Source organism: Miscanthus floridulus, chromosome 17, assembly GCF_019320115.1.
Source record: "Miscanthus floridulus cultivar M001 chromosome 17, ASM1932011v1, whole genome shotgun sequence".
Lineage (NCBI taxonomy): Eukaryota > Viridiplantae > Streptophyta > Magnoliopsida > Poales > Poaceae > Miscanthus > Miscanthus floridulus.
In genome coordinates, this window is record NC_089596.1 from 24,675,614 (window position 1) to 24,737,585 (window position 61,972).

A 61,972-nucleotide genomic window follows, 5' to 3' on the forward strand; every position below is an offset into this window, starting at 1 on the left:
CCCTTGCTCAAATGTGCCAACCACCAAGTGTATCACCTTGTGCACATGTGTTAGCATATTTTCACAAACATTTTCAAGGGTGTTAGCACTCCACTAGATCCTAAATGCATATGCAATGAGTTAGAGCGTCTAGTGGCACTTTGATAACCGCATTTCGATATGAGTTTCACCCCTCTTAATAGTACGGCTATCAATCCTAAATGTGATCACACTCTTTAAGTGTCTTGATCACTAAAACAAAATGGCTCCTACAATTTATACCTTTGCCTTGAGCCTTTTGTTTTTCTCTTTCTTCTTTTCATATCTAAGCACTTGATCATCACCACGGCATCACCATCATCATGTTATGGTCTTCATTTGCTTCACCACTTGGAATATGCTACCTTTCTCATGATCACTTGATAAACTAGGTTAGCACTTAGGGTTTCATCAATTCACCAAAACCAAACTAGAGCTTTCAATCTCCCCCTTTTTGGTAATTGATGACAACCCTTACACAAAGATATAAATTGAATTTTAATTGAATCCATGTTTCTTGCCCAAGCATATTTATCATGTGTAAAAGAATATGGACAAGTTTTATGAATTCCAAATGGTAGCAATTGCTCCCCCTACATATGTGCTAAGAGTTTGGATTGTAGCTTGCACATATGCTTAGATAGGAAATATAGGAGACAATGTCTACCAAATGATGCTAAGGTATAAGAGATGGACCTTTGAAGCGTGATACCAATCGGAGTGCACCAATATACCATCCTTAGCACCATTAGTAACTAGACATACTAAAAAACTAGAATACCCCATGAGATCAACATTACAAGCAAGGGTCTAGTTTCCATAAAATGAACATAAGTCTAGTTACTTAACCTATGCATGCTAGTTTTTCATTTCGTCATTCAAACCTATAACTAGCGTACACCACACAAGCATGGATATTGAAATTTAAGACTTGTGCTATGCAAGCAAATATATGAAATGCTCAATCAAAATGCAACATACAAGTTTATGAGCTTGCTCCCCCTACTTGTGTGCAATTTTTATTGATCGCCTTACAATGTCATTTCATTTGTTTGCACCTCCTATCTTACTATCTTTGTGAATTTCTCTCCCCCTTTGTCAACAATTAGCACAAAAGGCGGGCTCAAATTATAGATAGGTTGGGGTGAAACCATGTGAAATGAGGATCATTTTCCTAATTTGGTTCAATCTAGATCACCTACAAAAGATACTTAACTCGGTTTGATCCAAGGACAAGCTTCTTCACGCCTCCAAATAAGGGTTATCTTGTACCATGTTGAGTTAAACACTTATAGCTTATTTTCTAGATCAAACACTAGGTTTACAAGCCCACAAACATGTCATATGCTACCACTAGATCATTTCAAACATACAAGCAATAGTGGTACCATACAAGCATCAAATTCATTTGATTTTTTATGAATGAGCCTAGGACATGATAGGAATGACTAGATGCACTAAACAAATCCTTTGCAATGGATGGATGACATGTCAATCAACTTTACCTTGCTTTGCTTGAAGGAGAGGCATGTCATATAATGGGGTGCATCAACACATATTTGAGAAGTCAAGTATGTTCAATTCATTCCTTAGCTTGCAAAACCTCTTCTCATCAAGTGGCTTAGTGAAGATATCGGCAAGTTGATCTTCGGTGCCCACACTCTCAATGTAAATGTCTCCTTTTTGTTGGTGATCTCTTATGAAATGATGGCGGACATCAATGTGCTTTGTTCTTGAATGTTGAACCGGGTTGTTGGTGACCTTGACGGCACTCTCATTGTCACATAGCAATGGCACTTGCTTGAATTTAATTCCAAAGTCACTCAAAGTAGTCTTCATCCAAAGTAATTGAGCACAACAACTACCGGTCGAAATGTACTCCGCTTCGACGGTTGAAAGTGCTACACTACTTTGCTTCTTTGATGACCAAGACACAAGTGATCTTCCCAATAGTTGACATGTGCCCAATGTGCTCTTTCTCTCAACTTTGCATCCCGCATAATCGGAGTCCGAATATCCAATCAACTCAAATCTTGCTCCTTTGGGATACCACAATCCAACATTTTGTGTATGCTTCAAGTACCTCAATATTCTCTTTATTGCTTTCAAATGACTTTCTCTTGGTGAGGCTTGAAATCTAGCACACATACATACACTAAATATCACATCCGGTCTTGATGCGGTCACATAGAGTAGGCTTCTAATCATAGACCAATACATCTTTTGATCCACCATGTTGCCACTAACATCACTATCCAAGCTTTCACTTGTCCCCATTGGTGTACTAATAGCTTTAACATCATCCATTCCAAACTTCTTGAGCATGTCCTTGATATACTTGCCTTGACTCACAAATGTGCCATACTTCATTTACTTGATTTGAAGACCAAGGAAGTAACTAAGCTCCGATCATGCGATGTGAGCCACATGTCACTCTGCGTTCAACAGGAGCCGCCCGATCTCAATGGTTAAGTTGCGACCGAACACTCTTCTCAGAAGTGACCGGACGCTGAATCCCAGCATCCGGTCGTTTACAGTAAGCATCCAGAGACGATATTTTTCGATCGGACATGTCCGGTCACCATTGACCGGACATAGCCAGCGTTCGGTAACTCGATGACACTTCTGTGCACTGCTCGACAGCAGGACTAGATGAGCCTTGTCAGCATCTGGTCAGTGACTGACGCCAGCATCTTCGCTGCTGCTGCTACTGATCGGATGCGGCGGTCCTTCCGAGACCAGCGTCCGGTCACTGTGTGATTAGTGTGACTAACTCATTTTCACCTCTATCTTCTTCACCCTTGCTCAAATGTGCCAACCACCAAGTGTATCACCTTGTGCACATGTGTTAGCATATTTTCACAAACATTTTCAAGGGTGTTAGCACTCCACTAGATCCTAAATGCATATGCAATGAGTTAGAGCGTCTAGTGGCACTTTGATAACCGCATTTCGATATGAGTTTCACCCCTCTTAATAGTACGGCTATCAATCCTAAATGTGATCACACTCTTTAAGTGTCTTGATCACTAAAACAAAATGGCTCCTATAATTTATACCTTTGCCTTGAGCCTTTTGTTTTTCTCTTTCTTCTTTTCATATCCAAGCACTTGATCATCACCACGGCATCACCATCATCATGTTATGGTCTTCATTTGCTTCACCACTTGGAATGTGCTACCTTTCTCATGATTACTTGATAAACTAGGTTAGCACTTAGGGTTTCATCAATTCACTAAAACCAAACTAGAGCTTTCAGGGGCCCCTCATGATAGTTATAGAAGAAATGGATCTAATCCACATGAGTTGAAGCGATCGGATGCACCGGTGCAAACGACTAGACGCAACAAACTAGAGTTCGGTCTAGTATAGAGAGGTTCAGAAACGCCCAAATGGTGATCGGACGTGTCCGATGACACGTGATCGGACATGCCATAGAGTCCGATCGTTCACGAGAATCTACACGCACATGACCAGATGCGGAGGCACGTCACACCGGACGCTGGGCAAACACTATTTAGCATCTGGTCCTCCTTCAGCAGCAGTTCCTCAGAAGTATCCAAGCACTTGATCATCACCATGGCATCACCATCATCATGTTATGATCTTCATTTGCTTCACCACTTGGAATGTGCTACCTTTCTCATGATCACTTGATAAACTAGGTTAGCACTTAGGGTTTCATCAATTCACCAAAACCAAACTAGAGCTTTCAGGGGCCCCTCATGATAGTTACAGAAGAAATGGATCTAATCCACACGAGTTGAAGCGATCGGACGCGCCGGTGAAAATGACCAGACACAGCAAACCAGAGTCCGATCTAGTATAGAGAGGTCCAGAAACGCCCAAATGGTGATCGGACGCGTCCGATGACACATGACCGGACATGCCACAGAGTCCGATCGTTCACGAGAATCTACACGCACATGACCAGACGCGGAGGCATGTCACACTGGACGCTGGGCAAACACTATTTAGCGTCTGGTCCTCCTTCAGCAGCAGTTCCTTAGAAGTACTGACCGGACACTCGGTAGCAGAGTCCGATGACGCGTCCGATCACCCTTTAGTTGTTGTTTTGCTTCGATTATGCGCGCCACTTTTTCCCAATCAAGTCCCAACTTCAATAAGACCAAAAAGAAACACAAATTAGGACTATTATAAGAGACTTCTCTCAAACCCTCAAAAAAATTTAAAATAATTTGCCTTCGGCTATAATTCTTTTTAGGAAATTAGGCAACAAAAGGGCGAGGAGCAACATGTGGATGAACACAGCGGATGCTCAAAAGATAATCGAAAAGAGCCGACAAAGCAACACACACGCATATGCAATGCAATACAATAAAGTAAATCTAGTTGCTTGTCAAGTTTGATCCAAGGTTAAGCTTTTTCACACGTTTTTTGGCGGTTATCTTAACCATGTTAGACAAGCGCTAAGTGCATTACTAAAAATTAAACATGTTTTATATTACAATGCAATGCAAGGGACAACACAAGCTCATTTTTTATTGAAGTTGCTAAGGTCAAGCACATTAAGCTCACTCCTCAACCGACAAAACATAGCCTCATCCAGCGGTTTAGTGAAGATATCCACCAATTGATCCTCGGTCCTTACACCTTCTAGTGATATATCATTTTTAGCAACATGATCTCTAAGAAAATGATGGCGGATATCTATGTGCTTGGTGCGAGAGTGTTGAACTAGGTTATTAGCAAGCTTTATTGCGCTCTCATTGTCACACAAGAGAGGTACCTTTTCTAGAACTACACCATAGTCTAGAAGAGTTTGCTTCATATAAAGAATTTGTGCACAACAAGCACCCATGGTAATGTACTCCGCCTTGGCGGTGGACAATGCCACACTATTTTGCTTCTTGGAGGTCCAAGACACTAGTGATCTACCAAGCAAATAGCACCCTCCAGATGTGCTTTTTCTATCAATTTTGCAACCGGCATAATCCGAATCGGAATAGCCAACTAGTTGGAATCTAGCTCCTTTGGGATACCAAAGACCAATGCTTGGTATGTGCTTAAAGTACCTAAGAATTCTTTTAATGTCAACCATGTGAGCCTCCTTAGGATTAGCTTGAAAACTAGCACACATACACATATTAAACATCATGTCGGGCCTAGATGCGGTCAAATATAATAAACTACCAATCATAGGATGGTAGAGAGTTTGATCAACCGATTTATCTCCCTCATCTAGGTCGAGATGTCCATTAGATGGTATTGGTGTTTTGATTGGCTTACATTCATCCATTTTGAACCTCTTGAGAAGGTCCTTGGTATATTTTTCTTGAGAGATGAAAATCCTCTCTCTCATTTGCTTGACTTGAAAACCAAGAAAGAATGTAAGTTCTCCAATCATAGACATCTCGAACTCCTTTGACATCAATTCACCAAACTCTTTGTAATAGTCTTCATTTGATGAGCCAAATATGATATCATCAACATATACTTGACAAATAAAGATCTCTCCACCAAGCTTCTTGGTGAATAGTGTGATATCGACCTTCCTAATAGTGAAGCCCTTCTCAATGAGGAAATCCTAAAGGCGCTCATATCAAGCTCTTGGGGCTTGCTTAAGCCCATATAGCGCCTTGGACAACCTATAGACATGATTAGAATATATAGGGTCTTCAAATCCAGGAGGTTGATAAACATATACTAGTTCATTTATGAAACCATTTAAAAATACACTTTTAACATCCATTTGATATAATTTTATTTCATGATGGGATGCATATGCAAGAAGGATACAAATGGCTTCAAGTCTTACAACCGGTGCAAAGGTCTCTCCAAAATCTAACCCTTCAACTTGGGAGAACCCCTTTGCAACTAGCCTTGCCTTGTTCCTCATAATGATGCCTTGATCATCTTGTTTGTTGCGGAACACACACTTTGTTCCAATGACTCTTGCATCTTGTGGTCTCTCTTCAAGTGTCCAAACTTCATTTTTGGGTGAAGTTGTTCAACTCTTCATGCATGACATTTATCTAATCCGGATATTGAAGAGCTTCTTCTACATTTTTAGGCTTAACGCAAGAAATAAATGAGTGATGTTCAATAAATAAAGCAAGTTTTTGAGAGCGAGTCATTACACCCTTTGAAAGACTCCCTATGATGAGATCTTGTCGATGTGCTTGTAGTAGGGGTGAATTTCTTCTATCAACCACTTGAGGGGGAGGTTGTGGAGCATCAACATCTTGAGCTTGTGTCACCATTTGATCATGGGAGACATGAGTATCTTCATTTTCTACTCTTCCATCTTTATCATCATCTTGAGGCACATTTGATGAAGAGGGTGGATCAATCACTTGTATGTCGTCTTCATCATCTTTGGGCTTGATGTCACCAACCGAAATGTTCTTTATGGCCTCCCTCAATGGTTCATCACCTACATCCTCAAGATTTTCATGTGCTCCTTGGGAGCCGTTAGATTCATCAAATTCCATATCATATGTTTCTTCAACCAAGGCGGTGGCATGATTAAATACTCGTTATGCTTTGGACTTTGATGAGTAACCAACAAGAAAACCAATATCACAACATCTTTTAAACTTCCCTAGGTGTTGCCGCTTCTTGTAGGTGTAGCATTTGCAACCAAACACCTGAAAGAATGATACGTCCAGCTTCTTCCCATTGCCAAGAAACTTTTGAAGAAATAGGCGATTGGATGCATAACATGTGGTGTTGATAGCTTCCACCAATAGAGCTTCTGGTGTATTGTACTCATCAAGCATTGTTCTTGCAAGGGTGATGAGTGTCTGGTTCTTTCTCTCTACTACACCATTTTGTTGAGGAGTGTATGTTGCAGAGACCTCATTCTTGATCCCTACTTCATCACAATATGCTTCAATGTTTGTGTTGTCAAATTTTTTTCCATTGTCACTTTTTATCTACTTGAGCTTCACTTCAAATTCATTTTGTGCTCTCTTAGCAAACTTCTTGAAACATGCGGCCACTTCAGTCTTGTCATGAAGGAAGAACACCCAAGTATATCTAGAGTAGTCATCAACTATCACAAGACCATAGAGATTGTCTCCCAAACTCTTGTAAGTTGTTGGTCCAAATAGATCCATATGAAGAAGCTCTAGCATTCTTGTTGTTGACATGTAAGCTCTTGTTGGATGAGTGTTTGCAACTTGCTTGTTGGCTTGACATGCACTACAAAGCTTGTCCTTCTCAAATTTCACATCCTTCAAACCTCTCACCAATTCATTCTTCATTAGCTTCTTGAGTGAGGTCATCCCAACATGTGCAAGTCTTCTATGACATAGCCACCCAAGTGATGTTTTGGTGAATAAGCATGCCTTCAAGTTTGCATCTTTAGAGGTGAAATCCACTAGATATAGGTTGTTGTATCTAAAACCCTTGAATATAACTTGATCATCATCTTTGTTTGACACAACCACTTCATTCTCGATAAACAAACATTGAAAGCCAAGATCACACAATTGACCAACGGATAGCAAGTTGAAACTTAATAAAGCAACATATAGCACATTTGTTATTGAATGATCATTTGATATTACAACTTTGTCCAATCCTTGAACTTTGCCCTTTGAATTATCACCAATCATAATCCTTTCTTGACCATCTACTTCTTCATCTAGTGAGGTGAATATACGAGGATCACCGCTCATATGTTGAGTGCAACCACTATCAATAACCCAATGACTTCCACCGATCTTGTAGTTCACCTACACATAAGAGATCAAGCTTGTTGTTTAGGGACCCAAACTTGATGGGGGCCCTTGACTTTCTCAACTAGTGACTTTGCAACCCAAATTTGCTTAGGCCTATTCTTGTTGGGTGGACCTAAGAACATGACTTTCATCTTTCCACTAGAATCATTTCTAAGCATGTAGTGAGCATTGAAGGCAAAGGGTCTAGCATGCTTGGGCAAGGGTTGTGGTGGTGGAGTTTGATACTCATGAGCAAAGTGACCTTCTTATCCACACTCAAAGCATCTCTTTGGCTTAGGCTTTAACCTGTATTGTTGTTGATGTTGAGCTTGAGCTTTCTTCTCTTGATTTGCCAAGTACCCAATACCACTTCTATCCATCTTCATCATGGTGTTCATGAGTAGCTCACTTTGGAGATATTGGCCTCTTATGAACTTGCTCAAACCGGTCTTAAGATGCTCTTTCTCCAACTTAAGCTTCTTGTTTTCTTCTCTAAGTTCATCATGATTTTTCTCCATCTTGAGTCTCTTGTTCTCTTCTTTAAGCATCTTGTTCTCAAGAGCCATATCATAATCTTTGTCAAGATTCTCTATCACAATTGTGTTGGTGGTTGATAGCTTTTCAAGATCTTTCTTGAGCTTTTCATTCTCATTCTTGAGCTTGACATAATCATCATAGTTATCAGACTCAACCACTTTCTTGCCTTTGCTACTAGAACCTTGCTCAATGCTCTCAACAATCAAGTCATCACATGATGTAGCTATATCAATCTTAACAACATTGCTAGTAGCATCATGTGGCTCATTGGATAATAACTCATGAGAAAGAATAAGATTGTCATGATTAATCTTAAGATTGGTGTACTCTTCTTTTAGCAAATTATAACTAGTGGTTAGCTCATTATGTATCCCCTCAAGTTTATCATGTTTTTCTCTAAGCTCCCTTTTAGAGGTTTTGAGCTCCTTGAGTTTGGATGACACAATTTTATTTTCTTCTCTAAGCTCAACACTAGCTTTTTCGGCTATGTCATATTTTGCTAAGAGTGAGTCATTTTCAAGTTCTAGCTTTTCATTTTTAGTTCTTGTCTTTCTAATGATTTTAGTGTATTGGTTTAGCAACTTGACAAGATCATCATAAGAAGGTGATTCAAATTCTTCATCACTATCACTACCACTTTCATCATTGCTAGCATTATCATCACCACTACTATCATCATCATTTTGTACCTTTCGTTCACCCTTGGCCATAAGGCATAGGTGTGTAGAGGATGATGGCGGCGGTGTCGGTGAAAATAGTGAAGAATCAATCACAAGAGCGGCCACCTTCTCCTTCTCATTCTCACTTTTATCATCGGATGAGCTACTTGATGATTCAATGTTCGTGGCCAATCACCAATAATGTATGCCTTGCCATTCTTCTTCTTCTTGTGAAATTCCTTCTTCTTGCCATCCTTCTTCTTATATGGCTTGTTCTTCTTCTTCACATCATCATCTTCATCACTTGAGTCATCTTTCTTGCCCTTGTACTTCTTATTGTACTTGTCTTTCTTGGGTTTGGGGCATTGATGAGGTAGATGACCAAGTTCTATATAATTATAGCAATCCATTTCGGAGATGGGCTTTCTTCTACTACTAGTGAAGAATTTCTTTTTCTTGCCATCAAACTTGACACCATTCTTGTTTAGCTTCTTGAGCATCTTGGCGGTTCTTTTCACCATGAGAGCAAGACTTGCATCATCAATCTCATCATCACTTTCTCCATGGAACATATAAATAGACCCCCAACCGGCCAATCGAGGGGTGGAGAGCTGAGGAAACATACCAATGGTGTTGATACACCGTTTTAGTGATCTCCACTTGCATAGTGTTTAGTGATTCATTAGGTGATTAGTGTAGGTGCTTTGCGAAGTGCTTAGGTTGATCTCCACTTATGCGCTTGCTCTAGGTTTAGGCCTAGTGTTTAGTGAGGTTTGCACACCTCTTATTACTCGGTGCTTGCGCGCACCATTGTTATACATCGGAGGGGTTGTGGTCTTGCGAGATCACATTAACCACGTTTGTGGTGTGGCCGCCACCTTGTACCGAAGGGAATAAGGCCCGCAGCGGTTCGTCCGGAAGCTTGATAGTGAAGACGGCGGGGAGCGTTATGGGAGAGGCTTGCCGGAAGGCACACCGAAGACCCACTTGCGCGTGTGGAAGGACCAGGGCTATCCACGAAGTTACCTGACCAGGAGCTTGGCCCTTGCAAAGGGCTCCAATGAGGACTAGGGGGGAAGCTTGAGCGCTTCTCGATACCTCGGTAAAAATATCGGAGTCGTCGACTAGAGTTTGCATCTCTACCTCATCTTTACCTTCCGTATTCACATTGCTACCTTGGTTGATTGCTTTACTTTCCTAACTTAGTTGATAGGATTAGAACCTAGGTTGCACAACTCTTTTGCGGTAGAGATAGCAACACACCTAGCAAAATTGTAGTTGCACATCTAGATAGATTACTTTCTTGCATATGTTTTGACTAGGTGGAATTAGAGACCATAGTTTAGAGTAGATTTTTAAGTTGCCTAATTCAGCCCCTCCTCTTAAGCGTCACGGTCCCTTACAACGTCAAATTCTCTTAATGGGGAGTATGTGAGACCCCACTGGAAAGAGGTATAGTACTGTAGCAAGAGACATGCTGTGGGCTGGGCCAAATTTGCGAGACACTGTAACAACAAAGTTTAGTACATACTGTAAGCTGGAGGAGAGCTCAGCCAAGTTAAAAGCCTGGGCCTGGAAGGTGAATAACTCCGGTGATCACCCATTTTGTGTGAAGCGAGGACGAAAACGCAAAGAGAGTTATTTGCAGGCATGGCCTGTTCAAAATATAGAGTGGGCTTTAGCCGTCTTCCTGGACCGGGACGTTTACACTCAAGCAGATGTATCCAGCCAAAGCCTTAGAGCAATGCCTGACCCATGCAAGATTCCTAGATCATGACCCAAATAACCCCATAGTCTTTTCAATCACCCTGTTCGTTGTTCACTTATTGGTTTCAGCCAGGCTTATTCAATCAGCCAACAATATTTTTCTCTCACAACAAACCAGCACCAGTCAGCCCAAACCAGCCCAGAAACCAACCAGCGAACACGCCGAATAGCCCTTGCTGAACGAAGGTGACAGTACTTTGCAAAGTAGCTATAAAAGACTGCAAGAGAGCCCCAGTCATGCAACTATTCAGAAAATGGAAGATGTGTACATCGTAGAAATCATAGAAACATAGTTTGTTTCCCTTTTAATTGGTGAATAGGCAAAAAAGAATTCAGAGAAGCTTGAATTCTCAAGGGCAGAAAAACTTCATATGCGACGCTACTAGAGGGAAGGATTTCAAAGGCAGAAAAGGTGGTATGCTCTCCTAATTTTTTAAGAAAAAACATTAATTTGGCTGCCTATTGATTCCAATTGTTTCTCTTTTCCCCCTTCTTTTGCAAATTTCTTATGGTTTTTTCCAACTTTTTTATAATATATCAACCACTCTTTGAAAATCTGTGCGTTGCTGCACAGGTTAGCTGATGTCTTATCCTAACAATTATGCTTAATATATCTGCAAAACGTTAGAACTAAAACCTTCAAGTTGCAATGTGTCTCCCTCATAAATCTGAACAATTAAAAGGAGGAGATAGAAAGAATCGAAGGACATTCCACCATGCATTTGTGACAGATGGACTAAACTTTTTCAGCACTAGAGGTTAAGATCGAGCAATGGAAGGAAAACAAAAAAAAAGGAACACGTCAGTAGTGAGTGGAAATGAGGACTATGGTCTATGGCTGCAAATTAAAACAGAAAATATGAAGAACCATGGTAAAAGTTGACATAATTTTAGAGCCGATACTTTATACATGCAAAAAAGACATACTCCAAACTGGACAATACAACACCCGTCCAGAAAACAGCAACAGTGTCTTCCAAATCATTTCCAATACCCAATGTTTCATGACATTCGGCTGAAAGAGCGACTCCCAAGATCTAAGCCAAAATACTGCAAGCAGAAGTAAACCACAGTTGTGACTAACTGGCAAGTATTATGAATTCATGACAATCAGATGACTTCTAAACATCCAAATCTCGAGACTACACGCTAACATTCTCGAACCACACACAGCGGTAAAAGGATTGACAAGGAAATGTGTAAAATTTAAATTCCAGCCATCCATGGCGAGCAATCCTGGATCTGGGCCACAAAATGAGGGACGCTTCATCCTTCCTGATGGCTGATGGTCACACTCTGCCAAGATTGTACAAGCCTGGGTAATCTTCTTTGTAGAGAACTGATGTTGCAGCCCCCTGCACAGCTTCTGGTGAGACCCGAGAACAGCCTTCAATAACCAGGGTCTCCAGCTTCAGTGCACGTGCTACCTCAGTCACTCCAGCATCAGAGAAACGATCACACTGCCTCAGTGTGAGGTTAATCAAACTTGGGCACTGGGTTAGTCACTGAATTCTTACTCTTGATAGTAGTAGAATTCTTATTCTCATCGAGAGAGGATGACACTAGGAGTTGGAGCAATTTTCTTTGTTTCTCACACAAATGTCATGCCAACCTGAGGGGTTGAGGATACATATTTATAGGTTGCTAGCCAGCCAAGCATATGCCAAGATGCTAGTCTAAGATGTTGTCCTAGATGCTATCCTAGATGTTGTCATATATGCTAGTCTAGATGTTGTCCTAGATGCTGTCCTAGATGCTAAGATGCTAGTCAAGGGTGTTGTGCTGTCCTTGGGCAGCAAGACCACAAGGACCAGTCAAGGATGCTGTCCTTCACCATGCAGCCATAAGGAGCACAACTGCAGCCCCACAAAAAAAACCACAGAGACTTATCCATCATTCTCTCCATAAGTCTTGTGCGTTGTCTTGTAGGAAAGTTGAACCATCCCGGTCTTAGAACAGAGCTCAAGGAACTTGATCCTCCCAAGAGGCTTGGTAAGCAGGTCCGCAAGCTGGTCGTTGATGTTGATGTAGCTCGTCTTGATGCTCCCTTCCTCCAAACGGCCTTGGATGAAGTGGTACCTCATCCGGATGTGCTTACTTCGTTCATAGAAAACGGGGTTCTTTGCCAGGGCCAGAGCGGACTTGCTGTCCACTCTGAGCTCCACCGCTCTAGTATCTCTGCCGAGGAGATCACCAAGCAGTCGAGCGAGCCAGAGCACCTGAGTCAAAGCGGTGGAGGCCGCTATGTACTCGGCCTCGCAGTTGGACAGGGCCACCACCTGCTGCTTGACCGACTACCACCTAACGAGGCACTTGCCGAGGAAGAAGAGGATCCCGCTCGTGCTCTTGCTGGTGTCGATGTCGCCGGCGTGGTCGCTGTCGCTGTACCCGACGAAGTGTGCCGCCCCAGGGCACCTAGGGTAGTAGAGGCCGTGGTTGAGAGTCCCCACAATGTAGCGGATGATCCTCTTCACATCCTGCTGGTGCTCCGTCGTCAGTCGCTGCATGAATCGACTGACGTAGCCGACGGAGAATGCCAAGTTTGGCCGTGTGTGGGCGAGGTAGCGAAGGCTCCCCACAAGACGCCGGTACTGCGTAGCGTCCACCTCCTCCGTCGTGCTGTCGCGGCTCAGCTTCAGCCTCTCCTCCATCGAAGTGAGAGCTGGGTTGCAGTCGGTGAGCCCAGCTAGCTCAACGACGCGCTTGGCGTAGGCGATCTGTCGAAGCGTGATCCTAGAGTCATCCTGGTGCACCACGATTCCCAGGTAGAAGGAGAGAGGCCCCAGGTCACTCATCTAGAAGGTGGCCTTCATCTCTTCCTTGAATGCCGCCACCTCCGCATCCTTGGTGCCAGTGATCACCAAGTCGTCGACGCAGACACCCACCAGCAGAGCATTTCCTCCACTGCCCCGTCGGTAGATGGCCACCTCGTGCGGGCTTTGCTCGAAGCCCATCCCCTTTAGCGTGGAATCCAACTTAGCATTCCACGCCCTCGGTGCCTGCCGCAAGCCATAGAGAGCCTTGCGCAGGCGGAGCACCTTGCCCTCCTTGCCGGGGATCGCAAATCCTAGCGGCTGGTGCACGTAGACCTCCTCCTTCAAGTCACCGTTAAGAAACACCGACTTGACGTCCATGTGATGAACACGCCAGCTCTCCTAGGCAGCTAGCGCAAGGAGGAGTCGCACGGACTCCATCCGTGCCACGGGAGCAAAGGCGTCGTCAAAGTCGACCCCCTCCTACTGCACGAAACCTCGTGCCACCAAGCGAGCCTTGTGCTTGACGATGGCACCGGCTTCATCCCTCTTCAGCTTGTACACCCACTTAAGGGTGATCGCGCGGTGACCACGAGGAAGGTCAGCAAGCTCCCAAGTGCGGTTCTTCTCAACCGCATCCATCTCCAACTGCATCGCGGCGCGCCATGCCGTGTGTCTCTCGACCTCTGCAAACGACCGAGGCTCGCCGTCATCACACGCAAGGTGCAACTACGCCTCCAGGTCGTGAGGCACCGGTCCTGGCACTGGCTGGTCACCGAGAAGGTTCTCCATCATACGGTACCGCAACGGCTTGTCGTCGTGGTACGCATCGATGCGCTCCTCGTCATGAGAGAGAGGAGTAGCGAGCTCAACCGGGCTATGCTCGACACGAGCTGGTGTTGGAGTAGACGTGCCCGGAGAGGTGCCTGTCGGTGCTGGAGTGCGTGGCGATGTCGGCTGTGGTGGAGCCGGCGAAGGACTCATCGCAGCCGAGGTCCTGGCTGGAGAGCGTGGTGCTGTCGGAGTAGCAGGCGCCGGGGTCGGTGGAGGCTCCAGGACTGGGGTAGACGCGCTCGCCGAAGAAGAGCTGCCTACTCCCCTAGCTCCCTCGAAGTGGGCGTACTCGACAGTGAAGTCATCGTACGTCAGAGCTGAGCCATCATCCACCGCCTTGTCCCACGCCCATCCTCACCCTTCGTCGAACACAACGTCGCGCGCCGTGCGCACACGCTGTGTCTTCGGGTCGAGGATGCGGTAGGCCTTCGAGCCCTCCGTGTAGCCGATGAACACTCCTAGAGTGCTCTTGTCGTCGAGCTTACTGATGTGGCCAAGCTCCTTGGCGAACACGAGGCAGCCGAAGATCCACAAGTGGGAGACCGCCGGCTTACGCCCATACCAAGCCTCGTACGGCGTCCTGCTGTCGAGCGCCTTGGTAGGTGAGCGGTTGAGGATGTAGACGGCCGACACCACCACCTCTCCCCAGAAGACAGCCGACATCCCCCTCTACTTGAGAAGGGCCCGAGCCATCCCCACAACCATCTGGTTGCGCCGCTCGACGACACCGTTCTGCTGTGGACTGTATGGCGCGGAGTAGTGGCGCTAAATGCCCTCATCAGCGTAGTACGACATGAATTCAGCCGCCGTGAATTCGCCGCCATTGTCGGTGCACAGCACGTGCAGCTTGTGGCCGCACTCCACCTCCGCAGCCTCTCCCTTGCTGCCGAGGACCATCACCCACATGTAACGGGAGAGGTCGTCGACGACCAGCAAGAAGTAGCGTCGTCCTCCCGGTGTGGCCGGTGTCACCGGGCCACACAAGTCCCCGTGCACAAGCTCGAGCCTCTCCTTGGCTCGAAAGCTCGCCCGCTGGGGAAAGGGGAGTCGCCTCTGCTTCGTCAACACACAGACGTCGTAGAGCTACTCCACATGGTCGAGGCACGGCAGGCCTCGCACCATCTCTGTGGCACTGAGCCGCTTTAGGGCCTCAAAGTGAAGGTGCCCGAAGTGCTCGTGTCACCGCCACGCCTCGTCATCCTGACGAGCAGCGAGACAGAGGGGTTGTGCCACCTGCACGTTAAGGACGTAGAGTCGATTTGCGCTTCTGGATACCTTGGCAAGAAGGCGACGACGGCGATCCCAAATCCTCATGACTCCATCCTCAACCTCCATGCGCGAACCGTTCTCATCCAGCTATCCTAAGCTGATGATGGAGTTCCTCAACGTGGGGATGTAGTAGACTCCGGTGAGCATCCTGTGCTCACCAGACACGACGGTGAAGAAGACGGAGCCAACACCCTTGTTCTCCACGCCGGAGGCATCCCCAAACTTGACGGAGCCTCGGACGCTAGAGTCAAGCTCGGTGAAGAACTTCCGTCGACCGGTCATGTGATGGGTGGCGCCGGTGTCGAGGCAACACTCGTCATCTTGTCGTTGTTGGAGCCGTCGCCGAGAAGGGCGTGTGCTTTTGGCTCGTCAAGGTGGAGGAGGGCCGCTGTGGCCGGTGCTGCTGGAGATAGCTCGATGCTTGCATGTGCCATGAACAGAGCCGGCTCCTCCTCCTCCGCCTGTGCGACGTGGGCCTGGCCGCGTCGTGGCTGTCGACAGTCCTTGGCCCAATGGCCAAGCTGACCACAGTTGCGGCAGGCGTCGTCTTGTGCCGGCTTGTGCCTGCCGACGGCGCCGCTCTAGGCGCCTCCACGGGCATCACCCTCAGCACGTCCTCGCGCCCCGGCTTGGGCGTCTCTGCACGCCTTGCGTGGCTTGCCACGCTTGCGGCCGCCTATTGCGGAAGAAGGCTCCCCCTTCTTCCGATCACCTTGGCTGGCAAGCCACTGCTCCCGAGTGAGAAGGAGCTTCCCGCCAGTGGTGATGGGCCCCGAGAGAGACTGTGGCTCATCGCCGTCGATGACCTTGAGGTGACCTATCGCCTCCTCGATCGACATCATGGAGAGATCCAATAGAGACTCGATCGAGCGAGCCATCTGCTTGTACTTCTCGGGGACGCAGCGAAAGAGCTTTTCGATAGCTCTCTCCTCACCGTAGGTGTCATCGCCGAACTGCACCATCTTCTGCAACAGAGTGTTGAGACGGAGAGCAAAGTCATCAACGTCCTCACCTGGCTTGAACGCTAGGTTCTCCCACTCCTTGCGAAGTGCCTGCAGTGTGGACTTGCGGGCGCGGTCGCTGCCGATGCGTGCTGCAGCAATGGCGTCCCAAGCCTCCTTGATAGTCCGCTTGTTGGTAAGCGATAAGGGCATCCAGCGCCCGTCGATCTAGGTCATAGTCGACGTCGTCGTACCGGACTGCCTCCCACATGTGCCGCACCTAGAGCTTTACCCTCATCACCGCAGCCCACTCGACGTAGTTGGTCTTGGTGAGGATAGGCCACCCACCGTCGGGGCCGACGTCCCTGACGATAGCTTGGAGCCCGTGGTAACCACGGTACCGATCCAAGGAGAGAGAGCCACGCTGCCTGTGAAGGCCGCACTCTCCATCAACCCGTCCGCCACCATCGCCGTGCGCGCCTCCTCCAGGAGCGCCGCAGGCGCGTCCGTGCCTGTCTGGGCTGCCGCCGCGCTCGTGGGCGTGCATGGCTCCTCCAGGAGCGCCACCGCCATGCGCGCCTCCTGCAGGAGCGCCGCTGGCGTGTCTGCGCCTGTCTGGGCTGCCGCCGCGCTCGTGGGCGTGCGTGGCTCCTCCAGGAGCGCCACCGCCGTCCGCGCCTGTCTGGGCTACCGCCACGCTCGTGGGCGTGCGCGGCTGCCCACTGCGCCGGACGCGCTCGCACTGCCTCCCTCTCTAGCAGCTCGAGGTCCGCGTCGGCGGTGTCGTCAGCGGAAATGGAGCTGCCGATGCTGCCGCGCAGAGCCTTGACCTCCGCTGCCGCCGCACGCGCTGCATCCGCCGCCGCCGCTGCTTTCGCCTCCGCTCTGGCTGCTGCCAGCTCCGCCGCTGCCAGCCTCGACGCCCTTGCCACCGCTCGCTCGCGTTCCTCTACCGTGGCAAGTTCGGCCTCCTGCCGACGCCACGTGCTCGAGGCAACCGAGCGCTGAAACTGCCATACAGACATGATGCGCTACCGGGGGCTGCTGCGTGGGGAGAGGGCTACTTCAGACCTGCGCAGAGGGAGAGGAGTGGACAGGAGCGTCCGAAGGAGCTGCTGCTGCCAACAACTGAAGTTGTTGTGGGGCTGGGAGAGAAGATGAGCAAAAGATGCTCAGGCTACAGGATAGTACGGCTCTGATACCAGTTGTTAGTCGCTGAATTCTTACTCTTGGTAGTAATAGAATTTTTACTCTCATCGAGAGAGGATGACACTAGGAGTTGAGGCAATTTTCTTTGTTTCTCACACAAATGGCATGCCAACCTGAAGGGTTGGGGATACATATTTATAGGTTGCTAGCCAGCCAAGCATATGCCAAGATGCTAATCTAAGATGCTGTCCTAGATGTTAGTTCTAGATGCTAAGATGCTAGTCAAGGGTGCTGTGCTGTCCTTGGGCTGCAAGACCACAAGGACCAGTCTAAGGATGCTATCCTTCACCATGCAGCCACAAGGAGCACAGCTGTAGCCCCACAAAAAAAAACCACAGAGACTTATCCATCACAATGTGCCAGGAGGCGCATCCCAGCATTAGTAACTTTTATACAATGCGTAAGTTCGAGTGATTCTAGGAATTGTGCAGATGAGACGGCCTTCATCCCCTCGCCATCAAAGATGTGAGCACCACTTAGCACGAGATTACGAATCGGACAAGACTGAATAAGCATGACAAGGCCCTCCTCTGTGAACCCTATTCTGGCCAGCTTTCATCACATGCCCAAAATATGAGTTCAAAAGACTGAAGCTTACGGCACCTCAGGGCTAGAGCCTTAAGGCTGTCATCAGTCAATGATGTCCTGAAAACATAACCTTCATTGTGCTGAGGTGTCAACCGAAGTGAGATGCTTGTAAGGTTGCTGCAGTTGTTGCCTTGTTGGAGAGCGTAACCATGTCATTGTCCTGTAAACCATGAACATAATAAAGGCACAAGTTCTTTAACGCCTTGCACTTGCTCAGGAGACAACGGAATCCTATTTCATTCTGAGTTTTCTTCGTAATGTCAAATCCTCCAAACTCTCACAGCTGAAATCATATCTATACTGACAGTGCTCCACACATGAAGGATCACGAGGATCAGATACACTAAGGCGACCTTTGATTTGAAACTCAAACTTCTGAAGCTCCATCCATCCTGGACCGAACTTTAGTAGGTCAAACTGACTGATCTTCTCACAGCGATTCACTACAAGTTCTTTCAATGATCCAAACCTACCAAGGTACTCCAGCCACATTGTCACCTATTTTGCTGCAGCCAATAAGGTGGAGAGCAGATAGATCCTTGCAGCCAACAACCACTGGGAGAAGCCCAGACGAAGTTATTGCTGGTAGTGTGTTCAACCTCAGAGACATCAGCTTCTTGAAGCACACTAAAAGGCGAAGACCTGAGTCATCAACATTCGTGCAGAAGTTTAAGGTGAGATCAGTCAATGAGGTGCAGCAAGATGAAAACACCTGGAGGCCATGTTTGTCCAGCTGCATCCCATGGTTGGAAGTCCAACCAGAGTAATTGAATTCCACTTTGCACAAATTGGGGTACCGGAAGCACAGACGAATCAAGGCCACTGTCACAGGGAAAACGCCACAGCCAATGTACATCGAATTCCTCAGCTCTTCCTCAACAGCATAAAGTCGCTTTGACACGAGAGAAAGAGATTTCAGATCACTTGGACTGGTAAGCCGCTTGACAATCTCTGCAAGCAGCGCCTCTGGGAGATCGTCCATCGAGCAATGCAGCTTGGCTAGTCCGGCAATCTCAAGGTGAGTTAGGTATTCAGAGTGTGAGACTGAAATAAAGGAGATGGAGTTCAGTATGAATCATTGAAGATAATCAGATCATGGCACTGAAATTAATCAAGAAGCGAAAATGCATATGATGATGTTTTGAAGCTATTGTAAACATATTAAAAGCTCCTCAGTCCATCCCAACATAGAGGTTACTAAATAAGTTAACTCAGCAACACCACATCGATATTAACTGGAGATAGATTATCTGTACCGAATCATTTCTCATCATTCAGCTTCTTTTTCACCAGGATACTGATCAGATCATGCAAGTGGAAAAGTAGTGTTCCATATATTGAAGTGCAATACACATTGTATGCACACAAACCGAATGAGCTTTCCTTTAGATAACATATATATGAAGCATAAAGATCGGATAAGAACTAAGCAGATCATATAGAAGAGTGCATAATGATCAGATACGAAGCTGAGAAGGTAACAGAGAATAACTTGTTTGTCAAATTCTCCTGCATCTCCTAGAAACCACGAAAAAAGATTAAACTAGGACCCTAGTATGCACATTCAGCTCAAACATTTAAAACAAAGGAACTACTACAAATTACTGGCTAACTAAACGAACAGGGGATGTGTAGCAGCCTCCTCAACTGGCACATTTGGTAACCACCTACCAATCGCATCTAAACCTGGCCCCAGAAACCTCAGACGAAATCCAACCTATTTATCAGGGCTGCCAAGCGACTCCTATACGAGCAGCACAGACGAATCGAGCCTATTCCATCTATCACACTGCACAATCGAGTGTTGGCTAAATAACAAAAAAAATAAGATTGGGGATTTCACTACGCCAGGGCACTTGTTTGTTGCTGGGATCAGCAGAGCAATGAGAGGAGGAAGAATCCATGGCCATACCTGAAATCGGGAAGAGATGCTGCTAGGTCTCTTTTGGGAGCGGAGCCGGTAGTGCCGCTAGGCAGGCGGCGGCGCCATGAGCTGCAGAGAGAGCACTAACGGACCGGGAGAAGAAGAGCAAAAAACCCTCCGGCCTCAGCTCGCGAGTTCGCCGTCGCCGCGCTCCTCTGGGCTGGGCTCGATCGTTAAGTGTTCAGCCAGAATGGGCTTAGGCCAACATGGGCCCGGTCGTTCGTTTTATTTCACGGCCCAAGCGAAAATTAGCAGACGAACGAACGAGAACGAGCTGCGTCTGTGTGATCGGTATTTGGTCGGAAACATGTCCTGATTATATTGAGTCTGATTTACCTCCCCTCAGAAAAAAATAGAAAATCAGATTTCTAGACTCCTTCAACTCTTGAAACCGTTCGATTTATCTTACCGGAATTTTGAAAGTGGTTTTGGCTAACTTGGCACCACGCCAATCGTCCTACGTGACGTCACATCAGTCACGATGAAGATAAATCGAACTTTCATGATAGTTCTTGAGATTAATTATACTTTATTTATAAAAAGGCGAAGAAATATTTTTTTAAAAAATATCAGAATATTTTTATGAAATAAAGATAAATTGAACTTTCATGATAGTTCTTGAGATCAATTATACTTTATTTATAAAAAGATGAAGAAATAATTTTAAAAGAAAATATCAGAATATTTTTATGAAATAAATATGCATTTAAAAATAGTAAAATACGATTTAATATTAAAAAGGAAAATTTATTTTAACTAAGAAAAATGTGAAACTGGCTTCATACTTTTCCCTAAAATCACGCTCTATGTTTCTATAGGATAGACACAATAATATAGAGAATGATTCTAGGAAACACATGGAGGTCGGCATCCAAAGCCTGTCCAAATTGCCTTCATGCTCGATAATGTGTATATATATGACAACGACAACGAATGAGAAAGTGGTCGCATCCATCCAGATGTAAGATGTTGACCGCCAAGTCGCAGACGTTAGTTCAAGAGTCTGAGAAGTCACACCATAACCCAAATGGATCAATGAGTCTGCACGCGCCATCTTCGGATGTCCCTTGAAGAAGACCGTACTGCTACAAAGTTAAGCCACATGATACATGTTGTCAATATGCAATCAGAGCTTGAATTATTTTTTATTTAAATTTTCCATGCATGTTTTGATGGTTTGGAAAGACATTGCTGTTGAAAAAATGTTTTTTTGGGTAATTTGCAAGGCAGGTTGCATGGTGATTCATGCTATGGTCTGCAAGGATTTGTTTTGGTTTGCATTATCCGTTAATATTTGAAACAGTTTCAAATTTTAGAAGATCATATAAGATTCAAATAATTCTAAGCAAAAAGAACAAAAAGGTAAAGCATGATTTTAGGAAAAATATAAATATGGTTTCATATTTTTCTAAGTTAAAACAAATTTCTAGAAATTTAATATTAAATTAGGTTTTAGTATTTTTTTAATGAATGGTTATTCTAGAAAAATATCTGGATAACTTTTGAAGAATTTATTTCTATAATTTTTATATATTTATATAATCTAGTTGACCTCTCTGGAGTATAGAGGAAATCTGATTTACCCTCTTCAGTATTACGTGGCGTCATGTTATCTAAAATTGTTTCTAAAATAAATAAAAAGGCAAATCGGGTGATTTTAAGAATTGAAAGAGTTTAAAAATCTATTTCCTTAATTAAATGGGGCAAATCGAAGTCACAAAATAGTTGAGAAGGTCGGATAGACTTTTTTTTGTGTTTGGTCAACGGACTAGTAAACGTGTGACGTCCTTGGCCCATCCTTGCTTGGACCGCTTGCCGCCTGCCGGGGTGCGAGGGCATCACTGGCACTCTGGCAGTGGTTGGCAATGCACTAAGCAGAGAAGCCGTTCGTCACGAAAATGGAAAACAAAAAACTTAGATCAGAGACACGTCTCTGGAAATTCCTACCGTGTCAACTCCCAGGAGGGACGTAATTGATATATCATAGTAACATCTGAAAGCCTGCAAGACTTCGAACGGTAGAATCAAGGAAAGACTGACAGCCGCGATGCCAAAAGTGATGGAACTAATTTAACTAACAAAAGAACCACCCCCAAGGCATTTTTTAGGAACAAAAAATAAAATGAAACTAAACAAATCGGCACCTACCTACCTTTTAGGACATATAGAAGCCTCTCCCCTTTGGCTTCCACTAGTGACAGTCAAAAAAAATATGAACCTTCCTTTATTCCTTTATTAGAGGAGTCAGCAGTGTAATTTTATCAAAATTTACTCAAATTTAAAATTTTCAATAAAGATTACACTAACTTAGGAGGGTTTGGCCCTTGGCCCCCTCTCCCTGCCACTGGCTTCCACCAAACAATTCAACAATCTATTCATATTCAGAAAATTTATCGTGTGGATTAAGGTAGAGTAGTAGATATAGTCTTTCCATTCCAATCCCCGCTGCTGAATGAAATAAGACAATATTTTGCAAACTGGCTACAATAAATAAAAGAATATAAGAGAGCGCTAGTCTTGCTACTATTCAGAGAAGGAAATATATCTCTGTCCCAAAATAGAAGTTGTTCTAGCTCCCCGAAAAATCAACCGTTTTTAACTTTGACCAATTATATATAAAATATTTATACATAATTAGTACCATTAGATAGATAGTTGAATATACTCTCATAGTAAACTTATTTAAAAATATAAATATTGCACGTATTTTTTACAAACCTAGTTAAAATTGAGAAAGTTTGACTTGCACGCATCTCATAACAACTTTCATTTTGGGACGGAGGGAGTAGAACTAGAACCTTTTAAAGCGTATCAGATAACCTGGCTTACGAATTTATGCCAACTATCAAGGAATTCCCAAGGTTTTTGGGCGGAATGGGAATTGCTATTCTTTCTACTTCTCGAGGTATAATGATAGATCGAGAAGCTCGACTAAACAAAATTGGGGGAGAAGTTTTACGTTATATATGGTAATGGCATGATCTATGGTACCCAAATTCTATCTAGAACTTCCTATTTTGAAAATAAAAATAGAAAAATAGGAGAAAATATATGACAGAAAGATGTATCGTGCAACTCTGCTTCTTGAGAGTGAGGTGTACCTGTGAGCTTCTTTATGCATCCACTATGTTTAAACTATCATTGGTGAAGGCCTCGTTTGGTTGTTTTGCAACTGTTTACACTTTACACCTGTGAGTAGCTTCCGCTGGGTTCATGTCTTTGAGTGGAAGGGACAATCAGGAATAAGATACCCCCTTCAGCACCTAGCCATGGATGACGACGCTCCCTCTCGTCTCCAGCTGCTGCTCGGCATCTAAGTAAGCTCCCCCTCACCTCTTTTCTCTCGCCATGGTGCTTCCTGGGCTGTCATTCTTGCTGGGCATGCGAGTCCAGGATGAGATTAGAGCGACTTTGGGGATTCCGGTATCTTCATCCCTTTCGGATTCCTTCTTCTTGGTCGCTGCAAGTTTAGGCTCTCGGAATCCTCGGTTGGCCTTGGTGGCTCTGCTTCGTGGTTCATGGTTTTTGCCCTTAGCGATCGCGTTTTCAAGTTTTCTGTGGCTTCTAAGGAAACCGGATTGTTCATCCGCCGTCTTTTCGCCTTTGAATGCGACCTCTACAAGGTCTCGTTCCATCTTTGGGACAATGGGGGTCCTAACTGGCGGCGCGAGTTTGAGCTTTTCTTGGAGGAAGAACGCAGTTCTTGGCATCCTGTGTCCAATGGACGTCCAGTCAAGCCTTCCTATGCAGCGGTTGTTCGTTCTGCTGCTGCTAAACCTCCCCTTTCCGGGGCCAACGCCATTCCCTTGGGCAATGGCCCTGCTCGTATCTCGGCTTTTCAGCGTATTGCTCCTCCTAGAAAATCTGTTTTTGCACGCTTGGAACCTGCTCCTTACGGCGTTGCGCCCCCTCGTCCCAGCTCCGGCCACTCTGACACGGTGGCGCCGCCATGGCTTCAGCTTGCGTTAGATGCCTTGCTACTGGCCATAACAGGAGTCATTGTCGTTGGCCAATCAAATGCCGTGCATGTGGCCGCCTCTGTCCTAGACGGTCTAACCCACCACGCGACCTATACCCAAAATGCATTGTAAACAGTAAAAAACCCCTCTCCAACAGAGTAGGCAATCAGACTATGCATTTTGCGTGGGAGGAGAGAGGGAAGGCAAATAAACATCCTCCCGACGCACGACCCAAATCTCTGCCGCGGAGGGCACGGCCGCGGGGCGCAGTGGCGAGGAGATGACGGGCGGGCCGGGTGGCGTGCTGAGGTGCACCGGCGCGTGGCCGGACCCTGAGCCAGGGCTGGGCGTGCCCCACGCGGCGGCGAGGCAGGGTCATGCGGCCAAGAGAGAAAAGGGAGAGAGAGAGAGAAAGGGAGAGAAGGAGAGAGAGAAGGCAAGGCGGAGGGGGAAAGAGAGGGAGAGCGAGCCGGGGCGTAGGGCGGCGGTGGCCGCCGGCGAAGTAGGGCTCCAGCGCCACTGCACCCGTCCTTCTCTTCCAGGCACCCCCATCGAGGTGGAGCGGGCCAGTGTCGGCGCGGACCGGAGCAGCCGAGGTGGAGCGGCCCGACGCCGAGCGGCGCATCCCGAGCGGGTGTCGCCCTCTTCCTTCTTCCCCATCTACCATCCCGCCCAGATCCACGTGCAACCGAGGTCGCCGCCCAGCTCGAGATCCAGCGCGCCGCGACCTCAGGCAGGCGCAGCCGCCGGGCAAGGAGGAGGCACAGCCACATGGCTTCCTCCCCCGGTACCCCTCGCCACTGCCCACCGCCCTTGTACCGCCGTCACCTCCTCCACCGCGCATCGTCTCCGCCGCCATCCCCTCCCCCGCTGGTCGCCTCCAACACCGGCGCTCAACCTCTTCTCCACCGTACCGACCCCTCCCTCCAGCGGTAGACGGGGAGAGGGAAGGAGCGGGCTCGGACTGCGGCGGCACGGGCAGGGAGAGGGAAGCAGGAAGAGTGGAGGAGGAGGAGGAAAGGGAGAGAAGGAGAGGGAGGGCAGCGGCGGCGGCTTCGAGCTCTGGCGGTCGCTCGGATGGCGGCGCCGACAGAGGAAGATAAGATTTGGGTTCGCTGTCGGAGAAGATAAGATTTGGGTGTGTGACCTTCCTGTCGTTGGTGACCCAAACCACGGAATGGGTGCTGTGTTTGGGTATGTGTTGTTGGAGATAGTCTTAGCTGGCCATTAAAACTTGATAAGTAGCGGACAATGGGAAGGAGAAAAAGGCGCCAGTGAAAACGCCAAGCTGGTTCAGCTCTTGAGCTGTTCGGCTGGCCTGAAAAATAAGCAAAAATATTGTTCTGATTGAACTATTGTGAGAGAAAAATACTGTTCTAACTGAAAGACACTGTTCATGTGAACCGTGCCCGCGTGAGTGGGCTGGCCAGCCCCAGCGCAGCCCGCCAGCCAGCCGAACAGGCGGTTCGGTTCTCTCGGGCCCCTCGCAGCCACCTGTGTTTAATTCCTTTGGGAAATGGTCGCGGCCCTTTTGCCACCATGGGCCAAGCCGAAACTTGTGCCAGAGTTAATTGTTTCTTGGCACCTTCACCCGGGCTCCTCGCAAGTGGGCTGTGAAAGGCCGGATCTTATCGTCCCGGCCTATTTAGCGCCTTGGCTTGTCACTGGCTACCTCTTCGCCTTCCTCTGCTCCCTTTGTGAGCGCGGCAACCCCTCCACCTTCTGAGGAAGAAAACCCCATCACCGAGCTACAGTGCACTACCTCTCCTCCCGCCGGCGAGCTTCAGATTGACATGGTGTATCAGCGGGCTGAGCCGAGGCCCTTTGTCCCGCGGACCTTGGTGTGGTAGGATGTGGTGAATTGTCCGACGATGGTCCGGGCGGTGGCTTCAAGAAGAGCTCAGAGGAGGAACGAGGACCTCGCCATCGTAACCATCGACCCGCTGCCGGGTAATGTTCTTGACTTTGAGGTTGTGGATGAAGTTCTGAGGGAGTTTTTTTAATGCTAGAAGAGTGGTGATTTCGGATATACAGCCGTGCAGCCTGGGACAGGCTTATGTCAGGTTCGACCGAGCTCTGGATAGGGATGCTCTCATCCAGCAAAGTCCCATCCCGTTTGACAACGTCAATCTGACCTTTGTGAGACACAATGAAGGGAGGAACTGGAGAAGAGTCCACTTCAACACAGAGTGCTGGCTCATGCTACTAGGATTTCCCCCTGATTTTCAGGAAGAGTTCTATCAATATACTATTGGCTCTTTTGGAAAGTTCCTCTTACGGCAAGAGGAAGACCGAAGGTTGACAAGGATCATTATCAGAGCACGTATGATCGATCTTTAGTCAGTGCCATATTTCATTGTTTTTTCTGACTCTGAAGGATTCGACAGTGACTCATGGATAGTGCAATGTGAGATCATGGAGCATAACCTGTTAGGTGGTGGACCACCCGATGAAGAGCCAGTACCTGAGTTGCCTGTTGGGGATGGGGCACCCTTTGCTTTTTTTGGACTTGGACAACTGGGGGCAGGGCCAATTCATCAACCACAGGAACCAGAACAGAATGGGGAACAAGACCTAGGAGAACAGAATCTGGGAGAGCATCAACCTCAGGACTAGAATTGGGATGATCAGCCAATTGGACAAGCCAATCCTTGGAATGGAGCATGGGACCCTTGGCCTCAGCCAGAGCAGCACCAGCAACTATTGGACAAGCCAATCCTTGGAATGGAGCATGGGATGATCAGCCAATTGGACAAGCCAATCCTTAGAAGTGAGATGCTTGTAAAGTTGCTGCAGTTATTGGAGAGCGTAACTATGTCATTGTCCTGTACACCAAGAACATAATAAAGGCACAAGTTATTTAATGCCTTGCACTTCCTCAGGAGAGAACGAAGTCCTATTTCCTTCTCAGTTGAGACTCACGCCAATGTCAAATCCACCAAACTCTCACAGCTGAAATCATATCTATACTGACAGTGCTCCACACATGAAGGATCACGAGGATCAAATATATTGGGGCAACCTTTGATCTGAAACTCAAACTTCTGAAGCTTCATCCATCCTGGACTGAACTTTAGTAGGTCAAACTGGCTGATCATCTCACAGCGATTCACTACAAGTTCTTTCAATGATTGAAACCTGCCAAGGTACTCCAGCCACATTGCACCACCTACTTTGTTGCAGCCAATAAGGTGGAGAGAAGGTAGATTTTTACAGCCAATAGCCACTTGGAGAAGCCCAGACAAAGTTATTGCTGGTAATGTGTTCAACCTCAGAGACATCAGCTTCTTGAAGCACGCTAAAAGGCGAAGGCCTGAGTCATCAACATTCGTGCAAAAGCTTAAGGTGAGATCAGTCAATGAGGTGCAGCAAGATGAAAACACCTGGAGGCCATGTTTGTCCAACTGCATCCCATGGTTGGAAGTCCAACCAGAGTAATTGAATTCCACTTTGCACAAATTGGGGTACCGGAAGCACAGACGAATCAAGGCCACTGTCACAGGGAAAACGCCACAGCCAATGTACATAGAATTCCTCAGCTCTCCCTCAACGGCATATAGTCGCTTTGACACGAGAGAAAGAGATTTAAGATCACTTGGACTGGTAAGCCACTTGACAATCTCTGCAAGCAGCGCCTCTGGGAGATCGTCCATCGAGCAATGCAGCTTGGCAAGTTTGGTAATCTCAAGGTGTTTTAGGTATTCAGAGTGTGAGACTGAAATAAAGGAGATGGAGTTCAGTATGAAGCATTGAAGATAATCAGATCATGGCAATGAAATTAATCCCGAAGCCGGTCAAGCCCTGCTGTTTCAAGATACTTATCCTATCAAGAAATGGCTGGATTACCTGCACCTCAGCCGTCGTCACAGGGTTCTTATCCCATCGGTCATTAACCAAGGGACCAGATCCAGAGTGGACAGCGAGAGAAGGGATCAGATTGGCGGCATAAAACCAGTCGGCACGCCAATCCCTTACAGAATCAACCAGGTCATAGTCAAAGAACTTGCTCTTAAGACCCTGGCGAAATTGAATCCCGCAACCACCGAGAACACTGGTGTCTTCGCGGCGGGGTTGGGGTTTCAGGCGAAAGAAGTAACTAAACAGAGAAAGAGAAGGGAGAATTCCAAGGAAAGTTTCACAAAGATAAACAAAGACAGAAAGGTGAAGGACTGCATTAGGAGCAAGATGATTCAGGCAAATTCCAAAGTAATTGAGAAATTGATGAAGAAAGGCGGAGGCAGGAAGGCAAAGTCCAGCACGAATGAAGGAGACGAAAAGAACGATCTCACCAGGACCTAGAGCAGGGACCCAATGCTCACTTAGAATTCTCCATTCAGCAATGGCCTTGCTCTGGATCAAACCATCGCTGACAAGTTCCTGAAGCTAATCTTCGGTCGTCGTCAGAGCCGGCCAAGACTTTTGGGCAGCCCTCATGGCCATGAACTCCTGGTTCTCAATCACGGAAAGTGATGATTCCTCATCCACGAAGGTTGCCTGGGACTTGCTTGCGGCCTTCTTCTTACCCATGTATTAACAGAGGCAAAAAGCAACTAGGGGAAGAGAAAGCTTGGACGGCGGCGCTAAGATGGTGGTGGCAATGACGACGACGGATTTCTGAGAGTTAGGGTTTCAAGGCGAGAGATGGGCAGTAAAGAAAAAGAAGATGAAAGGTCTTTAAATAGATTTTTACAGCGATAAAAACGGCCCACTAGGCCCGCTAAAGCACGGTGTGAGAACGCAACGGTCCATTTACTGACACAACTAAAATGACGGAGGGCACAAATCCACACAACGGTATAATTCAACGGGCAGATTTCAGACTTATCCATCCAGCACTACAGCGGAGTTATTAGATTACTGCAAAAAACAACCTGTCAACCATGAAGAAAAGAAGGGCTACCTCACAAGGAACATAAGAACTCGGTTCTTACGAAAAGAACTCAGGAATCTCATGAACAACCAGGACTATAGCAAAAAAATAAATGACAACTCAGAAGACAAGATTCTTTCCATTACAAGCGACTTCAAAAATAGAAGATTACAAATCTTACAAGGCCCAACAAACTCGGTACCATGAAAAGCAAAGTAGCAAAGGAGAACCCGGACACGGCTAGGCTCTAGAACGACTACGTGTCCCAAATTGCTACTCGAAAGGATAAACCGCCATCGGCTACACTGTTTTCTTCAAAGGACGGACGCAGTGCATCTAAGGTAGAAATCACCAGCATGGCGGGACAACATGGAGTAGAGAAGGCCAGCAGGCATCTGTCTATCCAAGACCGATGTGATGCTGGATATAGTGTTGATCTGCGCTGGACAGTCTCAGGACAGGCGACGAGGATCAACCCAGAACTGCCAGATGAAGGAACGAAGCCAACATCACAAGACTTCCTCCAACTATCGCCACGTACATCCTGATACAATGCTGCTGCGGGATTAGCCTACCTCTAATCCCTATCATAAGACTTCCTCCATCTATGACAAGACACACAGGAACTACAAAACACGTCCGAGGGCTGCTCTACTTCACAAACTACCATATTCATAACTACGAAGGTTTCAACAGAATGTTCAATAAATGAAAACAAGCACTCCGGGAGGGTATTTATAGATCAAAGGAGCGGTGCACATGGACTAGGAGTACTAACGAAATAAGCCTAACAAAGGACACAGTGAAAAGACAGGGCTCAATAATGGAAGACTCAGGCGAGAGGGAACAGTACTCAAAGATGAGCATATTTGGAAGAATATACCAACACAGTACAACCCGTGAACAAAAGGCATTTACACTCAACCACCACCATACAACTACATCTGACAATAGCAGACTACCAGAGAATACGACCAAGACTATGAATTCGAGTTCTTCCTGAACAAAACAACCCGGATATATGCTCGGGGGCTGCAAAAGGAGAAGTATATAGTTCTTTCGAACAACTCAGATTAAAGACCCTCCAACTTTTTGTTCCAAATAGCAAGAGGCTCGGGGGCTACACTCAGTGAGTGCATTTTTTTCTTCAAAAAAGCGCATGTCACTTAGAACACTTTCTTCAAGACAGACGACTTCAAGGCCACAAGATAAAAAGAACCCGGACATAGCTATATCCGAGCTCTTTCCGACAAAAAGAACCTGAACATAGCTAAATTAGAGCTCTTTTCAACAAGGAAGACAGGGAACCTTTCAATGAAGAATCAGGAAGATTTCAACAAAATACCCTTAAGCTCCTTGTACCAAATAGCAAGAGGCTCGGGGGCTACATCCAAATGAGGGTACTTTTTTCTTCAAAAAAGGTACACGCCACGCAAAGATCTCACGAAGCGCTACACGTTTTCGCTCAAGAAAGCACTCGAATGACGCTTGTTCCTGCTCGACAAGACTTGAAGGAACAAGATGAGGCTTCTAGAACTCAACCATGAAGTGCTCGGGGGCTTGTCGGTGCGGGACCCATGGGATACCCGCAAGGAAGGGAGAAGAACTAGCCTGACTAGGATTCTTCTCCTGTAATCTTAGTAGTAGTATTATTCTATAATCCTACTAGGAACTCTCATTGTAAACCGACTAGGACTCTGGCCTCCTGACTATATAAAGGAGGGTAGGGTTCCTTGAGTAGGGAGATCAGAACAACAATCATACAACACAACACTTTACAATCAATCCAATGCAAAGGCTAACGCTGACTAGACGTAGGGCTATTACTCGATAAAAGATCGAGGGCCTAAACCAGGATAAATCGACTGTCTCTTGCGTTAACCGTCGAGTTCTGCATACGCTGAAGCCCGAACATACTGCCCCGAATACCCCCGTGGCAGGCTATCGGTGGTCAAACATCGACACCAATCCATGGGGGTTTCCCCGCCTTTTCCCTGGGCCAGGCCCCCGTGTGGATTTTGGCCACAGGGAGATGCCCGCTTGCATTTGGAAGCCCATCATGTGGGAGAGGGCGACCCGAGCCCCATACTTTCCATGGGGCGGCTCGTCCTGCACCCAGGGGCTCGGGCAGCTCTTCCCCAACCCGAGCGAGGGCGACGAAGAGGAAGCACTGCTGCCGCCATCCTCCCACCACCGCCGCCGTCGTCGCCCCCATCGCCGCCACCGAGCTCGCCCCCCATCGCCGCCACCACCACCGAGCTCACCCCCCCCCTCGCCGCTGCCACCGAGCTCGCCCCCCGCCGGCTTCTTCCTTATCTCCATCGCCAGCCTCGCGACTGCCACCACCACCGTCTGAGCTTAAAGATCTACTCAGGTTAGCTCCAAGAACCCGTCCAAGTTCCTCACCTAGATCTAATTTGTATTAAAGTGTGCACGATGGATGCACTAGCCAGATCCAAAGCGCAATACCATTTAAATTGCATACTATTTCTAGATCATCGTTTCTACATGCAATCTGTAGTTAATAACGAGTAAACGAGGCTAGGCTAGCTAGACTCAAAGTGGAGCTGGATCTAGATCTGTTAAATTATCCTAGAAAAATCAAGGATCTGCCATTTTTTTCTATAACGTACTGGTTGACCAGTGAATGAATGTTGTTCTATTTATTGCTGTAATACCAACAGATTTACCTATAGTTAAAATTAGATATTTGCTTGTCATCTTAGTTTGCTTCATCTACAATTCTCAGTTGACAGATTATTTTCAGGGTGAAGACAAGAAGTGACCCAGCAAGTTCCACTTCCTTGCTTAGCAGCTTAGGTAGTCTTGTTTGTCTCTATTACTGATTCCTCTCCCTTGTTCATTTGAGCTGTGATTCCATGAATTTGCTGCTTTGGTTATATGTTTCAATTTTGGTAATATTTGGACGACATCTGGTAATATTTGTCAACAAAGCAGAGGATCTGATAATATTTTGATGACATCTGTGAACTATGGCTAAAGAAAAACATTGGCAAAGACTTGTTGCTAGTTGCTAGAAGGTATAATGCACTCATACACCAGTCTTGAGTGTATAAAAAATGTACTGTTTAGGATTGTATTTGTATTTTGATGTTGCACAAAGCAAAACAGATAATTGTTAGATTATGTTTGGTGAGTTGCAAAGGCCTAGTAAGTATTTTTTAAAGACAAATTGTGACATTCTTTAGTTGCCCAAAATATATCTTGATATCTAGATAGGTTTCTAAATAGTTGAGTGAGAGCTAAAATAGAAGACTGCATGCAGTTTTCTAATCCTACTAGGAGTATGTAGTAGATGCCGGATCCATCTCAATTAGCTATTTGCCGAGGAAGAGAGATGCATTTCCTATTACATTTTGGAATTAGCAGTATTCTCTTTTTTCTGTAAACTTCTGTATCGGAGGTGACATACACATACGGAAAATAAATCCTGGTTACTAACTTACTATACTCACTGAGTTGGACTAACCTAGCTAAGACCTTACATATTTGCCCCATTTAATTAACTGGAGTAAGATCAGCCTAGATCCTGAACCTTAGGAGTTGACTGAGTAATAGGTTCTTGCAAATCTCGTTTCGATCTACTTGAAAATTGTATTGCGGTTCAGAGAACTCTTCTGTTATGCTTGGCAGTTCTGGGAACTCTTCTTTTATGTATTGCAATTCATAGAACTCTTCTTTTATGTTTGACACATCAGTTATAATTCTTGTTTTTAGTTATATTATATCCTATTTAATAATATTATCCCTATATAATAGATAATGGGTTCTTGGGAGGAGGATGTTAGGCAGTTCATGTTTGATATAATTCCAACATTGACTCATAGATTCATCAAGCTTCCAAATCCAAACCAAACACATGCCAAGATTATCAAACCCTCGGTTCATGCCGTTCTTCCAGGTTAGTCATATAGGCTGCTTGCCCTTGTATCATTCCAAACACACTATTCCAACAATCTTAAGTTCCTTTTTACGTGCAGAACTGCATTGGCGCCATCGATGGGACACATATCCCTATTACTATCAATGAAGATAAGGCCCCTCCTTTTAGAAATAGAAAAGGGCATTGTCCTAGAATGTTATGTTCGCTTGTGACTTTGATCTCAAATTCACTTTCATCTCTTGTGGGTGGGAAGGATCTGTGTCTGATGCAGGAGTCCTACGTTCTGCTCTTACAGAGGGGTTTCATGTACCGCCAGGAAAATTCTACCTTGTAGATGGCAGATATGCTAACACTCCATCATTCATAGCACCGTACCGAGGAGTTAGGTACCACCTTGGTGAGTTTAGAAGGCGTGGATCATCATAGAGAAATGAGTATGCAAACTACAAGGAGTTGTTTAATCATCGTCATGCACAACTTCGGAATCATATTGAAAGGGCATTTGGGGTGTTGAAAAAACGATTTCCAATTCTAAAAGTGGGAACACACTATCCAATTGAGACTCATATCAAGATTCCTGCAGTAGCAGCGGTATTTCACAATATAATTAGAGGGCACAATGGACAAGATAGTTGACTAGATCACCAACCACAATATATCAACCCAACCACTTTTGTTGATATGCCGGAGGGGGATAACAGTTACCCAAGTGAGATAGAATCGAGTGATGGCAACACATTGCGAGATCAAATCGCACAAGGCATGTGGGCTACCTATAATAATTAGATGGTAATTTGGAGCATTGTTCATAATTTTTAGCATTTTACCTTACATTTATATTTCTAGACTTTTAGCTTATATTTATCTTTCACCATTTTTCAGCAATGTCAACGTCCCAGGGTACAAGGGCTGCATGGAGCTACACGTATGAGAAAGGGTTGGTGGATATAATGAAAGAGCATGTCAATGTCCCAATGTACATGGCACAAAATAGCTGGACAGCAGATGGTTGGAGAAATATCGCTAAACAGTTCGATGAAACCTTCCCTTTAGCTCATTTTACAAAACAACAAATGCAAGAGAAGGATAAGGAGTTGAAAGGAAACTATAGGATAGTTAGAGATGCCAGAAAAGAGAGTGGTGTTGGTTGAAATCAGACATTAAGCATGATAATTGCCGAACCAAAGAAATGGGAAGACCTAATTGAGGTTAGTCACTTTCTGTCAATTATATAGTACTGTGTTTTCACTATTTTAAGAAGCTAACTAAAATGTTGATTTGTTGCATTTAATAGAGGAATCCCAAAGTCAGTAAGTTCCAAAAGAAGCCACTTCCTCTTTATGAACACCTAGCATCATTGTATGCAGGTAATTTTCCTTTGTTTGCTCAGTTCTATAACTAGCTGTTTTAGACTGAAGTTTTGGTCCATTTTTAGACTGGTTGTTTCATGAGCTAGCTGTATTGTAAATCTTCTGAGCTAGCCGTATTGTAAATCTTTTCAGCACAATTTTGTCTAAAGGAACAACTATGCTTATTTGGTGGTCTGAGTTCAGGGAACCACAATTTTGTCTATCATGATGGCCTTACCATTTGTTTGCTCTGTTTCTTAAATGAACATGTGCCTATGATCCTGAATAACTTTGATTAATACCTAAGAGTGTATTTCTGGTGTGTATTAATAGGAAGTATAGCCACTGGAGATTTGAATTTTACATCAACTGAGTCTCCTAACATGACGGCACGACCTTCAATTGAAAGAAGTCACTCTGAGCAAAGTACACAGAACACGGCTGCTGGCTGGCTCTGATTCTATTGGCATCAATTTTGGTATAAATCCTTTTTCTCAAATTGAGGGCCCAGAAGTGCAATCTGCACCATCCTATCTTAATCTAGAGGAGCAAGGAAGTGGTAGTGGAAAAAAACGCAAGCAAAGTCAAGTGGCAGCTAAACTCGACGAATTCATAGAGATTAGAAAGTTCCAGAGGGAAAAAAATCAGGAAAAACTAGATGAGAAGAAGAAAAAAGAAGATGAATATTCTGTAGAAAAGTGTATTGCTATTGTGGAAAGCATGGAAGACCTAACTAATGTGCAGAAGGCAGACGCTAATGAACTCCTCCAATCTGAGATGAATCGATAAATATTTATAATGACCAAAAATCCAACTGTTCGACTAATTTGGCTAAAGAAAAAAATTTCACAGGTATGTTTGCTTGTCTTAGTTTTCTCCTCTTCTTCTAGCATTACATCATGTTTACTGAACCTGTATACTAAGATTTAACTTGAAAGGAGCTAAGACAGTTTCATAGTTAGAAGATGACATGGTGTAGTGTTAGAAAATGACTAGGTGTTCCACTTCTTCAGAGTTCCAATTTTTTTTTGTAAAGAGTCTAAGATCTAAATATGTTTCTGTCTTTGTATGTGTATCCTAAACACTGAGGTGTGCTGTTATGGTGCAGGGAAATTAGAGATGGAGTCAGCCAACACCAAAAAAGGAGGACAATACTGGGTCAACATTGTTTTCATAGCTCATTTATTTTGATGAACATGTTAATTACGTATTGTGATGTCACATGATGTGTCTCCTTAATAAACTTGTTAGTTTGTCTGATGCTCTATTTGAGTTGGCTTCAGAAGTAATACTATGTTGAAACCTATTTGAGTTGGCTTCAGGAGGACAATACTGCACTGTGCTGATGCTCTATTTGAGTTGGCTCATTATTCAGCCCTGTTAGCTTCGTTGAAAAGTCATAGCGGAAAGTACTATTTATTAATTTGTTGTGAGTACGGCTCGTGAGACAAGCGAATAGGGCCAAAAACTGAAGAACGTCGTGTTGAAACCTATGTTTAGAGCCAAATTCTGTATGGGGTACTGAGTTTTTGGCTACTTATTTAAGTGCTAATGATGATACAGAGCATGTAATTATTTTCTAAATTAACTAATTTTTTTATCTTTCTTACGTTCTTTGCATTTTCAGTTTTTTTCTTGATTTTGGCATTTTTCTATGTGTATTTTTTAAGTCCATGGCGATGCATTACTAACCTTCTATCACCAGATAGTAGAAACGCACTGTATATCGATGCTTTATCCCCTCTGTCTTTTGGTTGCACAATATAACATCTTCCCTGGGATCAAATAGCAGCAACACGGTGATCTCCCCTGCCCTGCTAGCGTGGAGGGGGATGTGACTGTCCACGAAAATCCTCCTAGGCGCTGCTGTTCCCTGGGTTGAGCTGCCCTGTGCTCCCAAAGGAAGCCTAAATGGTCCAAATGGGTCTGCATGCGTCATCTTCGTGATGTCCCTTAAAAAACACAGGAGTACTACAAAGTTAAATCACATAATACATGTTGTCAATATGCAATCAGTGTCCGAGCTCGATTTTTTTTTTTTTTGAATTTCTCGTACATGTCTCGATGGTTAAGTAAGACATTGCTACTGAGAATATGTAGCGATGATTCATGCTGCGGTCTACAAGGATTTGTTTTGGGATGCATTCTCCGTTTTATATTTGGAACAGTTTCAAATTTTAGGAGACCATATGAGATTCAATAACTGTAATCAAAGAACAAAAAAGGTAAAGCATGATTTTAGAAAAAAATATAAATCCGGTTTCATATTTTTCTAAGTTAAAATAATTTTTTATACAAGTTTTCTAACATTAAATCAGGTTTTAGTATTTTTAATGTATGTTATTCTAGAAAAATATAAGCATGATTTAAAATAAATAAATCTAGTTTCAAAATTTTCTAAGTTAAAGCAATTTTTAATAAATTTTCTAATATAAATTAGGTTTTAGTATTTTTTAAATGTATGTTCATTCTAGAAAAGTATATGGATAATTTCTTGAAGAATTAATTTCTATATTTTTTTATATAAAGTCTAGTTGACCTATCTGAAGTATAGAGGAAATCCAATTTGCGCCATCGTTGCTGATGTGGCACTATATATATCAGCCATAACCCCTTTTAAAACAGCTCAAAGACGTAAATGCGACGGTTTTAAAAGTTGAAAGAGTCTATAAAAAATCTGTTTTTTAATTGAGGAAACTTAGGCAATAGTCGTGGAGTTTAAATGGACTTTTTTCTATTTGGTCAACGGGCGGGTAAACGTGTGTGACGTCCTTGCTTGCACGCAGACGAGTAGGCCGGGCTGCCGGAGTGCGAGCCTGTAACTGGCGTGGCAGGCAATGCACTGAGCAGCAGGCTAGCAGCGGTTAATCACCAAAGTACAAAAATTATTACACAGATCAGAGACCCTTTCCTGGAAATTCCTACTTATCAACTCCTAGGAGGGACGGAATGGATATTATCATAGCAACATCTAAAAACCACCAGCAAGACTTCGAACGATAGTGTCATGGCCAGACTGACAGCAACGATAACAATCCTTATGCACATTGTTTGGGATGGAAACCAATCTAAACCAACAAAAGAACAACCGCCCCAAGGCATTTTTTAGGAACAAAACATTTTAAACTGAACTATTCGACACCTACCTGTGTTTCAGGACATATAGAAGCGCCTTCCATTGGCTTCAACCAGTGATGGAGCCAAAAAAAAATGAATCTTTGTTGAAGGAGCCAAGTGTAAATTTTATCAAAATTTACTTGAATTTAAAATTTCAATAAAAATTACACTAACTTAGTGCCCTGTTCGCTTGGCTGATAAGCCATGGTTGAAAGTATTGTTAACTGATTTATTGTGAGAGAAAAATACTATTCGTTGGCTGAAAAAGTACGGCTTATAAGCCAAACGAACATAGCATACGAGGGTTTGGCTCTTGGCCCCCTTTTTCTGCCAAACTGGCTTCCACCAATCAATTCAACAAACTATGGATATTCAGGAAAAAAAAATTAAGGTAGAGTTGCAGATATAGTCTTCCCAATATCGACTACTGAAGGAAATGTAGAAAAAATTCATACACGACAAAACTACGATCGAGATTAATGCCTTCTTCCCTTAAAATACGAGCGATGGAGGGAGAATGAAAAAAAAAAGCACACGTGAGCAGTGAGTGAAAATAAGAAAGGACTCTGGCGGCAAATTGAAACAGAAATTATGGATAACCATGGTAATGGTCACGTAATTTAACTGTCGATACTTTACACATGCAAAAAACATACTCTAAACTTGGCCATACAAAACAGAAAATATGTCTTCCAAATCATTAAAAAAACGTTTTATAATATTCGCCTGAAAGAGGACCTCTCAAAGATCTCGAGGAAGTACTAGCCTGAACTGGGGGAAAGTAAAGAGATGAAAGTCGCAAAAACATACTGCAAGCAGAAGTAAAACTATAGTTGTCGTCCCTAACTAGCAAGTATTATGAATTTATGATGCCCAGCAATCAGATGATTTCAGAACATCCAAATCTCATGAATACACACAAACATTCTCAGACCACAAATAGTAGTAAAAGGATAGACAAGAAAATGTGTACAATTAAAAATCCTGCCGTCCATTGTGAGAAACCCTCAATCTGGAGCCCAAATAGATCTTAATATCATGGTTATCAAGGCGTTATGTCGAGCGACAGCGACCCACCCCTTTATGTGGTCTGTCGACTATGCCATACAAACATCTTAATATATATATAATGCCACTAAATTCAGAAGCAAATCATATCTTAACATTGCCAGTTCTTAGCATGTAATATCATAATAAGTAGTGCTACTAGAGTGCTAGTGCACCACATAAAGTAGCAAATATGAAATCTCATCTCTTAATAGCAACAAATTAGTCTCTAATCATGACTAGACGATTAGGCGGCAACTTACAAAGCATACTTAGACCCTATTTGTTTTCTACAGGACCTCCTAAAATTTCTGTCACATCGAATGTTTAGACACATGCATAAAGTATTAAATATAGACTAATTATGAAACTAATTACACAACTTGCGACTAATTTGCGAGACGAATCTTTTAAGCCTAATTAGTCCATGATTTGACAACGTGATGGTACAGTAAACATGGGCTAATGACAGATTAATTAGGCTTAAAAATCCATCTCAGAAATTAGCCTTCATCTATATAATTGGTTTTGTAATTAATCTATATTCAATGCTCCTTATTAGTATCTAAACATTCGATATAACATGAATTTTAGAAGTGACTAAAGAACCAAACACGCCTTATGTTGAGAGGAACATCATCCGTCCTTATGGTCATCTTCCTACAAGCCTGGGGAACGTTTATTGTAGTGAACTGATGATGCAGCCCCCTGCACAGCTTCTAGAGAGACCCGGAAACAGCCTTCAATAACCAGGTTCTCCAAATTCTGTGCACGTGCTACCTCATGTCTTGTTCGCTTGGCTGATAAGCCATGACTAAAAGTATTGTTGACTAATTTATTGTGAGAGAAAAATACTGTTCGTTGGCTAAAAAAATACGGCTTATAAGACAAGAGAACAAGGCGTTAGTCACTCCAGCATCAGAGTAATGATAACACTGACGCAGTGTGAGGTTAATCAAACATGGGCAATGTGCGACGAGGCGCATCCCAGCATCAGTTACATTTATGCAATGCATAAGTTCGAGTGATTCTAGGAATTGTGCAGATGAGACGGCCTTCATCCCCTCATCATCAAAGATGTGAGCACCACTTAGCACGAGATTACGAATCGGACAAAGACTGAATGAGCATGACAAGGCCCCCCTGCGCGAATCCTATTTCTGGCCAGGCTTGATCACATGCACAAAGTATGAGTTCAAAAGACTGAAGCTTACGGCACCCGAGGGCTAGAGCCTTAAGGCTGTCATCAGTCAATGATGTCCTGAAAACATGACCTTCATTGAACTGAGGTGACAACCGAAGTGATATGAGCCCGTTCGCTTGGCTAAAACTTGGCTGAAACTGGATGGTTGTGTGAGAGAAAAATACTGTAGCGGCTAAAAGATATACAGTGATTTGTGAAAGAAGTAGCCGACTGGTCTGAAAAAATCAGACCAGCGAACGGTGCCATGGTTGTAAGAGCATCCGCAAGGTATAGGTTTAACCCTGATTCTATATAATGATTTGACATCACTTGTTAACATGGTCTCAATGTAGAGTGAAAGCATCTAGGCCCCTAGTTGGATTTCAGTGATTAATGTCAATACAAGATTACTATGACTAACGTGTGTTTTGCAGAGGCAATTAAGTTAGGTCATGGTAATGGAGATCGATTGGGCAATCGAGGTTGTCATGCCCCTACGATGGAAATCGTTTCGGTTTTCAAAGGATGGACGACAAGGTTAAGGATAACTAGTTCTAAGTGTCGATTGAAGTTGGAGAGACACTTAGAGTAGTTTAGGACTTTGTTTTTTCCTTTAGCCGTACTATGAAGGGGGGTATGAACGGGTAGCTTGACCTAGTTGAGTCTAGTGAGTTAGGTGTGGTGCACACTTGTTAAAACTAGCTCTAGGTAGCTCCTATGAATGCCTAAGATCCTTTGGAGCAAGCTTCATTCACATATGTTCGGAAGTTGGAAGTGAATGGAGGGTCAAATACTGACCGGACGCTGGCTCCGGTGCGACCGGACGCTGGCTGCAGGGTCCGGTCAGTTCATTTGACCGAGAAGATCAAGTCTGGTGTGACCGGACGCTGGGAGGTCATGTGACCGGACGCTGAGGGCCAGCGTCCGGTCAACTCCAGTAAGGGTCCAGACTTGGAAAAGTGTGACCGGACGCGTCCGGTCAGTGTGATCGGACCCTGAGTATCCAGCGTCCGGTCGTTTACAGTAAGCATCCAAGAGCGACCGGACGCGTCCGGTCGGTACTGACCGGACCCTGACAGCGTCCGGTCATCACTTGAATGCTGGTTCGCGGGTTGAACTGACCGGAGCGTCCGGTCATCACGACCGGAGCGTCCGGTCATCCCGCAGAAGCTCATAACGGTTAGTTTTTCAGGCTGGCTTATAAATAGAAGCTCCACTCGTGAGTGGAGCATCCTTTGCTCATTCCAACAGCTGAGAAACACGTTTGTGAGTGCCAAGAAGAGCAAGATCCTAGTGAGGTGTTTGTGATTTGAGAATCCAAGAGAGTAGCCTCACTAGCAAATCAAGAGTAGCAAAGTGTGCATCCATCTTCTCATTAGGCTTCGCGTGGTCAAGTGAGAGTTCGTGCTTGTTACTCTTGGTGATCGCCATCACCTAGACGGCTTGGTGGTGATCGGGAGTTTGGTGTTCACCCGGCGGAGCTTGTGGGTGACCCAACTCAAGTTGTGAGCGGCTTTGGGTGATTCGCCGCGACGGAGTGTCGAAGAATCAACCCATAGAGAGCACTTGATCCTTGCGCGGATCAAGGGGGAGCTACACCCTTGCGCGGGTGCTCCAACGAGGACTAGTGGGGAGTGGCGACTCTCTGATACCTCGGCAAAACATCGCCGCGTTCCTTTCTCTCTCTACTTACTTTGAGCACTTACTTTGAGTATTTACTTTGAGCAATTCAATACTTGTTTTACATCCATAGAATTGCTTGCTAGAGTAAGTTTGGAACATAGGTTGAGAGGTTGTCGTGCATTAGCTTAATATAAACACTTTTCTAGGCACAAGGGGTTAATTGGGCTATCCGTAGGATTTGATTATTGCAAGAGAATTTAGAATTAGCCCAATTCACCCCCCCCTCTTGGGCATCTTGATCCTTTCAATTGGTATCAGAGCCTCGTGCTCACTTTTTAAGCTTAATCGCTTAGAGCAAGATGTCTTACGGGGATGGACCTCCTCCTATCTTTGAGGGAGATGATTTTCTATATTGGAAAATCCGCATGGAGGCATACTTAGAAGCTCTAGATGTTGGAATTCTTAGAGCCGCCTCTCAAGGGTTCCCCGCACCTAGGAATGCCGCACAACTTCAAGGCGATGAAGTGAATTATGAGAAATGGAATGCAAAGGCTCGCAACACCATTTTTAGAGGCCTTTGCAAAGAGGTGTTCAATCGTGTAAGGAACCACAAAGACGCCCATGCTCTATGGTCGGACGTTTGTGCGCTTCATGAGGGAACCAAGAGTGAGCGTGAGGAACGCTATCATCTTGTGATTAAAAAGCTAAATTCTTTTGAGATGTTTCCCAAAGAAAGTGCTAATGAGATGTATTCTCGATTAAATGTTCTTGTAGAGGAAGTCAATGGGCTTGGACTTACTCAAATGTCACCATCCGATGTTGTGAGAAAAATCTTGAGTGTCCTCCCCATTGATAAATATGGGTACATTGTGACCGTGCTACATCAAGGTGATCTTTCCACCGCTACACCGACACAAATCTTGGGAAAGATCAATGCTCATGAGATGTACATGCACATCACACCACAAGATGGCTCATCCTCTACAAAGAAGAAAGAGAAGGACTTGGCATTCAAAGCTAGCCAAGACAAGGGCAAAGCAAGACTTGAGTATGAGAGCTCAAGTGATGAAGATGATGAAGAAAGCCTTGCCCTCATGGTGAAGAAGACCACCAAGATGCTAAAAAGGCTAAACAAGAGTGGCATCAAGTTTGATGGCAAGAAGAAGAAGTTCTTCACTAGCTCAAGAAGAAAGCCAATCTCCGAGATGGATTGCTACAATTGTGGCGAACTTGGTCATCTAGCTCATAAATGCACAAAGCCCAAGAAAGACAAGCTCAAGAACAAGGGCAAGAAAGATGATTCAAGTGATGAAGATGAAAAGAAGAAGAACAAGCCATACAAGAAGAGAGATGGCAAAAAGAGGGAATTCTACAAGAAGAAGAAGAGTGGCAAGGCCTATATTGTCGGTGATTGGCTCACGGACATTGATTCATCAAGTGGATCATCCGATGATGATAGTGACGATGAAAAGGTGGCCGCCATTGCTATTGATCTTGCATCTTCACCACCACCATCGCCATCATCCTCTACACACCTATGTCTTATGGCCAAAGGTGAACGCAAGGTAACTAAGAGTGATGATAGTAGTGATGATGAACATGCTAGTGATGATGATAGTGATAGCGATGATGATGACTCACCTACCTATGATGATCTTGTCAAAATACTAAGAAAATATACTAAGATCATTAGAAAGAGTAGAGCTACAAATGAAAAACTTGATGCTAAAAATGACTCACTCTTAGCTAAATGTGACACATTAGAAAAGGCTAATGATGAGCTCAAAGAAACAAATGATTCTATATCATCCAAACTCAAGGAGCTCAAATCTTCTAAGAAAGAGCTTAAAGATAAAAATGATAAACTTGAGTGGGTGCACAATGAGCTTATCACTAGTCACAATAAGCTAAAAGATGAATATGCAACTCTAAAGATCAATTATGATACCCTTATTATTGCACAAGAATTCTTACCAAATGAGCCACATGATGCTACTAACCATGTTGTTAAGATTGATATAGCTACCTCATGTGATGATTTAATTGATGAAAGCATTGAGCATGGATCTAGTAGCAAGGGCAAGCAAGTGGTTGAGTGCAATAACTATGATGAGTATGTCAAGCTCAAGAGTAACAATGAGAAGCTCATGAAAGATCTTGAAGAAATGAAAAGTCACAACACCATTGTGCTAGAAACTCTTGATCATGACAAAGAGGTGATCCTTGAAAATGAGAAGTTAAAAGAAGAAGTCAAGAAACTCAAGGAGGAGAAGAACAATGATCTTCTCAAGGAAGAGAACAAGAAGCTCAAGATGGAGAAAGAGCATCTCAAGGTGGGATTGAGCAAGTTTGCTAGAGGCAAGCATCTCCAAAGTGAGCTACTCATGAATACCGTCATGAAGATGGATAGAAGTGGCATTGGATATATGGCAAGTGTAGAGAAGAAGAAGGCTCAAGCTCAACATCAACAATCAAAGCCAAAGCCAAAGCCAAAGAGATGTTTTGAATGTGGACAAGAAGGCCACTTTGCTCATGAGTGTCAAACTCCACCGCCACAACCCTTGCCCAAGCATGCTAGACCCTTTGCTTTCAATGCTCACTACATGCTTAGAAAAGATTCGAGTGGAAAGATGAAAGTCATGTTCTTGGGTCCCCCCAACAAGAGTAGGCCTAAGAAAATTTGGGTGGCTAAGTCACTTGTTGAGAAGGTGAAGGGCCCTCAACAAGCTTGGATCCCTAAAGCTTGAATCTCTTGTGTGTAGGTGAACTACAAGACCGGTGGAAGTCATTGGGTTATTGATAGTGGTTGCACTCAACATATGACCGGTGACCCTCGTATGTTCACCTCACTAGATGAAGAGGTAGATGGACAAGAGAAAATAACATTTGGAGATAATTCAAAGGGCAAGGTTAAAGGATTGGGCAAAGTGGCAATATCAAATGATTATTCCATCTCCAATGTACTTTATGTTGCTTCATTGAGCTTCAACTTGCTATCCGTTGGGCAATTGTGTGATCTTGGCTTTCAATGCTTATTCACCGAGAAGGAGGTGGTTGTATCCAAGGTAGATGACAATCAAGTGATATTCAATGGATTTAGATACAACAACTTATATCTAGTTGACTTCACCTCCGAAGATGCAAACTTGAAGACTTGCCTATTCACCAAAACAACACTTGGGTGGCTATGGCATAGAAGACTTGCTCATGTTGGGATGAGCTCACTCAAGAAGCTTATGAAGAATGATTTGGTGAGAGGGTTGAAGGATGTGAAGTTTGAGAAGGACAAGCTTTGTAGTGCATGTCAAGCCGGCAAGCAAGTTGCAAACACTCATCCAACCAAAGCTTTCATGTCAACCACAAGAGTGCTAGAACTCCTACACATGGATTTATTTGGACCAACAACATACAATAGTTTGGGAGGAAATCTCTATTGTCTTGTGATTGTGGATGACTATTCAAGATATACATGGGTGTTCTTTCTTCATGACAAATCCGAAGTTGCATCGTGTTTCAAGAAGTTTGCTAAGAGAGCTCAAAATGAATTTGAAGTGAAGCTCAAGAAGATAAGAAGTGACAATGGCAAAGAGTTTGACAACACAAACATAGAAGCTTATTGTGATGAAGTTGGAATCAAACATGAAGTCTCCGCAACCTATACTCCTCAACAAAATGGTGTAGTTGAGAGGAAGAACCGGACTTTGATCACTCTTGCAAGGACAATGCTAGATGAGTACAACACCCCCGAAGCTCTATGGGCGGAAGCAATCAACACCGCATGTTATGCATCCAATCGCCTATTTCTTCAAAAGTTCCTTGTCAAGACTCCATATGAGTTGCTCAATGGGAAGAAGCCGGACGTCTCCTTCTTTAGGGTGTTTGGTTGCAAGTGTTACATCTACAAGAAGCGGCAACACCTAGGGAAGTTTCAAAGGCGTTGTGATATAGGTTTTCTTGTTGGTTACTCATTGAAGTCCAAAGCATATAGAGTATTTAATCATGCCACCGGCTTGGTTGAAGAAACATATGATGTGGAATTTGATGAATCTAACGGCTCCCAAGGAGCACATGAGAATCTTGATAATGTAGGTGATGAACCATTGAGAGAAGCTATGAAGAATATTCCGGTGGGAGACATCAAGCCAAAAGATGATGAAGATGATGTACAAGTCATTAATCAACCCTCTTCATCAAATGTACCACAAGATGGTGAAAAAGTTGGGAGAGTAGAAAATGAAGATACTCATATCTCCCATGAGCAAATGGTGGTACAAGCACAAGATGTTGATGCTCCACAACCTCCTCCTCAAGTGGTCAATAGAAGAAATACACCTCTCCTACAAGATCATCCACAAGATCTCATCATAGGGAGTCCAACAAAGGGGGTGATGACTCGATCTCAAAAACTTACTTCATTTATTGCTCATCACTCTTTTGTCTCTTGCTATGAGCCTACCAAGGTAGAAGATGCTCTTAAAGATCCGGATTGGATCAATGCCATGCATGAAGAGTTGAACAACTTCACTCGCAATGAAGTTTGGAATCTTGAAGAGCGACCAAAAGATGCAAGAGTCATTGGAACAAAGTGGGTGTTCCGCAACAAGCAAGATGATCAAGGTGTTGTTGTGAGGAATAAGGCAAGACTAGTAGCAAAGGGGTTCTCTCAAGTTGAAGGTTTAGATTTTGGAGAAACCTTTGCACCGGTTGCAAGATTAGAAGCCATCCGTATCCTTCTTGCATATGCATCACATCATGAAATGAAACTATATCAAATGGATGTGAAAAGTGCATTCTTAAATGGCTTTATTAATGAACTAGTCTATGTTGATCAACCTCCCGGGTTTGAAGACCCTAGATATCCTAATCATGTTTATAGGTTGTCCAAGGCACTATATGGGCTTAAGCAAGCCCCAAGAGCTTGGTATGAGCGCCTTCGGGACTTCCTTATTGAGAAGGGCTTTACCATTGGGAAGGTCGATACCACACTATTCACCAAGAAGCTTGATGGGCATATCTTCATTTGTCAAGTATATGTTGATGATATCATCTTTGGATCATCAAATGAAGACTCATGCAAAGAATTTGGTGAATTGATGTCTAAGGAGTTTGAGATGTCAATGATTGGTGAGCTTACATTCTTTCTTGGTTTTCATGTCAAGCAAATGAAAGAAGGCATCTTCATCTCTCAAGAGAAATACACAAAAGATCTTCTCAAGAGATTCAAGATGGATGAATGTAAGCCAATCAAGACCCCCAATGCCTACCAATGGACATCTCGACCTAGATAAGGGAGGTAACTCGATTGATCAAACTCTCTACCGTTCCATGATTGGTAGCTTGTTATATTTAACCGCATCTAGGCCCGACATCATGTTTAGTGTGTGTATGTGTGCTAGATTTCAAGCTAGTCCTAAGGAAACTCATTTAATTGCCGTAAAAAGAATCCTTAGGTATCTTAAGCACACACCAAGCATTGGCCTTTGGTATCCCAAAGGAGCTTTATTTGAATTAATTGGCTATTCTGATTCGGATTACGCCGGATGCAAAGTTGATAGAAAGAGCACATCCGGAGGGTGCCATTTGCTTGGTAGATCACTTGTGTCTTGGTCCTCCAAGAAACAAAATAGTGTGGCTTTGTCCACCGCCGAAGCGGAATACATTGCCGCGGGTGCTTGTTGTGCACAAATATTATACATGAAACAAACTTTACTAGACTATGGAGTAGTTCTAGAGAAAGTACCTCTTTTGTGCGACAATGAAAGTGCGGTAAAACTTGCAAATAATCTGGTTCAACATTCTCGCACCAAGCATATAGATATCCGCCATCACTTTCTAAGAGATCATGTAGCCAAAAATGATATATCACTAGAGGGTGTAAGATCCGAAGATCAATTAGCGGACATCTTTACTAAACCGTTAGATGAAGCCACATTTTGTAGATTGCGGAATGAGCTCAATGTACTTGATTTTAGTAACTTCACTAAAAATTGAGCTTGTGTTGTCCCTTGCATTCATTGTAATATACAACATGTTTAATTTGTGGCAATGCATATAGGGCTTGTCTAACATGGTTAAGATAACCGCTGAAAAGCGTGTGAAGAAGCTTAACCTTGGATCAAACTTGACAAGCAACTAGATTTACTTACAAGTATTACATATGCATGAATGTTGTTTTGTCGTTTTGTTCCATTTGCCCTCTTGTTGCCTATTTTCTTAAAAAGAATTATAGCCTAAGGCAAAATATTTTGAAAAATATGAGGGGTTGAGAGAGGTCACTCACATCAGTCCCAATTGGTGTTTATTTGGATCTTATTCAAGTTGGGACTTGATTGGGAACAGGTAGCGCGAAGGAATGTTGATGGATTGCTGTAAAAGGTGCACCGGACGCTGCTGTCCAGCGTTCGGTCAGTTCACAGGAGGTGAACTACCGATGAAGGAGTGACCGGACGCTGCGTCTGTGCGTCCGGTCAGGAAGGGTTCTGCGTCTGGTCGATCGAAGGAAGGACAAGCAGTACTGACCGGACCCTGCCTGCGTCCGGTCATGGACCACCGGACGCGTCCGGTCGCGATTTCAGAGAATTCGGACCTCTCTGGAATCGACCGGACGCTGGGTGGTAGCGTCCGGTCGCTACCACCGGAGCGTCCGGTCAGTGGATCTCGCGCGTCTTAAGGACTCTTTTCCCCGTTTCCTTTTCTATCACGTTCTTGGGGGTTACTTAACCGCGTCCTCGGTCACCCGCCGTGACCTAGCCCAAGCCACCGCCGTGCCCTAGCCCGAGCAGCCGCGCCGCCGCAGCCTCGCCGAGTCGCCGCCGTCCCTTGCACCACCACGCTCGGTCCCCTCGCCAAGCCGCACCGCCGTCCCGCGGGCCTCCGCGCCTGCTCACTGCCACGCCTCTGCAGCGCCCCAGGGCCCGCTGCCGAGCTGCGCGCCCTGGCCTCGCGCATCACCAAGCCCCGCGCCTGCTCGCCTCCACGCCGTGCTCCAGGCTTCTCGCGCCCTAGCTCATCGCTCCATCGTTGCCTCTTGCGCCGATCTGTTGATCATCAATTTGTGAGCCCTAGCTCTACTATCTCCTTTGTTTAGTACGAAATCTTTTTCTCAATCTTGATCTATACAATGGCGACCTAGATCAAATTCTAAATACATTGATTCACCATTGCATTCAGGGCGTTTGACCTAACCCTAACCGGTTCCGAGATCCCCCACGTGACGTCTTATCTATTCTCGGATCGCTGATCGTCAGGTAGAAAGCCACTCGATTCAATTTCGCATCTACATTGCTTTCTCTATTAGGGTTTTGTATCTATTAGCAATATGGTATTTATTTGTATATCCATCTATTCTATCGTGCAGCGAGTCGGTTCCGTTGTGGTTCAATTGGTAGTTGGCAATCAACTCGGAGCCAAGCTCGCGAGTAAGGATCGAGGCCAAGCCTCGAAAGCGACAGTTTGACAGTTGATCTTCATCAGTGTCAGTTCACCATCTTGTCAGTTCAGATGGCTCGCACCAAGAATGTTGGTGGTGGCCCAGGTGAAGATGATCGGAGGCCCCCGCCTCGTCAGCCAGCTGGATCCAAGGGCAAATCAACCAAGCAAGTAACATCCAAGAAGCGGAAGTACCCCGACGCAGAGACAGCCAGAGCAGCAGCTGTTGCAGAGGCCGCAGAGCGTGCCGAGAGAGGTGGCACCCGTAGGGGAATTGTCATTGCAGATCAGCCAGTTTCACCCGCAGTCAGAGCTGCGATTGAGGAGGTTGAGCGTCGTCATGGTAGTCCAGCTGGGACTGCCACGTTTGCAGGACGACGGGTTGCCATTGAGGAGGGTCCGTCAGCACAGCAGCAGCCTCCACCAGCAGAGCCTCAGCTAGCCCAGGAGACTCAGGAGAGTCAGGAGACCGAGCCGGCACCTCAGCTACGCCGCTCGAGTCGTACCAGTGCTGCAGTTCCACCGAGGCCAGCTACACGGCGTAGGGGTTCACGCCCTCTGCCCAGACCATAGGGTCCGCCTCCAGTGGTTCACCTCGACTTGAGGGCCGCTACAGCCAGGCAGGTTCAGCAGCTGCGGTTTGTTGAGTTTGAGGTTTGGTTTCCTCCGAGGAGGGATGAGAGAGCAGCTGAGGGGTTCTACACGCCACTGCAGGAGGATTTCTACAATGCATATCTAAACAGTGGGGCAGTGTTCAGATCACAGAGGGTCTGTTCGATAGAGTCCATTGTGGCAGTAGCCGGAGAGGGCATTCGGCAATACTTGTCATATTTGCTAGGACTGTCAGATCTGATTGGACGGACAGGGATATATGTACCTTCTTGGGTTCGTCAGTTTTATGCCTCGCTCTACATCGATCCTCATCACAGATTCATTCACTTTGCCTTCAACGGCAAAGACTATAGAGTGACGAGTAGCAGGGCCAAAGAGATACTGAGACTACAGGAGCAGCCTGTAAGGATGCATGAGGTTTGCTATGGACATCAGGAGCCTCCCAGGCATCCTCATGGAGGGTTGGTGCCCCCTACAGACTTAGTGCGCCATTGTTTCAAGGAGCCATTTGGTGAGGGGTCGAGCAGGAACCCCAGTGACTTGACTCCTACAGCGAGGATACTAGAGGCCATCATCAGGAGGACATTGCTTCCCAGGTTGGGATACAGGGAGGGCCTGACTCGCTTACAGCTCTGGCTTCTCAATGCCATCATGCAGATGACAGTGTTTGACATCTGGGACCTCCTTCTTTCAGAGATGGAGGATACTATAGCTGAGGGATTCAAGGGTCGCAGGCAGCTTCCCTATGCTCACTGGATCACATTTCTCATCCGCAGAGTTGTGATTGATAAGCCCCCTGGCATGATGGATGAGTATACAGGTGCCACTACGGAGTTCCCAGCTTACAACCTGTCACAGAGGATCAGACACGCCACTCCTCAGGCACCCAGTCAGCCTAGCCGTCGCCCCGATGTGCCAGAGTCTGCAGCTCAGCAGGACGAGATCATCAGAGGGATTGCAGCCACTGAGGAGGCGGAGCTAGAGGCACAGCAGGAGGTGAGTGAGTACAGTGACAGCTCCGACGACGACTACCAGCCTATACCTCAGATGCCTCCACGCAGACACGATGCAGAGGCAGGTAGCTCCAGTTCTGCTCCACCTGCTCCACAGACAGACCCCGCTCTCATTGCTATTCTTGAGCGGATGCAGCAGGATCAGACACGACAGGCACAGGAGACAGCTACAAACTTCGCTCAGTTTTAGGCTCATCAGGACGAGTTTCAGCGGCAGCAGTAGCTCCTTCAGCACCAGCAGTTACTTATGCAGCAGCAGCTCATGGGATTCATGCAGCATGTAGTGACAGCCATTGGGATTCCACTGCCACAGACTTCGCCCCAGCTTGCACAGCCTCCTACCACTTCGACGACTCTAGCAGTACAGCCCATCGGGCTTCAGAGTCAGGGACAGCCTCCAGCTCAGTTTACTTCACCTCCTGTGCAGGTGTCCTAGTGGTTAGCTTCACCTGGTGTAGCCCCGCAGTTCACTCCTTATCACACGGGTTTCTCACCAGAGCAAACTTCCTCGCTATTCGTGCCTGAGTCGTCAGTCTCCAGGAGTCTTGGAGCATCATTCAGCGAGTTGACCGGCATGCCTACTCTGCCTCACATGCATACTGCCGGTCCGTCTATAGTAGCTCCAGCTATCATGACTACTCAGAGGCTCCCCTCGTCTGTCGCCTCGTCAGATCCTACGATAGACATACTTGTAGCTTCACAGGCAGCACCAGCACCAGCTCAGACCCAGACCGCTTCAGCGACTCTTCCTGCTTCAGAGGGTCAGTCAGTTCAGAGCTCAGAGTCAGATGATGATGGCGCCCAGTTCCATCTTGCTCCACGTACTTCAGCACCCGACTCGTCCGCTGCAGCCCCGCCGACCGACCCTTAGGTTTTGGTGTTTGACGCCAAAGGGGGAGAGGGTTTGAGTATGTAGACGTAGGGGGAGCGAGTTTTAGGGGGAGCTAGTTATCTAGTATTAGCTTATTATATACATTTGGAGTTTTATTTGTGTGATACACTATTACTTATGCATTCGTGTGTTTTCTTTCATGCATACTATTATATATACATGTGATAGTGCTATCTACATGATTGTGATATTTGACATGTGTGATTTCTACTTTGCTTTATCTATATGTCATATCACTTGTGGAATGCTCATTTGCTTTTGCTTCCACGTTTTTACTTCGAAGCAAATGAGCTTTGTTATTTGTACTCATGCTTAATTCATATCCTTTGAGTACATTGTGTTGGCTTGGGTCATATAAGCTTGACTAACTCTTTTGTTCTTATTGACAAAAGCTTATATGAACCAAGCCCGTCAAAAACCTCACTCCATAACATACTCGAGGTGGTATTGTCATCAATCACCAAAAAGGGGGAGATTGAAAGCATCTAGGCCCCTAGTTGGATTTCGGTGATTAATGTCAATACAAGATTACTATGACTAACGTGTGTTTTGCAGAGGCAATTAAGTTAGGTCATGGTAATGGAGATCGATTGGGCAATCGAGGTTGTCATGCCCCTACGATGGAAATCGTTTCGGTTTTCAAAGGATGGACGACAAGGTTAAGGATAACTAGTTCTAAGTGTCGATTGAAGTTGGAGAGACACTTAGAGTAGTTTAGGACTTTGTTTTTTCCTTTGGCCGTACTATGAAGGGGGGTATGAACGGGTAGCTTGACCTAGTTGAGTCTAGTGAGTTAGGTGTGGTGCACACTTGTTAAAACTAGCTCTAGGTAGCTCCTATGAATGCCTAAGATCCTTTGGAGCAAGCTTCATTCACATATGTTCGGAAGTTGGAAGTGAATGGAGGATCAAATACTGACCGGACGCTGGCTCCGGTGCGACCGGACGCTGGCCGCAGGGTCCGGTCAGTTCATTTGACCGAGAAGATCAAGTCTGGTGTGACCGGATGCTGGGAGGTCATGTGACCGGACGCTGAGGGCCAGCGTCCGGTCAACTCCAGTAAGGGTCCAGACTTGGAAAAGTGTGACCGGACGCGTCCGGTCAGTGTGACCGGACCCTGAGTATCCAGCGTTCGGTCGTTTACAGTAAGCATCCAAGAGCGACCGGACGCGTCCGGTCGGTACTGACCGGACCCTGACAGCGTCCGGTCATCACTTGAATGCTGGTTCGCGGGTTGAACTGACCGGAGCGTCCGGTCATCCCGCAGAAGCTCATAACGGTTAGTTTTTCAGGCTGGCTTATAAATAGAAACTCCACTCATGAGTGGAGCATCCTTTGCTCATTCCAACAGCTGAGAAACACGTTTGTGAGTGCCAAGAAGAGCAAGATCCTAGTGAGGTGTTTGTGATTTGAGAATCCAAGAGAGTAGCCTCACTAGCAAATCAAGAGTAGCAAAGTGTGCATCCATCTTCTCATTAGGCTTCGCGTGGTCAAGTGAGAGTTCGTGTTTGTTACTCTTGGTGATCGCCATCACCTAGACGGCTTGGTGGTGATCGGGAGTTTGGTGTTCACCCAGCGGAGCTTGTGGGTGACCCAACTCAAGTTGTGAGCGGCTTTGGGTGATTCGCCGCGACGGAGTGTCGAAGAATCAACCCGTAGAGAGCACTTGATCCTTGCGCGGATCAAGGGGGAGCTACACCCTTGCGCGGGTGCTCCAACGAGGACTAGTGGGGAGTGGCGACTCTCCGATACCTCGGCAAAACATCGCCGCGTTCCTTTCTCTCTCTACTTACTTTGAGCACTTACTTTGAGTATTTACTTTGAGCAATTCAATACTTATTTTACATCCATAGAATTGCTTGCTAGAGTAAGTTTGGAACATAGGTTGAGAGGTTGTTGTGCATTAGCTTAATATAAACACTTTTCTAGGCACAAGGGGTTAATTGGGCTATCCGTAGGATTTGATTATTGCAAGAGAATTTAGAATTAGCCCAATTCACCCCCCCTCTTGGGCATCTTGATCCTTTCATAGAGGACCAACCCTGACTCTATAAATAGGCCCATAAGAATAAAATTCATCACTAGAGAGAGCAGCAGGAGAGAGAAAGAGGCACATGGCAGCTCATTCTTGCCAGCCATAACTGTGTAGTATAATTTTTTATTTCGCTGGGCTGATAAGCCATGGCTGAAAGTACTGTTGGCTGATTTATTATGAGAGAAAAATATTGTTCGTTGGCTAAAAAAGTACAGCTTATAAGCCAAGCGAACAAGGCGCAATATATAGAACTCGATTTTATAGCAGCAATAAATGTATAGAACCAGGTAAGATGCGACCATTGCGGAGGCCCTAAGGTTGCTGCAGTTGTTGGAGAGTGTAACTATGTCATTGTCATGTACACCATGAACATAATGGCCCTGTTTGCTTCTCTTATAATTCGTCTTTTCAGTTTATTTTTTCAGTCGGAACAGTGTTTTTCTCTCACGACAAATCAGCCGGAATAGCGTTTCGGCTTGTTTTCCAGCGAAGCGAATGGGGCCAATAAAGGCATAAGTTCTTTAATGCCTTGCACTTCCTCAGCAGACAACGAAGTCTTATTTCCTTCACAGTTGAGACTCTTGCCAATGTCAAATCCTCCAAACTCTCACAGCTGAAATCATATCTATACTGACAGTGCTCCACACATGAAGGATCACGAGGATCAAATATATTGGGAAACCTTTGATCTGAAACTCAAACTTCTGAAGCTTCATCCATCCTGGACTGAACTTTAGTAGGTCAAACTGGCTAATCTTCTCACAAAAACTCACTACAAGTTCTTCCAATGATCTAACCCTGCCAAGGTACTCCGACCACTTTTCCCTACCTACTACTTAATTGCAGCCAATAAGGTGGAGAGCAAACAGATTCTTGCAGCCAACAGCCACTAAGAGAAGCCCAGACAAAGTTATTGCTGGTAGTGTGTTCAACCTCAGAGACTTCAGCTTCTTGAAGCACGCTAAAAAGCCAAGGCCTAAGTCATGAACATTCATGCAGAAGCTTAAGGTGAGATCAGTCAATGAGGGGCAGCAAGATGAAAACACTTGGAGGCCATGATCATCCAACGGCATCGCCTGGAATTTCACTTTGCACAAATTAGGGTACCGGAAGCACAGACAAATTTGTTAAGTAATCTGTTGCTCCCTGTGTGAACGCACAGCAGGGGCAGGCGCTAAAGTCAGCCTTGCTGTCACATTTAGTCACTGTAGCAGCATGGCAGCCTGACATGTCTATGTATTAGGATTAGATGGGTCGAGTTGTATATATAGTTTCCCACTGCAACTCAGCAAAGAGAGCGAGTTCAGTTTTGCCATCTCCTCTGCAGAGCTCCGCCCAACGCTGGTGTTTGTGCTGTGCTGTGTGTGTGCACGCGCTCTGTTCTCCCTCCCTTCTTCTACCTCTAGCCATAGTGTGTGGTCGGTAACGCTGATGATTGGTCGGCTCACCCGTGCCAGAGATCCAAGGGCCAACAAGTGGTATCAGAGTCATACAAGCACCGTCGCAGGACTAACCGCTGGCGATGACGGACGGTTTGGAGATAGGCGACAGTAGCAGCGCTGCTATGGCTGCCCAACCATGATAGGAGGTCGTTGTGCGCATGGTGTGGGAGGTCAGTGGCACCAGTTGGTCAACGCTGACTCGCACCAACTATGGCGAGTGGGCGGTGACCATGAAGATCAAGCTCAGAGCCCGATGGCTCTGAAATGCTGTTGATAAGGGCACCGACAACGAAGAAGACGACATGTCAGCATTGGAAGTCATCCTCGCTGCTGTACCAGCAGAGTACAGGGAGCAGTTGGGGGCGAAGAGCTATGCTAAGGAGGCGTGGGAGGCCATTGCGGTGATGCGCGTCGGTTCCGACCGCGCAAAGATGGCGACGACCTATCTGCTGAAGCAGGAGTACGCCAACCTCAAGTTCAAGGATGGTGAATCGGTGGAGGACTTCTTCCTCCGCCTACAGACGTTCATCAGCAAGCTGAGGAGCCATGGCATCACCATCGATGAAGAAGAGGCGGTCTCCAAGTACCTACACTATGCCGATGAAGTACATCTAGATCGCTCTTTCCATAGAGATGATGCTGGACTTGTCCACCCTCACCATTAAGGATGTGACAGATCATCTGCGGACGGTGGACAAGCGCATAGAGCAGGCCACAACAACGATGGATAGCGACAAGCTGCTGCTGATAGAGGAGGAGTGGGCTGTCCGGAGGAAGAAGTCTGGGGAAGCCTACTCCAGCCGTAGTGGCGATGGCAAGCGCCACAACAAGGTTTTTCGGAGAAGAAGAAGGTCGACCCCAACCCCTGCTGGCGCTATGGGAAGACGGGCCATTAGGCAAAGGAGTGCCCAAATCGCAAGTAGGAGAAGAAGGCTGAGGCTTATTTGGCGTAGGCTGATGATGATGATGAGGCCACTCTCCTGATGGCGATGTTCTGTGCACTGTACGATGTTGAGGCCAAGGAGAAGGGAGAGATGACGGCGGTGGAAGGGCACGGCAAGGTTCTGAAGGTTGTCCACCTCGACGAATCACGCGCCCAAGTCCACCTCGGATGTGTAGAACGACAGAATAGCAGCGGTGGTAAACTGGACTTTGGCACTAGCAACCACATGATGGGCTCCAAGGCAGCCTTCTTCGAGCTCGACAATGATGTGACTAGCACATGAAGTTCGTTGACGGCTCATGGGGGGGGTGATCCGAGGCTGCGACACACCATCAATCTTCAGTGCAAACGGTGAGCACCGTGCGTTAACAGTGTATATTACATCCAGGCTGCATTCAAGCTCACAGTATTGGCCACTGGATTGAGCGCGGTAGCAAGGTACTGATCAAGGATTAGCGGTCCTTAGGAAGCAGGACGCAGGATCACGCTCTTGCTAAGGTGAAGAGGTCCTAGAACGGCGGCTTTAACTGCTTGACTCAAGTGGACAACCCATTGCGTGGCTGCAGCACTGCTCACGAGGAGCCGTGGCTATGCAATCCCAGTAATGGACATCTCAGCTTCGACGCTCTTGGTTGGCTATAGAAGATGGTGACTGGGCTGCCTCACATCGAGCACGTAGGCAAGCTATGTGATAGCTGCCTGGCCGGGAAGAAAAGAAGGCTGTCGTTCCCAAAGATGGCGAAGTATCAGGTGGTAGAGACCCTCGAGCTGGTCCATGGTGACCTCTGCGGGCCGATGACGTCGATGACGCCCGATGGGCGCAAGTACTTCATCTTGCTGGTGGATGACTATAGGTGGTACATATGGCTGCAGCTTCTGACCAGCAAGACCAAGGCAGCGGAGGCGATCAAGAAGTTCAAGGTGCGCGTAGAGGTGGAGATCGACAAGAAGCTATGCGTGTTGTGGACTGATCGCGGCAGCAAATTCACTTCGGTGGAGTTCGTTGCGTACTGCATGGATCAGGGTGTGGTACGACACCACACCATGCCATACTCGCCACAGCAGAATGCACGTGGTGGAGCGGTGGAACCAGACGGTGGTCGGCATGGCTCGATCCATGATGAAGGCCAATAGCATGCCAACAAGGTTCTAGGGTGAGGCGGTGACCACGGCGGTGTTCATCCTCAACCGCGCACCCACCAAGACCCTAAGGGGTAAGACGCCGTTCGAAGCTTGGTATGGGTGCAAGCTGAGCATGTCTTTCCTCCGAACATTTGGCTACATCGACCACGTCAGGAAGACAAAGTCGGTCCTCACCAAGCTAGAGGACAGGAGCACACCGATGGTGCTCCTAGGCTACGAGGAAGGTACCAAAGCATACTGGCTCTATGACCCACGTGGAGGGAAGGTGGTTGTCTCGTGCGACGTCGTGTTCAATGAGAAGGAGGCCTAGGACCGGGACGGTCTAGGCATGGGGGAAGCTGGTGGCTTCACCAACACTTTCGTCGTCAAGCACTTGGTCATCCATAGTGGTGGAGATGCTAGAGAGGAGGTGCCGAACACTCTAGCAACAGAGCTGAGCACTCCTAGGGTGGTGCCGAGCACTCCGGGAGGGGTGCCGAGCACTCTAGGAGTGGTGCCAAGCGGTCCTGTAGTGGTGTCGACCACTCTAGGATGAGTGCCAAACGCTCCCATAGCGGAGCCGAGAGGTCTTGTAGTGGTGCCAACCACTCTAAGACTGGTGCTGAGCACTCCTTCAGTGGTGCCGACCACTCCATGAGTGGTGACGAGCGGTCTAGGAGTAGTGTCGAGCACTCTAGGTGCTGTGCAAACCACTCCGTAGGAACAAGGGACTCTATTGACGTCGATTGAGTTCGCCTCACCTCCAAGCGACATCATAGGAGTTCGTGGATGCTTTCCACGATGGTGAGAAGGTGCGGTTCCCCAGGCTGGATGACATCGTCTGCGGCATAGGGCCCTCAGGCCTAGTGGGTCGGCTACTCAATGACCTAGCTGCTTCTCGTTAGTGCAGAGGAACCACTCACGTTCGTGCTGGGCAAGCGCGATACAAATTGGCGACGAACGATACTGGAGGAGATGAAGGCAATTGAGGATAACAAGACTTGCGAGCTCATCGATCCACCTCCAGGATGTTGCCCGATCGGCCTGAAGTGGGTGTACAAGGTCAAGCGGGATAGGTGCGGCGCCATTATCAGGCACAATGCATGCATCGTCGCCCAAGGCTTTGTCTAGCGCGAGGGCATCGACTTCGAGGAAGTCTTTGCGCTGGTAGCGCGTATGGAGTCTGTCTGACTGCTTCTGGCTTTGGCAGCAGTGAAGGACTGCCGTCCATCACCTAAACGTAAAATCGGCCTTCCTCAACGGTGAGCTAGCGGAGACGGTCTTCATTAGGCAACCTCTGTATTTCGTCGTCAAGGGAGCGGAGCACAGGGTACTCCGACTGCATAAGGCGCTCTATGGGCTGCGGCAGGCCCCACGAGCATGGAATGCCAAGCTTGATGCCATGTTGGGCGAGCTTGGGTTCACGCGGTGCACAACCAAGCACGCACTCTACACGCAGCGATGGGGGAAGAAGGAGCTCGTCGTTGGAGTGTATGTGGACGACTTGATCATCACCGACGCACGTGCGGAGGACATTGATAGTTCCAAATGCGAGATGGTGGCTCATTTTTGAATGAGTAATCTCGGCGCGCTCTCCTACAATCTTGGCATCGAGGTGATACAAGAGAAGGAGGTGCTCATGCTCGGTCAAAGCGCGTACCCCTCAAAGCTGTTGGAGCGGAGCGGCATGGCTGAGTGCAAGCCATGCGTGACTCTGATGGAGGAGCGGCTAAAGCTGACAAAGGCCAGTACCATGGTGAAGGTAGATGCAACACTCTACCGGAGTATCGTCGACGGTCTGTGCTACCTAGTCCACATGAGGCCAAACATTGTGTTCGTCGTGGGCTACGTCAGCCGCTTCATGGAGGATCCCTGAGAGGATCACTGGGTTGCGTTAAAGCGGCTGCTGCGCTACATCAAGGGGACGGTGGATCAGAGCATCGTCTTCCCTAAGACTGGTGGAAGTAGGCTGCAACTCACTGTGTTTAGCAATGCAGACATGGCAGGGGACATCAACAGATGGCGGTGCACCTCTGGCATGCTCGTCTTCCTCGGGTTGGCTCCAATCTCATGGCTATCGCTGAAACAGAAGGTGGTGGCACTGTCCATGTGCAAGGCAGAGTATGTGACGGTGGCCACAGCGACATGCCAAGCTGTGTGGCTGCATTGGCTGCTGGGTGAGCTAATTAGTGGGGAAGCTCACCCACCAGCACTGATGGTGGACAACTAGCCCGCCCTCGCCCTCGTGAAGAATCCAGTTCTCCATGATCAGAGGAAGCACATCGACGTCAAGTTCCACTTCCTCAGGGACTATATCGATGGAGGGCAGATCGTCATCGAGTTCGTCGAAACTGGTCAGTAACTCGCGGACGTCCTCACCAAGCCGCTCGGTCGTCTTTGATTCACGGAACTAAAGAAGATGATCGGTATGGAGGAGGTTCTAGGGTTAGCAGCAGGATTATAGGAAGAATTGTTAAGTAATCTGCTGCTTCCTGTGTGAACGCGTGACAGGGGCAGGTGCTGAAAGGGCTTCTTGCTGCTGTACTATAGCCGTTGTAGGGGCAGACGCCGAAAGACTCCTCTGCCGCACTGTAGCCATAGCAGGGGCAGGTGCCAAAGTCAGCCTTGCTGTCACATATAGTCATTGTAGCAGCCTGACAGCCTGACATGTTTGTGTACTAGGATTAGATGGGTATAGTTGTATATATAGTTTTCCACTGCAACTTAGTAAAGCGAGCAAGTTCAGTTTTGCCATCTCCTCTGTAGAGCTCCACCCAACGCTGGTGTTTGTGATGTGTTGTGCGTGTGCGCGCTCTGTTCTTTCTCCCTTCTTCTACCTCTAGCTATAGTGTGTGGTCGGCAACGCTGGTAAATGGTCGGCTCATCCATGCCGGAGATCCAAGGGCCAACAGAATCAAGGCCATTGCAGGGTAAATGCCACAACCAAAGTACATGGAATTCCTCAGCTCTCCTTCAACAGCATATAGTCGCTTTGACACGAGCACTTGGACCGGTAAGCCGCTTGACAATCTCTGCGAGCAGCACCTCTGGGAGATCGTCCATCAAGCAATGCAGCTTGGCTAGTCTTGCAATCTCAAGGTGTGGTAGGTATTCAGAGTGCGAGACTAAAATAAAGGAGATGGAATTCAGTAAGAATGATTGAAGATAATCAGATCATGGCACTGAAATTAATCAAGAAGTGAAAATGCATATGCTGATGTTTCGAAGCTATTAACATATTAAAAGCTCTTCTGTCCATCCTAACATAGAGGCTACTAATTGAGTTAACTCAGCAACATCACATCGATATTTGTCCTATTCGCTTGGCTCATAAGCTATGGGTAAAAGTACTGTTGACTGATTTGTTGTGAGAGAAAAATATTGTTTGTTGGCTGAAAAAGTACGGCTTATAAGCCAAGTGAACATGACGAATCGGTACCAAATCATTTCAATTACTCAGCTTCTTTTTTCATCAGGATACTGATCAGACCATGCAAGAGGACAAGTGGTACTCCATATATTTGAAAGGATCAAGATGCCCAAGAGGGGGGGTGAATTGGGCTAATTCTAAAATTTCTTGCAATAATCAAATCTTACGGATAGCCCAATTAACCCCTTGTGCCTAGAAAAGTGTTTATATCAAACTAATGCACAACAACCTCTCAACCTAAGTTCCAAACTTACTCTAGCAAGCAATTCTTATAGAAATAAAAACAAGTATTGAATTGCTCAAAGTAAATGCTCAAAGTAAGTGCTCAAAGTAAATAGAGAGAGAAAGGAATGCGGCGATGTTTTGCCGAGGTATCGGAGAGTCGCCACTCCCCACTAGTCCTCGTTGGAGCACCCACGCAAGGGTGTAGCTCCCCCTTGATCCGCGCAAGGATCAAGTGCTCTCTACGGGTTGATTCTTCGACACTCCGTCGCGGCGAATCACCCAAAACCGCTCACAACTTGAGTTGGGTCACCCACAAGCTCCGCTGGGTGAACACCAAACTCCCAATCACCACCAAGCCGTCTAGGTGATGGCGATCACCAAGAGTAACAAGCACAAACTCTCACTTGACCACACGAAGCCTAATGAGAAGATGGATGCACACTTTGCTACTCTTGATTTGCTAGTGAGGCTACTCTCTTGGATTCTCGAATCACAAACACCTCACTAGGACCTTGCTCTTCTTGGCACTCACAAACATGTTTCTTAGCTGTTGGAATGAGCAAAAGATACTCCACTCACGAGTGGAGCTTCTATTTATAAGCCAGCCTGAAAAACAAACCGTTATGAGCTTCTACGGGATGACCGGACGCTCCGGTCGTGATGACCGGACGCTCCGGTCAGTTCAACCCGCGAACCAGTTTTCAAGTGATGACCGGACGCTGTTAGGGTCCGGTCAGTACCGACCGGACGCGTCCGGTCGCTCTTGGATGCTTACTGTAAACGACCGGACGCTGGATACACAGGGTCCGGTCACACTGACCGGACGCGTCCGGTCACTCTTTTCCAAGTCTGGACCCTTACTGGAGTCAACCGGACGCTGGCCCTCAGCGTCCGGTCACATGACCTTCCAGCGTCCGGTCACACCAGACTTGATCTTCATGGTCAAATGAACTGATCGGACCCTGCGGCCAGCGTCCGGTCGCACCGGAGCCAGCGTCCGGTCAGTGTTTGACCCTCCATTCACTTCCAACTTCCGAACATATGTGAATGAAGTTTGCTCCATAAGATCTTAGGCATTCATAGGAGCTACCTAGAGCTAGTTTTAACAAGTGTGCACCACACCTAACTCACTAGACTTAACTAGGTCAAGCTACCCGTTCATACCCCCCTTCATAGTACGGCCAAAGGAAAAAACAAAGTCCTAAACTACTCTAAGTGTCTCTCCAACTCCAGTTGACACTTAGAACTAGTTATCCTTAACCTTGTCGTCCAACCTTTGAAAACCGAAACGATTTCCATCGTAGGGGCATGACAACCTCGATTGCCCAATCGATCTCTATTACCATGACCTAACTTAATTGTCTCTGCAAAACACACGTTAGTCATAGTAATCTTGTATTGACATTAATCACCAAAATCCAACTAGGGGCCTAGATGCTTTCAATCTTCCCCTTTTTGGTGATTGATGACAATACCACCTCGAGTATGTTATGGAGTGAGGTTTTTGACGGGCTTAGTTCATATAAGCTTTTGTCAATAAGAACAAAAGAGTTAGTCAAGCTTATATGACCCAAGCCAAAACAATGTACTCA

At 46.0% G+C, this 61,972-nt stretch overlaps 4 pseudogenes; 1 reads left to right on the plus strand and 3 right to left on the minus strand.

Moving 5' to 3' along the window:
- Positions 1–17,788: 17,788 nt before the first annotated feature.
- Positions 17,789–20,301, minus strand: LOC136518972 (F-box/LRR-repeat protein 14-like; annotated as a pseudogene).
- A 6,523-nt stretch (positions 20,302–26,824) lies between these two features.
- On the minus strand, positions 26,825–27,799 carry LOC136515423 (F-box/LRR-repeat protein 14-like; annotated as a pseudogene).
- Positions 27,800–33,804: 6,005 nt separating this feature from the next.
- LOC136515424 (uncharacterized) lies at positions 33,805–35,386 on the plus strand (annotated as a pseudogene).
- A 3,707-nt stretch (positions 35,387–39,093) lies between these two features.
- Positions 39,094–59,788, minus strand: LOC136515425 (F-box/LRR-repeat protein 14-like; annotated as a pseudogene).
- Between the last annotated feature and the right edge of the window lie 2,184 nt (positions 59,789–61,972).